This window comes from Lactuca sativa, chromosome 8 (genome assembly GCF_002870075.4).
Source record: "Lactuca sativa cultivar Salinas chromosome 8, Lsat_Salinas_v11, whole genome shotgun sequence".
NCBI classification, from domain to species: Eukaryota; Viridiplantae; Streptophyta; class Magnoliopsida; order Asterales; family Asteraceae; genus Lactuca; species Lactuca sativa.
In genome coordinates, this window is record NC_056630.2 from 109,292,813 (window position 1) to 109,364,901 (window position 72,089).

General features: G+C 36.6%; 2 protein-coding genes and 1 long non-coding RNA gene across 3 annotated transcripts; 2 read left to right on the forward strand and 1 right to left on the reverse strand.

Annotated features, from left to right (window-relative positions):
* Positions 1-25,138: 25,138 nt before the first annotated feature.
* Positions 25,139-26,926, forward strand: LOC122195677 (uncharacterized). Its single transcript, XR_006186199.2, has 2 exons — positions 25,139-25,337; positions 25,651-26,926. It is a non-coding gene; the product is annotated as an uncharacterized LOC122195677 (long non-coding RNA).
* A 1,170-nt stretch (positions 26,927-28,096) lies between these two features.
* Positions 28,097-30,171, forward strand: LOC111893197 (uncharacterized). Its single transcript, XM_023889265.3, has 2 exons — positions 28,097-29,077; positions 29,807-30,171. Exons 1-2 carry the CDS (start codon positions 28,401-28,403, stop codon positions 29,853-29,855), a joined length of 726 nt encoding a protein of 241 aa, XP_023745033.1. The 5' UTR covers positions 28,097-28,400; the 3' UTR covers positions 29,856-30,171.
* Positions 30,172-30,959: 788 nt separating this feature from the next.
* LOC111893180 (3-ketoacyl-CoA synthase 10) lies at positions 30,960-35,236 on the reverse strand. The gene is made up of 5 exons (XM_023889249.2): positions 34,928-35,236; positions 34,195-34,557; positions 34,007-34,111; positions 32,543-33,055; positions 30,960-32,439 (listed from the first exon to the last, which is right to left on the reverse strand). The coding sequence occupies exons 1-5, from the start codon at positions 35,234-35,236 to the stop codon at positions 31,153-31,155; spliced, it is 2,577 nt and encodes an 858-aa protein (XP_023745017.1). The 3' UTR covers positions 30,960-31,152.
* Positions 35,237-72,089: the final 36,853 nt, after the last annotated feature.

The following is a 72,089-nucleotide window of genomic DNA, read 5'->3' on the forward strand; positions in this document are numbered from 1 at the left end:
CAGGGAGCATCCACATCTTCGACACCACCTCCTGATGCAGCTCATCGCGGTTAGGGATAGACTTATCATAGTAGGTTATTAGGAACTATGTTATGTACTCCGGCTCTATGTTTAAGTGACTACACTACTCATGGAGCCGTTATGCTGTCGGATTAGTGTTACTTATGTATGCTCCTACGAGCAAATTTTCTTGTATTAAATGCGGATAATATTAATGAACTTTTGCGTGTTTATCAGTTGTTATGTGTTGAGACGTTATGATTGTATGCTCGATGGTAGTAATGTTTAGGTTCGTATTATACACCTAGTTAGTAGGGTCGCAACCTCACAAAAACCACGTACACTCAACATCTTTCCGTTTCATGACAGAAAGATGCCTCGCCCAGCTACTCGCGGAAATCCCGAACCAACCCCGTCCGAAGTTGACTCCACTGCTTTCCAGGCAGCCGTGTCTGCTGCGGTCACAGCAGCTATGGCACAACTTCACCGAGGGAACAACGGAGGAGGTAACGGGCAAGGATCCGGAAGTTCGAACAACGGGACGAACCAAGGACTCACTAAAACGTGCACCTACAAGGATTTTGCGAACGCTAAACCCCGAACTTTCAACGGCACTAGAGGAGTGATCGCTCTAAAGCGATGGATCGAGAAGGTAGAGTCGGTATTCGAGATATGCGAGTGCCCCGAGCAGATGAAGGTGAAGTTCGCGGCCTGCACTTTCGTGGACCAAGCACTCACCTGGTGGAATGGGCACGTAGAAGCTATGACACTCCCTGTCGCCAACTCTATTCCATGGACAGAAATGAAAGAGATGTTAAAGGCTGAGTACTGCCCCCGAGGCGAAATACAGAAGATGGAACAGGAACTATGGAATCTCACGGTGCAGAATGGGAACATCGATGCTTACATATCGAGATTCAGCGAACTATCTCTGTTGTGCCCAGGAATGATCACATCAGAGGGAAAGAAGATCGAACGATTCATCTGGGGACTGACATCCCCCATTCAAGGGAATGTGATAGCTGCGAACCCTGAAGCTTTTGACAGTGCAAAGAGATTGGCAAAGAGGCTATATGATCATAACCACAAAAAGGGCGAGAAGCCAGTGGAGACTGAGAAGAAAAAGGAGGGTGATGGTAAGAAAGGATGGAACAACAAGAGAAAGGGGCGTCAGGGCCCCGAGGCCTCTAAAAAGCAGCAAACCGTGGCAGTTAACGCTGTCACCGCACCGGTTCCAGCCACACCACATGCTCCAGCCTCAGCTGCTTCAAATGCTTCAAGATCCTATTCCGGTAATCTTCCCAAATGCAACAAGTGCGGTTTCCATCACCAAGGAGAATGTAAGGAGTTCCATTGCACCAGTTGCAACCGAAGGGGACACACTGCAAGGTTCTGCAGGACTTATCCTTCTCAGAACCAGAGTCAGGGAAACAATCAGAACAACAACAACAACAACCACCGCAATAACAACAACACCAATGCCGGTAGCAACAATACAGGGCTTAGCCACACCTGTTTCGGGTGCGGAAGGACGGGACACTTCCGTCGGGATTGCCCTAACAACAACAACTCAGGAAATAGAGGAGCAGGAAGAATGCTGACTATGGGTCAAAGTGATGCAGTTCAGGACCCCGCAGTTGTGACCGGTACGTTTCTCCTAAACCATACTTATGCATGCATCTTATTTGATACCAGAGCGGAGCGAAGTTTCGTAAGTGAGAAGTTTAAACATTTATTAAAACAACAACCCCAGAAGCTAAATGAAACCTATACGGTGGAAATGGCCAATGGGAAAACCGAATCCACTAGGGAAATCTACATCGGATGTACCCTAACCTTCAACCAACACGCCTTACGAATAGATCTGATGCCAGTATCAATTAGGAGTTTCGATGTGATTATCGGCATGGATTGGTTAAGCCCCCACCATGATGAGATTATGTGCCATGAGAAGGCCATTCGCCTTCGTCTCCCAAATCACGAAACCCTAGTAATTTACGGAGATAAACCCAGTACGAATCTTCGTCTCATTTCGTGCATCAAAGCACAAAAACACTTGCGAAAGAACAATTTGGCGTTCTTGGCTCACATAGTGGACAAGACCAAAGAAGAAACTAACATCCAAGACATTCCAGTAGCGTGTGAATTTCCGGACGTGTTTCCCGAAGATCTTCCAGGAGTACCCCCAGAGAGACAGGTTGAGTTTCGAATCGACCTCGTTCCAGGAGCAACTCCTCTCGCTAAATCACCATACCGGTTGGCTCCTGCTGAAATGCAGGAATTGTCCAGCCAACTCAATGAGCTTCTGGACAAGGGATTTATCCGACCTAGCTACTCGCCATGGGGAGCTCCGGTGCTCTTTGTCAAAAAGAAGGACGGATCTTTCAGAATGTGTATCGATTACAGAGAGTTAAATAAACTCACTGTCAAAAACCGCTACCCACTCCCACGAATCGATGATCTATTCGACCAGCTCCAAGGAGCTAGTTATTTTTCTAAAATAGATCTACGGTCCGGATACCACCAACTCAAAGTCCGAGAAGAAGATATTCCTAAAACCGCTTTCCGAACCCGCTACGGACATTATGAATTCGTCGTAATGCCCTTCGGTCTAACAAATGCACCCGCCGCATTTATGGACCTAATGAATCGAATCTGTCGACCGTTCCTGGACAACTTCGTCATTGTGTTTATCGATGACATCCTTGTCTATTCTCGAAGCAAAGAGGAGCATGGCCAACATCTCCGACAAGTCCTAGAGACGCTGCGATCGGAAAAGCTTTACGCCAAACTCTCTAAGTGTGAGTTTTGGCTACGGAGCGTGAATTTTCTAGGTCACGTAGTAAGCCAAGATGGAATTCACGTGGATCCTTCTAAGGTCAAAGCTGTGGAAGGATGGACAACTCCGACTACGCCCACCGAAATTCGTCAGTTCTTAGGCCTAGCAGGTTACTATAGGAGATTCATCCAAAACTTCTCTAAAATCGCCAAGCCACTTACCTTGCTTACGCAAAAGAGCGTGCCATTCAAGTGGACAGACCGACAAGAGACTGCATTCCGAACCTTGAAGCAAGCTCTCTGTAGCGCACCTGTGCTATCTCTACCCGAAGGAACGGAAGATTTTGTAGTCTACTGTGACGCGTCAAATCAGGGCTTAGGTTGCGTTCTCATGCAACGTGGAAGAGTGATAGCATATGCGTCCCGCCAACTAAAGACGCACGAAGTAAATTACACGACCCATGACCTAGAACTGGGAGCCGTGGTCTTCGCCCTAAAAATTTGGAGGCACTACCTGTACGGTACAAAGTGCACCATCTTCACGGACCACAAGAGCCTCCAGCACATCTTGAATCAGAAGGAGCTGAACATGAGACAACGAAGATGGGTGGAATTGCTGAACGACTACGAATACGAGATCAAGTACCATCCAGGCAAGGCCAACGTAGTAGCCGATGCCTTAAGTCGGAAGGAGTACTCTAATCGCCGTACGAAAACGCACTCGATAACCATTCAGTCTCATCTGGCCACTCAAATTGCATCAGTTCAGGCAGAGGCTATGAAAGCGGAAAATAGAACTAGCGAGGCATTACGCGGAATGGAGAAGAACCTAGAAGTCAAGGAGAATGGGGTATACTACTTCATGAACCGTATTTGGGTCCCAAAAATCGGAGGATTTAGGGAGACCGTTATGAAGGAAGCCCACAAGACACGATACTCCATTCATCCCGGTTCGGACAAGATGTATTTGGACATCAAGCAACACTATTGGTGGCCTAACATGAAGGCGGAAATCGCGACTTATGTTGGTAAGTGCCTTACGTGCGCCAAAGTAAAAGTGGAGTACCAGAAACCTTTCGGATTGTTACAGCAACCGGCAATCCCTGAGTGGAAATGGGAGGGGATTTCTATGGACTTTGTGACCAAGCTGCCCAAGACGTCGGACGGACTGGACACCATATGGGTAATAATCGACCGACTGACGAAATCTGCCCATTTCCTACCAATCAAAGAGTCCTACAAGATGGAGAGACTGACGCGGTTGTACCTACGAGAGATCGTAAGACTCCATGGAGTGCCAAAATCTATCATCTCGGATAGGGACAGTAGGTTCACGTCGCGGTTTTGGCAATCACTCCACAAGGCAATGGGAACTCATCTCGATATGAGCACCGCGTATCACCCACAAACGGACGGTCAAAGCGAACGAACCATTCAGACGCTTGAAGACATGCTTCGTGCATGTGTAATAGACTTCGGAAAGTCTTGGGATACCCACCTACCGTTGATCGAATTCTCATATAACAATAGTTATCACTCGAGCATCAAGGTGGCCCCTTTCGAAGCATTGTACGGGCGTAAATGTAGATCACCGTTATGTTGGGCTGAAGTAGGTGACACCCAGCTAACAAGAACGCATACGTCGGACAGGGCACTAACAGGACCGGAGATTATTCGCGAAACCACAGAAAAGATCGTTCAGATCAGAGCTCGATTGCAAGCGTCGCGTGACAGACAAAAGAGCTACGCCGATAAACGGCGAAAACCCTTAGAATTCCAGGTCGGTGATCGAGTATTGTTGAAAGTCTCACCCTGGAAAGGGGTTATACGTTTCGGAAAACGGGGAAAGCTGAACCCGCGATACATTGGACCTTTCGAAATCGTCGCCCGAATAGGTCTGGTAGCCTACAGACTACAACTACCCGCGGAGCTAAACGGTGTACACCCCGTGTTTCATGTCTCTAATCTGAAAAAGTGCCTATCAGATGAAACCCTGGTCATTCCTCTTGACGAGATCGAAATCAATGAGAATCTCCTGTTCGTCGAAGAACCAGTCGAAATCATGGACAAGGAGGTGAAGCGTACTAAACAGAGCCGCATCCCGATCGTGAAGGTACGGTGGAACGCGAAGCGTGGGCCAGAATTCACGTGGGAACGTGAAGATCAAATGAAGCAGAAGTACCCTCACCTATTCTAGCATTCTCAAATCTAGCTTTCAAACAGAATTTCAGGACGAAATTCCCTCTAACGGGGGGATGATGTCACAACTGGAAATTGTGTGTCATGTAATCTATACATTCAAGCTAATGTGAATCAAAAACTTCAATCAAATACATTATACAAGTTCTACAAGTAGTCATCAAACAATTGGAAAACCCTAGAAGTTCTTGTTAAGTCTATTTTGGACTAGAACTTCCTTATTGGATCCAAATGGACCAATAAGCTTCCAATTGGACTATCATGGGCTTAGAACCCTAATTGGGCTCTAATTGGACCCACATCTATTTATTTCAATATTGTGAGCCATGTTGGACCTAGAATGAAATAAATTAATGACTATGAACCATAATTAACCTAATTTGACCCTAACAAGTCATAAAAAAATCACATTTAAATTTAGTTGGACCAAAAATCACTCAACTTAACCATGAAAATTGGGCTTAAGTATTTAAGGCCCAAACACCCTCATTTCCTCCATTATTCTCGGCCCAAAAGCTCAAGCCCAAGAAGAGGGTTGACCTTAGTGTGCCACCTCCTTATTGTCTTGTGGATCTCCATGCAAATCCATTCCATGTATCCATGCACATCACTTCATGTCTATATCTCCCTCTCTCTTCTTGAACTCGGCCGAGAGCAACACCACACACACACAAAACACTCACAAACTCTCTCTAAAATTCACTCAAGACTTCTTCCTCTTCTCCATCCAAAATCTTGAAAATTAGGAAGCATTCAAGGAAGTTCTTCCACAAAATCATCATCTAAGGTAAGGTTTTGCTTGGATCTATGACTTGTATTCCTTATTTATCAAAAATCTCTTCCTAATCCATGCAAAAATCATGATCTTGCACTCTAGAAACCCCATAAACTCGAAAATTTCATCAAGGAGTGCAAAGGCCAAAAATCACTTCATTTCTTCCAATCTTTCTTCAAAAACCGAATCAACACCCAAGGTTAGCTTCATACCCCCTATTTTCTGTTTTTATGAGTTTTGTGGGGGGGGGGGGAATACAAGTGAAAGTGTAGATCTATATGTGTTTGTATGCCTTGTATGATTTCCATGCTTATATGTATGCATTTGTGTGTTATAATGTTGGATCTAGCCATAAAACCCCTCAAAACCGAGATATATCTTGTGTTAAATGATTTTAGCTTCAAATATATTTCTAAATACAAAGTGTTTCAAGAAAAATGACTAAGTGGTTTAGTAACAATTTTCTTTGGGTTAAAAACACAAATTTTGGGCCTAAAATGTGAAAAATACAAAATTAAGGGTCCAAATGGGCATATAACGAATTCTGATGGATGAAGTGTGCCAAAACAGTTTCCATAAAACAATTTCTGGAAATATACTCATTTAGGGGATTAAAAACATAAATTTCAAGCTTAATGGGCTAAAAATGACATTTTCGGCCCAATGAGGCCCATTATGCGAATTTTTCTGTTTTGGAGGGCCAAAACTGTGATTTTCTGTAAAACAGTGGACCATAAGTGATCCAAGTCCTTTTCAAAGGTTTAAAATGCTTTCTAAATTTAAAAAGGACCAAAGTTGCAAAAATTTTCCAATTTGGGCCAAAATTGTCAAAGTTGCGAAAAGAAGGGATTAAAACCGAGAAAACTGCATTTTCAGGGACTTAAACTGTTTTCTATGAAAAATATGCTGAAAAATATTAATTTCAATAATTTTTGGTGTTAAAATGTCAAGAGAATTAATTTAAGGACCAAACCGGGAAATATTCAATAAAAGGGTTGAAAATGTAAATTTTGCAAATAATGAGGGGCTGAAACAGAAATATTTCAAGGCTAATTCAATATACACAATTTGATCAAATAATGGCACCGCGACTATCGACGAAATACAATACATTACAATACCAAAAGTCGTTGTTAAACGAATAGGCTCGGTCTCGAGCCAATAGAAATCTACAACTACTAACACTACGACACTACGATTCATACAAGTAACGTTTGGTAATACATATACATGCGAGTGTGCACAGACGTCTACGCACCATCTTTGGGCCCCACAAGTGTAAAATCTTGTTCGTTGAGCCTAGCTAGCCCAATGACCTGATCTTAAGGCCCGAAGACATTTTTTTTACGGAGTGTTGGGTTTTACCGATCCGACACAACGTAAATGGACTTTCAATGGCTTGTATACTACTGGTCCCCAAGGGTCCTTTGGTATTGCTAGTAAAGTCTACATTTCATGCGAGGCGGGTCGGGGACCCCTCGTACATTTTTATCCCCAACCGGTTAATGGAGTCACCGGGGTCTTCGTGACCTCTTTCTCTTCGGATGTGGGACTACACCTAGTCAGGGCGATTGGATAACGTGATTAGTACGGACGACGCCTTCGGGATCGTTAGTATAACTATAAACTGGGCATTTGTGTAATGCGGGTTTGTAGTAAATAATCATGCTCGAGAACCTTCCAACGTCGCCTGGGACTGACACTATACGCTATGCAATGGTTTCAATGTAACTTCATGTAATTCAAGGAACTAGGAGAACATCGGGTTTTCCTAGGGTTTTCAATACATACAGATTTGAGATGCATACGACTTCAATGAACATTTTTTTTACAAGTATAGAAACAAACAAGCATACCTATGGATCTTCACAAACGTTTTCAAAAGCTTTTCTTTTCAGAAAATACCGGATTTTCTGGTGGTTTTTCAAACAATACAAACATTGGATTTCAAACACTACTTATGAACTCACCGTTGACGTTTTTCAAAATACTTGTATTCTCAGGGAACCAGTGAACCAAAGGAAATCATATTCAGTGACGGCTTGCAGTTTATTTTCGAACCGAACAATTTAATTTTTTGTTGGAATGTAATGTTTAACAATGTATGACATGTAAACGCTACTGGTTGTACTATATTAATGAATGGTGACGAATGTTGTTATGTTTCATATATCTTCAATGTTATGGTATTCAATTGAGTCACGACAGCCCCCGGACGTTTCCGCCGTCTGGTTCGGGGGTGTGACATTATCTCCTCGGGAAGTGTTTACAGCTGAAAACTATTGTGTATATATATATATATATGAGTTCAACTGAAATCATTCATCACTTATTCATTTCCAACCGAAAACACACCTTTCACTCTCAAGAACTCCAACCGTGAACACCTTTTCTCTCTCAACTATCATCCTTCATCCTTTGAATCTTCTTAGGATCTTGCTTGGATCTTCAAGTGTTCTTCATTTCATCAAGATCATTAGGCCAAAAACCCTTGAATCTCCTTTATTTTATCAAGAACACTCAACCATAAACCCAAGAACACCAAGATCTTCTTGGTCCGTGAACTCTTGGGGCTAGCCATAAACTCATAGCAACCTTCCATTTTGCTTCTAACATTCTTATTTGTAAGTTAAACTTGATGGGTTTTGGTCCTAAGAACATCCTATGTGCTCATACAAACCCTAATGCTTGGATCTAGGTTTCTCTATCGTACATGTAAATTATCCAAGACTATAAACCCTAATTCTAACATTCAAGTAATCATATTAACATGAGAATAGGTTTATAATATTACCTTGATTGTTATGCAGCAATAAAAATCCCAAATCTCCTTGTATTGACTTTAGAAAGCTTAGAGTCACAAATGTCACTCCTCTAATGGTTCACAAACACCATAAGCAAGAGGATGAAGAGGAGAGAGGATGGAGGCTGCCCAAAAATGTCTACAAACCCTAGAGGAGTCTTAGCCACATTTTTGGTCCTTAAGGGATCTATATATAGTGAGGCAATTAGGGTTATCTAACATGGAAACCCTAATTTGGATGCTTAAGCCCTAAGCAACCCATGGAGCCCTTTCCATAAGGCCTTGGACGATTTCATATGGGCTTCCCCCATAGAATTCGTCCACCTTATAATAAAAGGCAATCCATGGCCCAAATTGCAATTATCTTATAATTACAATTCCAGTCCCTTAAGTTTAATTAATCTCTTTTAGTCACAAAACTAATTACCAATTAATTATTGACTATTATTAATTAAACAATATGATTTCTCCTTTAATATATTATTCCGATAATATATTAATAAATCATATTTAATCCTTTCTCTCCATAATTCATCCTATCAAGTTGCTTTGGTGAAGGCAACCCAAAAGGACCATGTGCCATCGGGTCAAGTACATACCAAAATAGTTATGGACTTAGACACTAATCCAATAGTCTCCCACTTGGATAAGTCTAATAACTATTCTGCGTATGACTTCAGATCCTGATCTGCAATCGTAGCTTTCCAAAGCCGTTGTCAACTCTGATCCTATCAGATACGCGTGTCCTTAGATAAGGGATCATATATTCCTCCATTCTAGATATCATATGAGATATGATTTCAAATCATTCTCTTTGTACTATATCTCGATTCCCGATTTATGACGACTGACTAATTGAACAAATCAAATTAGCCCTAGCCCGACCGAGCATTTACGTTTGTCATCACTAAATCATCGAGGGGCCCAAAGATATCGCTTTCATCCTACTTTGGATAAAAGGAACGGATAATATTTGATACAATGCTTGCTTGCACTCACTCACCGAATTACACACAATAATATGTTTTATAACACCAAGTTACTAGTGTGTTTACATATTATCAATGTGCAACCGATTTGCAAGATACAACTCACACATCTCGGTTTCAAGAATATAAGATGTTATCGTCTCACCAATCACTCGTGATACAATTCATGGAGTGATCCAAGTGAGCGTGGGTTTAATCCAATGCTCAAATTCATATTCATAAGCACTCCTGAACGTTGCAGCAAACATTTGCTTATGTCTAATACTCTTTTAGACAATCCACACACCAATTCACGACAGTCTTTATTCATATCTACTTCCAACATATGAACGACTGTGGCCCGTTCGAACAATTCGATTATTCTTAATAAATTCAATTATTCTGGAAGTCAAAACATGCAAATGTGAAACACAAGAATAATACTAATCCCATATGGCCTCAAACCTTTGAGTATAAATGAAACTCCTTTTATTTATCACCATATTGATTACTCATTATTTGTCGTTTCGGGTAATCAACTTCTTACTTGAATTATTACACTTGTCCCATGCTCTTAGCATGCACACAATGTTTACCTATGATTCTTACTTTTGTGAAATAGATCAAATTGAACACATTTCCAATCATTCTCATTTCACAACTCCAAATCCTTTTTCATAAGTGTGAGAATATCAAATTCTTGTTACTTATAAAATATGCTAGATTCTAACATTCTATGCAATGATCATTTCGTAATGTCACTGCACCAAAGTCACAAAGACTATTGCCAATGATATTACAAAGTCCTCTATCGGACATTGTTACAAGACAATTCCTTAGATATGATGTCTCTCACTCAAAGTACATTCCTTTGAACATCCTTTTGCATAAAAGTTTCTAATCTAGACATAGATTTTCAATATTCAATTCCCAATATGGACACGCTTCCATATTTTCCATATGACAACTCATTCTTAATAGAATCTTATCTATTCGTATTGATGTCGATATGGTCCATCCAATATGGAAACATTTCCATAATTTCCATATGACAACTCATTCTTAATAGAATCTTTTCTATAATAATGTCGATATGGTCCATTCAATACCATGCTTCCAACTACTCACAAGCAACCAATCCTCGTCGAACTTTGGATTGTCCTTTGATAGTTGTTTAATTATTTTAGTCAAAACCAATTCTAGTCCCTTTTCCCTCTAAATGCGCTCGACATTTGGAAAATTTTAGAATGGTCAAACATTAAAGCATTTGCAATCGATCCTATACCCGAAGCGTATGGGACACGACGCATAATGTTTTATTTGCTATGTTCTCAAAATTCGAATTGTGAAGAGGAATGCCATAATCATAATCAAAATTTTAAGAACACACTATGTACCTTTGACTAAATTTTATTAACATTTCTCAACCTAATCCTTTAGATTTGAAATGAAGCATAATATTCTCTCCCTTAATTATAGCAAAACAACTTTACAACCCTTACGACTTTGCAAGGTATAACTCTTGTTTTCTATAATTAATATTGCCAACTTGCAATACTTTCCATAATAATCATACAATCATAACTTTTATGCTCCCACTATCATGATGATTACTATAAAACATAACACTTATGCTCCAACTAGCTTCGACATGTATTCATAAACATCTTAACTTTCAGAAAAACAATACCTATTGAATTTCTTAAGTCCATGTTTCTAATACTTAATGCTTTGATAATCTTTTATCAAGGCTTCTTGAACTTATACACCTTTGCCTTAGATAGTTCATATGTGTGTCTAAACAATTAAGACTAATTGTCAAACATCACAATTCAAATTATGGAAAGGGATACCGTAACCATAATCGAATTCGAGAATGCAATTTTACAATCACTATCTTCTTAAGATCTTTCTTAGTGAAAGCATTTCCTCACAATCATTTTCATGAAGGAGGAAATCTTATGACACTTAGATTTAAATGGTGTATTTTTTCCTATCCATGTGAATTTGTCAAAACCAAAGTTTACAAAAAATTCAAACTCATATGGATCGAACTTTCTTAATCTTGATTTTTTGCCTTATGGTAGCACAGCTGTCCACCATGTCTTCCAAGTAGTTAAGCAGCTCACCCTTTCCTATCAATGTACCTTTCATTGATTAAGGTGCCTTGCCTTTTATGCGTTCAAAATGAGAACTCATAGAACTCACATGTATAATTAACTCAATTGGAATAGCACAGAAACAAAATAATGTCAACACGATAGGTTGAAAACCTCAACTCGTGTGCTAGTGATGATCGATAAGGTTTATTTGATGATCGATAAGGTTTATTTGATTTGTTCTTGAAACTTTCAAGACCATTAAGACTCCCACTGACTCCTTGACATATAGGATTCTCTTGTCAATGAACATTTCTTGACAAACAAATATTCAAGAGTTAGTGTAGTTTTTATCAAAACACTTCATAAATTGGTCCTAGTTGGTCTTTGTCTTATTCAAGACATCACAACTTTCCACATTTGATGAATGTTATAAACCTGTAATACTTTTCACTCGTTGTCACAATCTTAACTTTAAGACTTGTTATTGGAACAAAGTATGATAGACTTCTTGATTTAACCATTTCTTCAATCCTTGATTCCTCTTCTTAAACATACAATTGTACTAAGACTCACTTAGAGGATCAATTGAGATATGGTTATTAATCATTAAGACCTATCATAAAGCATAAAAGGTACTCTCCCATCTTCTTAGAATGGAGAAACTTTTATCTTTCTGCCTACTTGATTCTTCTTATTCGTTTTGCTATTGATTTAAACTTTTTCAATCAATTCATAATTACACTTAATCTTGTAAGTATAATCATATTTACTAAACCTTTAGTGAATCATGACAAATATCATTGTTACTCTTATGGTGGACTTGATCAACACGCAACTTTGTGTACTCGATCTCCTAGTCCTTCACTTGACACTTTGTCAATGAATTTGTCTAATTTCCAAATATGAAATTTCTCATTCATCGTGCAACCAAGTTGCATGATTCGAAATTTCTGTCCAATTGAAACTTGGGCGATGAGAAACTCTCCCTATTTGGTAAATTCTCGACTTTTCATAAATAACATAAATAAGAACCAAATCCATTATTGCTAATAATAGAAACATTCAAACACCAAATTTTCATATACGCCATTGCAAGGATAAATAAATAATATAAAATCAAAATTTATTTTATTGCAGAAAATTTTTTGTCCTTACAATGCAATTAATTGAAAAACTATGCTAATACATATTTCTTAGCAATCTAATTCTAACTCTAAGTAGTAGCTCAAGAATCTAATCTTCGAGAAATGTGATCAAAATCCATTCCTTCACGGTTAGATTCTGCTCACTTCTTCCCTTAAGCTTTCTTTCTTTTCTTCGATCCTACAAAACATCAATTGTAATCTTATCACATTATGTATTAAGAATCTAGAATAGAAGCTTAAAAGAGTTAGTTAATGGATTTTACCTATATTAGAGCCATACGTTTCGACTCTCCCATCTCTTAGATCTCTTAGGTAAATAGGGCAGCTTCGTCTCCAATGCCCTTTCTCTTGGCAATAAAAGCAAATTGACTCTTTTGGAACAGGACATGGAACTACTTCAGATATTGCCTTTCTCTTATGATCAGACTTTTCGATCACAACATGTCTTTCTTTGCCATTGTCTATATCCATAGAGGTCTTGAAGGCAGATTCACCAATCAACTTTGCTTTTCTATTGCGCCAAACCATTGCTGATTCAGCAGCAATAAGCATATAGGTGAGATCTATAAGGGTCACGTCGCGGTTCATCATATAGTACTCTCTTACGAACTCACTATATGAGTTAGGAAGTGACTGAAGAACCCAATCAACAGCCATTTCCTCATAGATAACGGATCCCAACATTCTTAACCTATCAATGTGTGACTTCATCCCTAGGACGTGTGCACACACCGACTTTTCTTCTTTATGTTTACTTGCCAAAAGGGCTTGAGTGATCTTGAACTTTTCAAGCCTTTGAACTTGTGGGTTAGGGAGAATAATTTGAGGAGGAGGAGGAAGTGAAGTATGATCTCTTGTTCCTCGATCGAATCGTGGAATATCATCTTCATGTGGAATGCTTGTTCTACGGGATTTGGGAAAACCATAGTTGTCAAACTTTGACATCTACAATACGAGAGAAAACGAATTCAAGTTAGTTGATTGAATGAGTCCTTAGCAAATCACCCAAATGAGATACTAAGGCTAGGACCCAACACAATATTCTACAACTCGGGAGAGGGATGCCGTAACCCTAATTACAGAATATTTAAAGGTAACTGAATGACGATTCACTAATTTCCACCACGAAAAACGAAAAAGAATTTAAGTTTTAAATCTATGAAAACTCCTAGATCCTTTGAGATTCATTGAACTTTCAATGGCATGTTTAAATCTCGATATGCCCCTCTTGTTTGTGACTGGGATGCCGAGGATCACAAAGCGGGTGTGAATAACCATGCAAACTTACATGGTGCCCTCACATGTTACAGTCACCTATTCGATGTGCCGGTAAACCACACACGCTCCACCGAACTATGACAAACATTGAGTCACCCGTTGCTACCTTTGCTTAGAACCATTTAGTGTGCCGGTAAACCACACACGCTCCACTAACGTCTTTGCAAGGGCACAAAGTGTAATTTCATGGAATTGCATCAATTCACTTTTGCCTAAGTAACTAAGATTAGGAATTTTATGAAAACATTTAGTTACTTTAATAATTCATTATACTTATAATGGAAGGTTTCGTCCTATCCTACCCGTTCGGCTAACGACCCTCCACTAGTCAAGAGTGCGGTGGGTAAGAGTGGATACCCATTCAATTGCCATTTTATAGGCAATTTCCTTAAACACCCCTTATAGACTAGCTTCGTGAATGAGGCCTACTAACGGTAAGACTGACTTTACTCATACGTATATATAATGTTAGCCTTTTAATGTTATATATATAGTATAGGGTGTATTTTATACTTTTAAAATACTAGGTGGTCTAATTTAATAATTATACTTTTAATTGAATTAAATTGTATACCAAGACTTTATGGATTTACTAAATCTCTTTTAATTATACACCTTAATTAATTAATAAAACCATAAGGGTGTAATTTGAACTTTTTAAACAATACTAGGGTTTTTAGAATTTAACATTCCTAATTAAACTTTTAATCAACTTTTAAATTCCAAAACTTGAGGGCAAGTTTTGAAACATTTCAAAACATTAGGGTTTAGAATTTAAATATACATCAAAATTAAACTATTAATCAAAATTTAAATTCCAAAACTTGAGGGCAAGTTTTGAAACCTTTTTCAAAACATTAGGGTTTTAACTATTTAAATTCAAAACAACAAAACTTTTGGGTTCAAATTTAAACTATAAAACCTAAAGGGGAAAATATGAAACTTTTCAAAGCACAAGGATCAAATAACAAATAATCTTAATTAACAATTAATCACATAATTATCCATATTTGATTTATTTAATGATTTCTTGCAAAACACTTTACCAATTTAATCAAAATAATTAATCAATTATCACATAAGGAAACAAATATTTTATTAATTGATAAATATCTTCAATTAGATCAAGAATATAGTTAAATATATCATAAAATCGGATTTATATTGATCTAATATGATAAGGCAACTATCCTTAAGCAAAAACAGCAAGAAATCCCGAAGATAGCCCCATCTGACGAGTTGACTCGTCGAGTCAAGCATGGACTCGTCGAGTCTGCATGGAATCGGCGAGTTCAGCTATGGACTCGGCGAGTCCAGCCTCCAGAAACCCAAAAATCGAATTTTTCAAACATATCAAGCATCAATACAATAGAAACCAGTCTAGGCTCTGATACCACTGACGGGTTTTGGTCCTAAGAACATCCTATGTGCTCATACAAACCCTAATGCTTGGATCTAGGTTTCTCTATTGTACATGCAAGTTATCCAAGACTATAAACCCTAATTCTAACATTAAAGTAATCATATTAACATGAGAATAGGTTTATAATATTACCTTGATTGTTATGCAGCAATAAAAATCCCAAATCTCCTTGTATTGACTTTAGAAAGCTTAGAGTCACAAATGTCACTCCTCTAATGGTTCACAAACACCATAAGCAAGAGGATGAAGAGGAGAGAGGATGGAGGCTGCCCAAAAATGTCTACAAACCCTAGAGGAGTCTTAGCCACGTTTTTGGTCCTTAAGGGATCTATATATAGTGAGGCAATTAGGGTTATCTAACATGGAAACCCTAATTTGGATGCTTAAGCCCTAAGCAACCCATGGAGCCCTTTCCATAAGGCCTTGGACGATTTCATATGGGCTTCCCCCATAGAATTCGTCCACCTGATAATAAAAGGCAATCCATGGCCCAAATTGCAATTATCTTATAATTATAATTCCAGTCCCTTAAGTTTAATTAATCTTTTTTAGTCACAAAACTAATTACCAATTAATTATTGACTAATATTAATTAAACAATATGATTTCTCCTTTAATATATTATTCCCATAATATATTAATAAATCATATTTAATCGTTTCTCTCCATAATTCATCCTATCAAGTTGCTTTGGTGAAGGCAACCCAAAAGGACCATGCACCATCGGGTCAAGTACATACCAAAATAGTTATGGACTTAGACACTAATCCAACAAAACTTACAAATTAGTCCAATTCCTTATCATTATTATGTTTATATACACTAATTGTATACATGTTTATGACATAAAATGCTAATTAGGATTCGGTTTTGGTACGAGACTTCACTCGTGGAAATAACATCATATATCGAACTTTCAAGCGAATCACTCACATAAGGTGAGTTCATACCCCTACAATTTACCTTTTTTAATGCTTTTAAGGGGGAATACAAGTAGAACACAATTTAATTGTGTTAAACATTTACATGTGGAAACAATAAAAAAAAGGATTTCTTATGCTTAAATACTGTCAAAATCATTTTAAAACGGAAAAACATCATAAATGGTCCCTATGGTTTCCCAAAATCTGAAGTTTAGTTCCCGTGGTTTAAAAACCTCATAGATGGTCCCTGTGTTTTCAAAACTTTTGATGTTTGGTCCTTTTTGCTAATTGCGTTAAGTTTTATCCGTTAATCGAAGGGCATTTTCGTCATTTCACTACCACAGGGACTATTTATGATTTTTTTCTTTTATTTTATATAAAAAAATAATATGCAAAGGGGTTATACCCCCCCTCTCTATCTCTCTCTCTTCCTTTCGTTCTTATATCACCAGCCACCACCACCATCGTGTTTCTCACTCTTTGCTGCTGATCGGAGCTAGCCAAACATCCTCACATGTGCTGTTGTTACTGCTTGCATCGCTCCATCGGACCAGCTCCCATCACGACCCATATTTTCTTCTCTATTCTTGTACCTAGTTGTTGTTCGGTTTTATGGAGGGTTTCCCTCCAAATCTTGATCCCGATGTTTCTACGTCATTAGAAGGACAATTGGATAAAGCAAAATTAGGCTCAAAATCGGTTATTGTTTTCACCTCGAATCTTCCTTCTGGTTCTTATCAAGCTAATAATTGTCTATATGTGTTAAGAAAATCAATCCATATGAAAAATTGGCTAAACCTAGGGTTACCAGTTTGGAAAATAGCGATCTTCTGAAGAAATTGAGCTCCAATCCTCCGATTTAGTTACATTACAGGTTGCCCTCCCTCCCTCTTCACTATTTTTGATTCGATCAAAGCCACTCCTCCTCTTTTCCTTTTCGTGTTTTCTGCAAATTTAATGGGTATGCCCTCCTCCCTTATCTACAACCAGGCTCCTTACCCCCTCTGATCATCTCGATGGTTGTCTGATCATCTAAGGAATAATTTAAAAACCCACACGCACACACAAATCGGTACCTGATGTTCTTGGTTAATTTTTTGATTCCTCTTCCATACAAAATGAAGTTTTGTCTTAAAGTTTTGGTTTTGTTTGACTGTGTTTGATTCTTGGTTTGTCTGTTTACAAGCATTAAAATCGATAGCTCCTCCTATAAATTTGATTCTAGTCTTTGTTTAACTGTTTTTCATTATCAGCTTGCTTCTTCAATTCTCGGCTCGGTTGGATTCTTGGGTTGTTTGACTATTGGCTTTGTGTTGACTACGATTGAAATCAATTGATTCTTAGTTTGTTTGATTAATCATGCATATGGTTAAGGATTGTAAAGAACTCTTATCTCCTCTTATCTTGTCTTAAACAGCCGAAACTTTGTCAAATCAAACAGTTGGAGACGAATTGGGTTCAAGATCGTCGGTGCTAAAAGGTTGCTTTGGTTGGAGATGATAGGAGGGAAAAGGGGGGGTCGTGTGTGATGTTTCTGGAATAGAGGGAGGAGACATGTGTGGTGTTTTTGAGATGGAGAAATCAATGGTTAGTAATGGAATGGTACTCACCGGAAGTACCTATGTCACTTTTCTGGAATAGGGCACCTGAGAGAGAGAGAGAGAGAGATAGAGAGAGGGGGGGAGAGTTTATATATTAAATACTTATATTTAGTTTTTTCTTTTAAAAAAATAACTGAAAATATCATAAATGGTCCCTGTGGTGGTGAAATGACGAAAATACCCTTCAGTTAATGGACAAATTTAACAGAGTTAGCAAAAAGGACCAAACATCAAAATTTTTGAAAACACAGGGACCATCTATGAGGTTTTTAAACCACGGGGACTAAACTTCAGATTTTGGAAAACCACAGGGACAATTTATGATGTTTTTTCTTTTAAAACTCTTTTAAACTATTTTTAGATTTCTGTTTATATCAAAATCATATTCATTTACATATTTATGTATAAGTAGGCTTTAACGGACTTAAGACTATTGCTAAATACCGTAACTCATGTTCCTTATTTGGTTGTGGGCTTAGGGTAGGATCACTAGTCCGACTGTTGGCTAAATCATAGTTATACTTGCTAAATATATACATGAATATTAAACCCCATTCTCAAAGAACATACTTAACTCAGTCGCATATGTAGGGCAATTGAGTCTTTTCTCCAAATCATTTACGGTTCAAACAAACATACTAGTAAACTATAATAGACATAGTTTAGAGGATCAATACATACTATTTTCCAGATCAAAGAAACGTTACATAAATTGATAGTTTGTTTTGTTTACTTTTTTTTATAGTTTATTTTAGCATATTTCATTCATAATTTAGATAATTTTCATGCATATTTTCCTTTTTGTTATTTTATGACTATTTCGGGTACTTTTGAATCTTGTGAGCATAATTGCAGGTTTTCGGGTCTAGTGGAGCGGGAGTGTTCGGGACGTATGGGAAACGATGGGATTTGGTAGACAAAAAGGATGTTAGGCTTGGTGATAGTGGAGATGATGCATGCAGTGATCTTGATGATTATTTGAAGGCTTGGAGAGAAATAAACTTTAAATTTGCAAGATGCAGGGGAATATTCAAGCGTGCGTAGATTATTGATCAGGCGAGTTCACGAGCTTTGGAGGATTTGGAGAAGTCAAATTGGGCTTAAAATGAAGAAAACTTGAAGAAAAATGAGCTAGGAGCTGATTGGACTCGAACTAGGCCAAGTGGGCTAAGCTATGGAGGCCCAAACCTCAAAGATGCTACATCCAGGGACCACCCGCGCAACCCACCCGCGCAACAGCACGCGGGTCGCGCAACCCCCTGCAGGGGCATTTCCGGGAATTCATGTTTTAAGCTATATGGGGAAGGTTGGTGCCTATCTTTTGCAAACTCTTGGACATCCGATTTTTGAAGATTCTCTCTGGAGTTTTGAAGACTTTTGAAGTCCAAGAACACTTGAAGAACATCATCTTTTTACCTCTTGATTCTTGTTTAATGTTTTGTACAATCTCCTCTAACTTTGTTTCTTTGAGTTTAGTCATGCTTGGCTAAACTAATCTTGGTTGACTTTTTGTTGAATCCTTTGAACTTTTGTTGGATGTTGAAGAATCCATGAACTTGTTCTTAAATCTTTATGGAATGTTTTGTGTTTTATCATATTATCACTACTAGTATGTTTTTATTCATGAGTTTAAATGTGTTTGTGGTGATTAGTTGGTTAATTTCTTGATTAAGTAAAGGATCCTCAAATTAGCAAGCAACAAATGATTTTTGTGTTGTTTTTGCTTCACACAATCATAAAAACATTTTCTCCAACATGGTAGTGAAAGCAATTGACTCCTCTTGGATTTGGTGACTTTTTGGTTCTTAATGCTAGTTGACTTTCACTAATTACATGCTATTTGGAATTAGTGACTTTGACTAAGGAAATTGTTATGAGCTTCTCTAGCAATTTCAACAATTAAGAAAAGTCTAGATAATCTCAAGCTCCTTGGATTGCTATAGCCAAATTAAGGATTTAAATCAAAGCATTGCACCATTGGATTCTAATGATATGTTCATCAAAAGTCAGAGTGAGGAAACTTTAAGTCAACCATATCTCCCTTATTGATTTTACATAAAACCCTTATTTTTGTTGAAATTGTCTATTTAAATCATAGTTAATTCTAGTTTGTTTCAAGTATTTCAAAACACCAAAACCCTCCATTTATTTTTATTGTTATTTTACAAGTATTTTTACAAAGAGATTTTTCATAGAGTTATAAATTGAACCAATCTCCGTGGATTCGATCCCTTTACCACTATACACTATTTTAGTGTGTATATTTAGGGTTATTATTTTTGTTGGCCTCAACAACCACCATAAATCAATACATACATACTACTACTTTTCATTACAAAGTATACTATTCATTACAAGAACAAAAAGGAACTTACATACTATAACAAGAACAAGATAACTAGAATGTGAAATACTATTTCATGGCATAACAATATTCTTGCTAGGTCACGTTTTGTAACCAGAGTCTCCTGGAGGGAGAGCGCGAGTTTGTGTATAGATCTATACAGGACTGACCATCCCACACCTTGCTGCTAGCTACAATGTGACCTGCAGGTCTATGGGTGACAAATGTCATATCATTTTTGACGCCTAAAGAACGTCGTGTTTTATACTAGTCAATCAAGCATGGTTATAACCTTAATCACATTTAAACCTTAATTAACCAGTTTGGTTACAACTTACAAGGCACTTAATGCACCAGTAGTGTATTTTATACAATACTACTGTAAACCTTCATTTTCCATTACATTCATATAGTGATATTCTCACATGAGAAATAAATACTATTTTTCTAGTAAAGATGGTTTACAAATATGGAAAACATATATTTTATACTATTTCAAGTACAAACATACATTTTGCACTATTTTCAAGAGAACAAAACATGCAAACAGTTGGTCTTGGGTAGAAGACTACTTTTCATTTAAGCAGAAAATATAGGATTTTCTGGGAAATATACAAACATTTTCACTAGACAAATACAAACATTTTCATGAAACAAATGCAAACACTTGACACTAAAATACTTATGAACTCACCAACTTAAATGTTGATAGTCTCTTTCAAAATAACTTGTATTCTCAGGGAACTAGTAGACAGGTACACTGGATCTGGTTTTGAGAAGACGGAGCATGTTCGAGACTCATCTTTTATTTTTGTTATACATTTTTGGTGTCATACAACTATACAAACAACACACATGTATTAACTATATTATTAATGTAATGGATGTTATTGCTTGTTTTACTATTGTGCATTGTTATGATTAGGGGTGAGCAAAAACCGTACCGCAACTAAAATTAACCGCAAAAACCGCAACCGCAATAAAAACCGATAGTAAGGTTTTTTGTTTTTCAAAAACCGCAAATTTATGGTGCGGTGCGGTTATTAGTTTTCAAAAACCGTAAAAGAAAACTGCAAAAAAAAAAAAAAAAAAACGCACCGCGCCGCATATATTATATACAATTTTTTAAAGTAATTATTAATATATTAAATATTAAAAATAAGACAAGTTTCATGGATGAAAGATGAATAAAATACTAGAAGACAAAAGTGTTGGTTTTTTTCTTATGTTTAACTTTGAAAAATGATGAAATTAAACAATTTTAAGATATTTATTGTTAATTACTATTGATTTGACGTTTTTAATATATTAGTTGTTTTTGATTTAAGTTAATTGTCTTATACCTTATAATTTTTTTTATTATTACAAGTAATATGTTTGAACTCTTAAAACCGTTTGAGCTTTAAACTATGGTTAAAAACCATACAAAATAATTGCACAAAAACCATGCGGTTAATAACCGCAACACAAAAAAAAAAAACAAAACCGCACCGCAAAAATAACCGCACCAAGCGGTTTTGAAAATGGATTAACCGTATTTGCGGTTAGTGGTGAGGTTTTGACTAATAACCGCACCGAACCGCACCGCACCACACTCACCTTAGTTATGATATTGTACATGACGTCATCTGCCTCTGAACGTTTCCGCCGTTCTGGTTTGAGGTGTGACACCATGTATATTCAAATTATGTATATCAAATTCTTTATTTATATTCAACTTGTGTATCAAATTATCCTTGTGTATTCGACTTGTGTATCAAGATCTCAATGTATAATCAACATGTGTATTCTTCACATATATTTAACTCTTGAATGAATATTGAATGGTGTTTAAAAAGTAATCAAATCCGAATAATTAAAACATTTCCATACTTATATGGTTACTAAAGATGGCATATTCCATAAATCGTGATTAACACTATGAGTAATATACTCTTCCGATTTATTTATAGAAGGAGACTTAATTATTTTAATTATTTAAATCTAAAAATACAAACGATCGGCTATAATCCATTTCATTTTTCTTACAATAAAACTACTTTTTATTTGAATATATATAATCATATTTTAGAGTGTGATATATAAAACTACTTTTTATTTGAACATATATACTTTTTTATTTGAGGATTCTAATTAGGGTTGGAATTGGTACGGTACTAATTCGTTTTTCCTTAAAGCGTGTACCGTACTAACTATATTTGGTATAAAAAAATTGCTATCAGTACCGTACCAAATGTATTTGGCTACCAACAAGTTTGGTTGGTACAAATTGGTAATGGTATATACCGACTTATTTTATTTTTCTATTGTAAGATTTTAAAATAAGCAAATACTTCGGGTAATTTTGATATTTAGTAAAGAAATTGGTTATGTAGTTCTTTTAATTTATAAAATAATTCTATTGAAGTAACGTTAGTAACATTTTAGTTTTGTGTTTTAACGTGTTAATAACTATCGACTAATGCAACGAATAACTTATATAACGTTCTTAAAACTCTAAACACTAAACACAACTAACAATTGAAAATTTGAAATATAAGATTTTGTTTATATATATATATATATATATATATATATATATATATATATATATATATATATATATGTTGGTACCGTATTACGATGATATTCAAAATTTTATACCATTACCGTACCAAGATTGTTCAATTGGTACGGTACTACCAACCAAACATGTTGGCTACCAAATATGTTGGCTACCAACTTTCTTGGTTCGGTTGGTAGCATGTTGGTTGGTTTTCCATGATACAATTTTGACGGCCCTAATTCTAATGACTAACTAAAAGGAAATTATGTAATCTAATCATATTTTAGAGTGATATATATATATATATATATATATATATATATATATATATATATATAGAGAGAGAGAGAGAGAGAGAGAGAGAGAGAGAGGAGGGTTCAATTGAGAAAAAAAAAGATTGAGAATGGGGGAATCATTCTAAGCCAATTATTTATTTTTTCTGCAAAAACCTCCAACGTACCGGCGGAAATGGAAAATGAATGCACATGTGTTTTCCAACAAAACATGTTTCCTTAAACTATGCTAAACATTACCTTAATATATACAAAAACATAGTTTTTTTGTTTTTTTTTTTTAATTTTTAAGAAGCTATTTTTATCAAAAAATAATTTTAAATATACCAAAATTCATGATTTTTTATTCTCTACAAATAGACATCCATATTGATATAGTTTTAAGATAAAATAATTTTTTTTAATATATTTTCAGCTATCGTTATTCATAAGTGAATAAAAATGAATCAGATTTTTACTATAGTACATTCGTTATTTACTTATGAATAAAAACTATGATTAATTTTTTTACAATTTAAGTATCATTCACATATGAATATAACATATACTAAACATAGTATATTCATATTTAAATATTAGACGATGCATTCACTTGTGACTATTATATAGTATATTCACTTGTGAATGTTAGATGATATATTCACTTATGAATATTAGATGATATTTTCATATGTGAATATTATATAGTATTACATGATATATCACATGAGAATAATACATACTATATTCACTTGTGAATATTAGATCGTATATTCACTTATGAATAATAGTTGATATATTAATATATGAATATTGCATAATATATTCATATGTGAATATTAGAAGGTGTTTTCAGAAATATATATAATTTTTATATGTTATTCACATATGAATAACATACAGACTTGCATATTTGTTTTATGTTTTAATAATCACATATTGATTCAGGTGAGAAAACATATTCATATATGAATATAATGTGGTAATTTAGTTTATGCATTTCATCAAACAGTTGGAGTGCATACAAGTTAACTTTTTTAAAAATGTGATAAATATGATACTTTGACTATTTAAATCTTACAAAATAGTAGATTGGTAGAGAAATATATGAAAATTTTCAAACAAAAAATGATTTGATTTTTTTCTAACCTTAATTTCGATGTTTTATTTGATGATCGATGTTGAATGAATGATACGAATTGAATTTTTTGTTGATTATCGATGATGTTGATCTAATGATGCTGGAAGTATAATTAATCATAGATGTTGAAGATATGCTCGTATTCAAGCAGAATTGAAGGTTGGATTGAAAGAGCAAAAAACGAATTTTTGTTGTCAACTGTTGAATGCTGTTGATAAACGTGTTATTGACGAAGATCGATGATTGATTAACACATGATGACGTTGATCGATGATTTAATTGAAGAAATCTGGATGATTGTTGAAGGTTGGAGGAGAAATTTGGATGATAATGATCGATTAGAATGAATTTCAACTATTATCTAATTCTCACTTATGTATTTGTGATTGAAGGCTATTATATCATATTTACAAGTTTGCCACTATGTCTTTTTATGCTTAGATTAAATTAGTGGCTGAGAATGATTCCCCCATTCTCAATCTTTTTTATTTTTTCAATTGAACCCACTTTTTTATATATATATATATATATATATATATATATATATATATATATATATATATATATATATATATATATATATATATGGTGTTAGAGACATCAAAATTGAATCTGGACATTGTGATATTCCGAACTTGCTGCTACCAAAATTTCAAAGATTTTTAAGTCTTTAATGTCATGGATTCAACAAACTAAGTTCTAATGTTTAATTTACTTGCATTTTAATTTACAAACAATTTTTTTGTATTCCGGTATGCTTATAATGGTTCCAGAAACAGCGATGGAATGTGATAATTTTTGTAGTTATTTTACTTTTAGCCATTATGACTATAGAAGTACCTTAAAATCTGATAATATCACAACTTAGAGAGTAATAAGTCTACATTACCTATTAAAAGTGATTCCGAAAAGTACTGGAACGTAATCTGGAATGTTCGAAATACGAAGATTGTATCCAGAATGTCCGAAATACGAAGATCGTATCCAGAATGTCAGTTCTATATATACGGTTTTGACTACCGTACTCCTAAATTGAATATGTAAGTCCAGAATATATGATGTTAGATTCTGGATTTTAACTATACCTACCATTCGGGTGCTCCATAATGAATATTGTTTCTTGAGAATGTTCTATTCCGATTATTTTTTTACAATTTTATAAAAGTTAATTATTATTAATAAATTAGATTAGTTTACTTAGTTTTCAAATTTAAAGTTAAATCGCTTCATAAATGTTGTTTCAATTCTAGTTCTTTCATAAAGTTAAATTGCTTTAATTTGATTACAGTGTTTATATATATTTTGTTATTATTTTAAGTTTGAGATATGAACCCATTTAATCCTGCAAAGCAGAAAACCTGAGGCAGAGGGGAAATAAAAGTTAGAGAGAGAAAGGAAGGAAGGGCAGCTGTTCTGATCAGAAGAGCAATCCAAATCCAATGGGCGAATCGACGACACTCCTTCACTTCCCCACTGTTTTTTTTTGCAACTTGAGTTGGTGTGACTCATAAATTTCAACTTTGGATCTTCAGTTTTTTTTTTACTCTGTGTGAATGGAATCTAAAAGATGAGAGAGAGAGAGAGAGAGAGAAATTTTGGAAGCCACCCTTTCTTCTTTAAGAGAAACATCATGGCGATTTCTGATTGGTGGAATTGGGTTTTCTCTATCAGAAAGTAGCCAATGCCTTGTCCAATTTGATGCTTATCTAAACAATCAGTGGACTCCTTAGCATTTAGCAGGCCTCTCTCTCTCTCTCTCTCTCTCTCTCTCTCTCTCTCTCTCTCTCTCTCTCTCAGAATCTGTTTTATTATTGATTATGATATGATGAGTTATATGTTGTATTGTTTGAATCATTTTAGATTCTGGTTATATGGGTTTCGTATCTCGATTTCTGTCCAGTTTATCATGCTCACATGTGTATATGATCTTATAACATTAAGTTGTTTTTCTTTTACTCTCTATGCATTATTCAGCTGCCATTCTAGAAAATAATTCATTCTAGTACAAAAAAATATGTGTTTCATTTGGAATATAGTCCCATACCTCTTAGATTCCTCAATTTTTTAAAATAAATTTTAAATATGTGTATGTATCATATGATTGCAGCCTCCATTTCAGTGCACACCAACTGTTTATGTTTATGATTTTAAATTTCACTGGATCTAATACGTTAATTCTACTACAAGTAAAGCACATCAAGAAAATCATTTTTGTTGATCTTCAAAATATAAACCAAAATTATATCGTGTATGTTAGTCTCAACTCGTAAACCTTAATCAACAATCTATGCTACAGTTTAATTATATGGTTCATCATAACTTTTGATGTGAAAACTCAGTAGAATATGATGGCTGTTTTTACCATTGTTAACAGACAGAAGACTGCTAAAGTTGTAGGAAGCCATGCATCTTCCATACTCGGATTTAACAGTTTTTGAATAATTATTGTGAGAAATAACATCAATGAATAGTAAACCTGAAGGAAATGAGTAAAATAGTATGGTGAAATTCTGATTCTATCAGGCTAGTGGTGTTATCTTTCCTCAGAAAAAGGTCCAGGTGCTCTGTTTTTGCACTACACATTAATGTTATTGGTCAATTTTCAATAATTGATTTTATCCATTTCCTATTTTTATGCATATACATCTACATCTACATATATATATAATCACATATGTAAATATATAAATATACTATGCATGCACATGCACATGCACATGCATACAATACATACACATACAGAAAGAAGCTTACCTTACAACAAGAAACGAAATTCTCCCATCAATTCCCATTGCCTACTTCTGAATGTTTTTGAGGTTGGTCCCATTACACAAGCTTGCAGACAAAGAAATATTATTATTATTATTACCCTTTTAAACAACTTAATGACCAAAATGCCCTGTCACCCAAAGTAGTATTATTTGGCCTAGATTCACTTAAACGAATGCATATCATATTATCACATCTTCTAATACCATGAAAGATATGAATGTGAACAATTCTTCTTTAAATTTATACTAGATTTTTTTTTGTTATTATGCCTATTATTGATAGTACATGTATAACTAAAATATGCTTTTATTTTGCTTATATAAGCTGCATCTTTTAGTTTATTTGCTAGAATTCCTTTCGAATGTACAATTAAATAATCATTTTTTGCTGATGCCCTTTATTTTTGGTATTGTTTTCTGGCATGAGTATCCTAAGGGATAGGATTTTAAAAAGTTGATGAATGATGAGGGGTATATATATATATATATATATATATATATATATATATATATATATATATATATATATATATATATATATATATATATATATATATATATATATATATATATATATGGAAAAGTTCAATAGAGAACCATAATTATTGGTTCTTCAAAAAACCAAATCTTTTTTTCAATTTCTAGAGCTTATTCTTTATCAAAAAAACATCTAAAAATATCTAAATTCATATATTAACATTGTGAATGTGAAAAATATTTTTCGGATTCACGTTGTGAATTTTCAAAGATTCACATTGTGAATTTGAGGTAAGAAAAAAAAATCGAATTTTATATCATTGGAAAAAGGATAAAAAGTTATGAATTTATGTATTTTTAGTTTTTTTTTTGATAAAAAATAAGTTCTAAAAGTTGAAAAAAAGATTGGTTCCTTGGTTAATTATGGTTCTCTATTGAACCTCACCCTATATATATATATATATATATATATATATATATATATATATATATATATATATATATATATATATATATATATATATATATATATATATATATATATATATATATATATATCAAGTGGAATAGGATAAATATAGTGGTTATATGACATACCATTTTTGGATCATGATTCCAATAATGGTGGCACAAGAAAAAGATTGTGTCAGTAGTTGTAAATACAATTGGAAAGGAAACAACCTAGAAGGGGCAACAAAAATCCATAAATATTTAAAAAAAAATAATATAGAGAGATATAATAAAAAACTAGACTGAAGGCCAGGTATTTATATCCAAGAAAACCTGTGTTTTGCTATCAGAAAAGAAAACCATAACATTTGAAGAAAAGAGTGTTTGAAGAATTGAGGGGTATCAATGGAAATAGAAAAAGTTGATAATAATACTCAACAATCCAAGAAACAAGTTAGGAGGAGGCTTCAAACCAACAAACCCTATAAAGATAGGCTTTTGAATATGGCTGAAGCTAGAAGAGAGATTGCTACTGCTCTTAAGTTCCATAGAGCTTCTATGAAGCAACAAGAGGGTAATTATGTCCTTCAACAACACCCACCACCCGAATCAAATTCTAGGCTGTTTCCGGCCACCACCACCACCACTACCGCCAACAGTTATTTATGGTCTTATTCAGGCTTACCTTTTCCTCCACCAATTCCTCCACCACTGCATCAAGAAAACCTCAATTTTGTACTCCCTACACAAACCTTGGGATTGAATCTCAATTTTCAAGATTTTAGTAACTTGAAGACACCAATGGCGGTTTACTCTTCATCATCTGCTTCCTCCTCCCCGTTGACCTCCTCAACTGCCGCCAAGGAAGTGGCGGCGATTAGCTCTTGTGGTGGAGTCTCGGTGAACATGAGCCCAGCTTATGATGATGATGGTGATGATGATAATGATGATGAGTATCATCCTTTTGACCAAGTCATGGAATTCCCACCATGGTTGATTAATGCAAATGAGAGCTCCTGTTTACAACAATTTTATGATCACCAATTTTCTGATCAATACTCTCCAGATCCCACTTTGCCTTGGTGAGATTCTCATTCTTGATTTTATATCCATTAATCGACTTTTTTTTTTCTTATAAGAACATTATACTTTATAAAAACTACCCAAGTATAAGATGACATTGGTAGGTTTTTCAAACTACAATGTTGTAATAAGGAGAAATGAAAGAAAGATGCTATAATAAGGCATTATACTTCAATATTTTTTTTATAACTTTAAAAAAACTACGCATTGATAGCAGTGAAACTGTGAAAAAATTTTATGTACTTTCTGATGACATTGGTATAACTGGGTAGATTTTTCAAAGTACAATGCGCTAATAAGGAAAAATGAAAATGGATGGTAATAAACAAATCAATGGAAGTTTGTTGTTATTTCTTTCATTTTACCCTTTACTTACCAATAAAGATGTTTTTTTTTACTGTTTTGACAAAAAGAGTAGCCATAATTGCATATGAGACCAAACAGGTCCCCACTCACCACAATGTTTTTTTAATTGTGTTTGTCTCATTTTCAGATTCTGTGACAGGTCCTACACTTTGGCCTGTAAATTGTTGGTTAAAAGAGTGTGTGTGTATATATATATATATATATATATATATATATATATATATATATATATATATATATATATATATATATAAGCATACAATTAAAATAAGTTAAAAAGAATGGATTTACATAATCTTGTTTATGGATTGTTAAGTTATTTTTGATTAGCTAATATGTGAGTGACATTTATCAAAATGCAGCATGGACATAGGTGAAATTGAAGGGATGGATGGGGAGTGGCTAGCCTGAAAAGAGATTTGATTGTTTTTTTGGTTAATCAATCTAAATATCATATGGCTATTTTGTATTGGATGTTTCTGATTTTATTTTTTGTGTGTATGTCTGTGGTTTGAACATTTTTGGTCTTTCTAGATTCGAATCGTCGTGTCTTTGAACACAAGTGTGTTAGACTTCAGATAAGATGTAATTCTTTTTTTCTATGTACTAAAGTTGCTATTGAACATAGATGTATTATGTATAATATATATGTGAGAAATCTTCATCAAAGTCCCTAAATAATTCTGGGCTTATTAATAATAAAGTCATGGTTTTATTATTATTATTATTATTATTATTTTTAAACTAGAAAAAGACAAAAAAAAAAAAACAGGTAATTGTTTATAGAAAATTTTAAGAAATTGGCAACATATTAGGCTTATTAACGATAATGTGAGGCATTTTTTTTGAACAAAAAAAGATGATACATTTTAGGTTCTTTAACGATAATGCCAGAGATATATTTTTTTGAACAAAAAAGACATAATTTTATTGTATTAAAATCTTAGTTATTCTTTTTGTGTGATAAATGATGTTATCTTATTATTATATTTTTCCTGTCAAATGACCAAAAAAAAAAAATTATATCTAAGCATATGATATTCTTAGTCTGACATATAAGATTGCGGTAAGATAACATCTTCTATCAAATAGAAAGAATACAATAACATAATATCATGTCACCAAATGCCCTTTGGCCTAAATTCTAGAGGTAAAGATCAACTCTTTCAATTGAGAGGTCATGAGTTCAAGTCTTGTTGGAGATAATTTAAGAGTAGATTAATTTGTTGTTAAAAAAGGCATAATATCATGTCTTAAAAAAGAGAATGATTATATTAAAATAATATCATCTGTTAGTAAATACAATAAGATTACAGTAAGATAATACTATAATAAGATTACATTAAGATAATACTATATAGAGAATCGTAAGTTTATGTGATACAACTAACATTATATTGTCATGTGTTGTATGAAATAGATGATCTCAAAGATTTTTTTTTATGATGGTCTCAATTATTCTATTTTTCTCGATACCTTTTTGTAACTACAACATACATATTTCCTGTCTTCAAATACACATAATACTTTCTTTGTGATATGATATAACGGAAGGCTATGATAAGTGATCAACAATCAAATGAAACAAAACACAACAATACTATGACCAACCTAACAGATTGTTCACTACAGACTCTTATTATTTTCCTTTTTCTTTTGCAAATTCAGAGCTTAAACCACTTACATTTATAAGGTACACAAGTGTAATTCAACTAAAATTGAGGGGGTGAACTTGGTTAGACTGAGAAAGAACCTCCCCAGGATACCTGTCAATGCAATCAAGCCAAGGGTTGTTGGCAGACGGCTTTTTCATGTCACGAACCGATTTCCAAACAGCACTGTTGCATTTGAAACCCGACCCGAATGCCAGTTGCCAGACCCGGTCGCCCCGTTTCACTCTTCCCTTCGCCTCCAGATAAGCCAACTCATACCAGATGCTACTGGAGGAGGTGTTCCCGAACCGGTGGAGGGTGGCTCGAGATGGCTCCATGTTGTTGTCGCTCAGCCCCAGGTTGCGTTGCAGCTCATTCAACACCGTCTTGCTGGTGACGTGGATGCAGAAGTGTTCGAATGCTAGCTTGTAGTCGGGAATGTATGGCTTGGTGGTGGTGGCGGAGGAGGAGGAGGAAGGCGGTGGAAATAGCTGAGAAGAGTTACTCGCGGTGGTGACGCCTTCTTTGTCTTTGGTGGTGCCGGAAAGGTACCTCTTGATGAGTGTGGAAAAGAAGAGGAGTTGCTCGGAGACTGGGAGGACTAATGGACCTAAGGTGGTGATGTTGGTTTTAATGGCGTCGCCGCCTATCTCGACGATATCTTTGCTGATTTTCAACCCTTTGAATCGTTGTTCGTCTTCTTCTTGATATACGCTCCGGAAGCTTGAATCATTACCACCTTTGTGCGTTCGAACGATGTGTTCAAGCCTGTACTTGGCTCGGCGGTAGTCACCGCGGCGATTGGAGAGCATCAGGGCGGAGCAACCCATTCTGAAGAAGCAGTTAGGGATGAGCATAGACCGATCACGACCTGGGTACCAGTTATACGATACTATCTCCGTGCTCACCACCACCGCAACGTTATTCGTGTTCGCCTGAAGCATGTCAGTTGCCAAATCCACCGCAATAATCCCGGCGCTGCAACCCATGCCACCCAAGTTGAAACTCAAAGTGTTTCCCCTCATCTTGTAATGATTGATAATCATCGCCGACAGAGACGGCGTTGGGTTGAAAATGCTGCAGTTTACAACAAGTACTCCGACGTCCTTTGGTTGGATCCCGGTTTTCTCAAAAAGTTCGTCTAGAGCTCCAAATATCACCAGGGACGCCTCTGCTCTTCCATCTTTCATGGTGGAGATCTTTTCCGGCGAGCATATTGCCTTTGGGACGTACGTTTCGTCTCCGATCCCCGAAGATTCAAGTATCTTCTTTTGAAATTCGAGGCTCTCTTCATCAAATTTTCCCGACTTTCTTGCTAATTCAATAAATTCGTCCTTCGTCACCTGAAGTTCAAGAGAATCGATATATCACAATTGTCAGTTGATCTATTTTGTTCCGATCATTACAAGAAAACAAGATTAATATAAATTAAACCGGTTTTCCAACCTTGAGATCATCATCGGGTTTAAAGCATGCAAAATCTACTAGATAGATGGATCGAGGGCTGAACAAGAAATAGTAACTTAGGGTGAAGGTAAAGACAGCAACAAAAAGAAGTAGAGAAACAAGATCGTAGCCGGCGGTGGTGTCCCATAGCTTCCGCCACATCTCTTCCCTGATGAAGCGACCGACCTCCGCACCAAACACCAGGGCCAGCACCGGCACAGTAGCCAAGTAAATCCCGTGGTTGATTAGGTAATGGTAGCCAAGCTTCACGTACTTGAGCTTCACAGAGTGGAGAAAGTCCGGTAGCCGACGGCGAACCCTGACAGAGAAAGACATGGAACCAGCATCGGGGCCGGACGATTCAATTCCCCGGTTGACGATTTCTGTGGACAGAAGGTGTTGTTCTCCGGTGGGTGCCATGATCTGCAAATGGACTACGTAAGACGTTCGAGTATGGAGAGAATTAACGGATGGGTGTGTGTATTTAATGGCCGAATTGAAGTTGGGAGGGAATTAACTCTCAACGGCTACGAATTAACCAGAGGGAATGTAGTTGGAAGATTCGAAAGTGCATTAAATTAAATCGGTGTTCGTGTTGTTTCCCTATATAGCTATTGAAACCGGTAGTTGTTGTTACAGACCAACATGCATTTGCTATCTTAGGTTTGAGTTGTGTGATTTGATGTATGGCTCTGAAGTTGCCACTTCATGAGAAACAAACAAAATATAAAAGCCTTTTATATATATAATGGATAGTTTTAACGAAAGAACTAAATATAAAGTGAAAAATTAACGAAAGAGTTATATATCTTGTTGTTATTCAAAAAATTGAACATAGTTATAATGGAATGTGGTGTTGGTGTTATCGGTGTTCAATATATAAAAAAAATCAATAGTCATTGAATTTTTTAATAAGAAAAATTAAATCTTTTTTAAAAATAAATGTTTTATTAAACCTTGGTATATTTAAGTATATTGTAGAACAAAAATGATAGTCCTAGAGTTGTATTTAACAATAAGTGTTTTATTAAACCTTTGTATAATTAAGTATATTGTAGAATAAAAATGATAGTCGTAGAGTTATGTTTTTTTTTTTGAACAGCGGAATCACATTAAAACGAAACTAACGAGACGCTAGACAAGTTACAACATACAAACAAGAGAAACATGAGAATTATATCCCTCAAACCAATTTAAAAAACTAAACATCCCTCTATATTTCAACCAATTGAAAGAGATTAATTGGATATCATCGGTTGTCTTCATTGGGTTGCTCCTGAAACTTTTGAAAATTAAAGCGTTTCTAGTCTTCCATATGCTCCATAAAACCGAATATATGAGGGCCCATAGCAATCTCTTCCTTTTCTTATTCAACACTAATGTCTTTACCACCCACAACATGTCAGAAACATTCATAGGAGCAGATTTCAATAACATCGACCAGTTACAGAACCAGATCCAAACCTTTTTTGCAAAACTACACTTAAAAAACAAATGTTCGACATCTTCCTGTTCAATACCACAGAGCGGGCAAAGACACGATGGCAAAGTCACACCTCTAATAGGATCCTATTTAAACATAAACACCAAACAAAACAATTCACTTTTAGAGGAGCCCAACCCTCCCAATGAAAAGGAAACGTGTTTGAGACCTCTTCCGCAGTAGCCATCAAGTTCCGCAAATTTTGAACTGTAAAACCACCGGTCTCGTTACCTTTCCAAACCCACGAATCATCTATGCATGTCAACACCATACCAACAACTTTTTTGTTTAAATATGATAAACGTGTTGCCTCCCTTCCTCTCCTTAGATTTCCTGACCACTGCCCATGAATTCCATCTAGACCTTTGTTTTGAATTCTATTATTGACCATGCAATTTTTCTGCACTTCAATGCGATAAAGTTCTGGAAAAACATCTTTCAACACTACACCGTCACACCATTTGTCCTTCCAAAAGTAGGTTCTATTTCCCGCTCTAAGACGCCTTACAAACAAGTCTTCCAAGTTAATTCCCTAATGTTTCATATCTTCATTTAGCTTGGAAATAACAAGCCACACTCCCGGGAGACTAGCTTTGGCTAATGGCTTGCCATCAATACAAGAGACATTATGCCAAGCTTTAATACAATTCGTCCAAAGACTATTCACTTCATATTTAAATTGCCACCACCACTTGATTAAAAGATTCAAATTCAATGAACGGAGACTTCCAATACCAAGACCTCCTTTTCTTTTCGGTTTAGTCAAAGTGTTCCATGCTACCCAATTTATCTTCCTTTTATTTTCTTTTCCCCCCATAAAACTTTCTTCTAATACTTTCCAAATTGTCAATTATTTTTTTCGGCACCTTGAAAAGAGAGAAATAAAATAACGGAAGACTAACCAAAACAGATTTAACAAGGGTAAGCCTTCCCCCAAACGAGAGATTATTCGCCTTCCAATTCGATAATTTATTTTTAAATTTATCCACAACTGGTCTCCAGTGTTTGGCAAGTTTCATATTGGCTCCTATCGGGAGCCCAAGATAAGTAAAAGGGAATTTACCGGGCTCACAACAAAGAATGTTAGCCAATCTACTAACCTCAATCTCCTGTACACCGATCCCAAACACTTTGCTTTTGTTGAGATTCACCTTCAACCCTGAAGCAGTATAAAAACATCTCAAAAGACGATTGGGATTAACAAATTTCATCTCCAACCAATCACCGACAAAAGTGACATCATCCTCATAAACTAAGTGAGATAAAATGGGCCCTCTATTTGGGAGAGAAACACCTTCATAAATCTATTTCTCACAAGCCTCTTTTATCATATTAAGAAGATCACGACAATAACTTCAAAATGATAGTAACATTGACAATTATTGATATGTAATCTCTTTTACTACATACAAAAAATAATACATAGGTAAAATCTCACAGGGAATTCAATAGCTATTCACAAACTAATATTCCATAACGCTCCTCTTTGAATGACGATTATATCATGTCTCGTTAAAACCTTAATAGGTAAAACCTCACGGGAAAAATCATTTATTAAGGAAAAAGAGCACATAATTAATAATAGATCTTGGAGACATATTGTACTCTTTTTCTAAGTTATGTTTTTCCCACTGGGTTTTCTTATCAATGTTATTAATGAGGCAATTGTGTGATGGTGGAATATGAGGAACCCAATAGTTATTCACTAAATAATAATTCATAACACTCCCCTTTGAATGACGATTGTATGATACCTCGTTAAAACCTTAATTAGTAAAATCTCATGGGAAAAAACCTTTTACTAAGGAAAAAAGAGTACATAATTAATAATAGATATTAGGAAGAATTGCTTTGTTAAAAACCTTGCTAAGAAACCCAATGGGAAAAACATTACTAAGGAAAAGACTACAATATGTTTACAACTCTCCCTGATCATCACATCACTTGATTTCCTTAAAGTGCCACATGTCAATGTTTCATACCATCTTTTCAAATTTGGATGTAGGAAGCACTTTAGTGAACAAATCGGCCAAGTTGTTACTTGATTGAATTTTCTGGATGTTGATGCCATGCTCTTTTTGAAGATCATGAGTGAAAAAAGAACTTTGGTGATATATGCTTGGTTTTATCTCCTTTGATAAATCTTTCCTTAAATTGGGCTATACAAGCTACATTATCTTCATATAGTATGGTTGAAACGTCACTGTTAGAAGTTAGACCACAATTCTCACGAATGTGATGTGTTAAATTTCTTAACCAAATACATTTATGACTTGCCTCATAAATTGCTATAATCTCTACATGTTTAGAAGAAGCAACAACTAAAGTTTGTTTAATAGAACATCAAGAAATTGGCGTACCTCCATAAGTGAATAAATAATTTGTTTAGGATCGAGCTTTGTATGAATAAGATAAATATCCAGTATCTGTATAATAAATTAACTCCGCATTTGATGTTTGAATAGTATAAGCTCATATCGATTGTTCCTAGAAGATATCGAAGAATTTGTTTGACTCCATTCCAGTGTCTTCTTTTTGGGTAAGAACTATATCTTGCTAATAAGTATACAGAAAAAGATATATCAGGTCTTGTATTATTAGCAAGATAAATTATTGCACCAGTAGCACTAAGATATGGTACTTCGGGACAAAGAAGTTTTTCATGTTTTTCACAAGGACGAAATTGGTCCTTTTGTGGCATCTAAGTGCCTTACCACCATTGGGTCACTCAATGGATGTGAGTTATCTATATAAAACCTATTAAGAACATTTTCTAGATAACTGGATTGATGTACATAAACTCCATTTTTGGTGTGCTCAATTTGAATACCCAAACAAAATTTCGTTTTACCAAGATCTTTCATTTCAAAATTTTCTTTCAAACAAGAAGTGACATTTTACAATTCTCCAGGAGTTCTAATTATATTAAAATCATCTACGTAAACAACAATTATCACAAATTCTAATACAAATTATTTTATGAATACACATGGGCTTAATGGAGCATTTTTATAGCCCTCTTTCAACAAAAAACGTATTTAAACAATTGAACCACATACGACCAGATTGTTTAAATCCATACAAAATATTTATTTAGTTTTATTGAATATACTTCTTGAGAATTAGAAGTTTGTGCTTCTGGCAACTTAAACCCTTTTAGATTTTCATATAAATATCATTCTCAAGTTAACCACATAAATAAGCGGTAACTACATCCATTAGACGTATCTCTAGTTTTGAATGTGTTACCAGACTTATTAGATAACAAAATGTAATTGCATCAACCACATGAGAGTACGTTTCTTCATAATAATTTTGGGCCTTTGGGTAAAATCTTGTACAATGAGTCTTGCTTTATACCTCACAACTTCATTTTTCTCGTTTCTTTTACGAATAAATACCTATTGGTGTCCCAGTGGTCTTACCCCGTTTGTTGTATGGACTACAGGTCTAAAAACTTTTCAATGAGTAAGAGAATTAAGATTTTTGTTGATTGCATCTTTCATTTTGGTCAATCTTTTCTATTTCTACATTCCTCTATAGATTCAGGTTCTTTGCTTTGAAATATTAGTTTGTGAATGACCATTGGATACCCCATTTCTCCCATAACTTCCCATCATTATCTAGCATTAGTAACAAACATTTCAATGTGTTTTATGAATGTAATAATGCACCATCATAACGTGCATTCATATTATAACTCATCTTTCATCTTATCTTTTTTTCCGGTATGCTGCTCCGCGAGCAAGGAGCGATAGAAGCTAGTATTCTGTAATGAATAACAAGAGTCTGGCACTATACGTAGTATAAATATTGATCCATATGCATTAGAAAGTTGATGATTTCATCACAAGTATTGGAATAAAAGTTTGCTTCACTCTCATATCTTTCTTTACTCTATAATTTATCTTATTATTTGATCATATTTTATAACATGTTATCAGCACGACTCTACCATAGAGCTCCAACTCCTTATTACTCTTGTCATTTTCAGGTATACATTTTTTATAAGTTCTCTAGTACAATGCTTACAAATTATTTTAGGGAATTTATGAACTAACAATTCTTTAACATACAAGTCTTTATTTGATTGGTATTTTCACTATGGAAAACCATGACAGAGAAAACTTTCTCTATTTTTCATGCCACTAACATTTTTCTTGCAACATCAATATCGTGAGAAAGGTTTTTAAAAAAAAATATAAATTAATCTCATCTCTTCTTGTGGCTAAACAAAACAACGAACTATTGATGAAAAAAATCACCAATCATGTCCGACCGATTCTAGTCTATTCCATGAAGTGAATGCAACATCATATAATCATAATAACCACGGGTCTAACCGAGGTCGTGGAGGTCGTCATAATTATCGTAACAATAACAAGATTGCAAGTAATCACCAGAAGTTGGAAAAGAACAAAAAGCCACATCCTAATGATAAAATTGGTCAAGGCAAAGAAAAAAGTTGAAAATATTTGTCACCGATGTGGAATGACCGGTCATTGGTCTTGTACATGCCGCTCCACAAAGCATTTTGTAGATCTTTATCAAGCTTCTCTAAAATATATAGAAAAATAAAATATTGAAACAAATTTTATTAAAAATGATTTTCACGAAGATCAACCATAAATGACATATTTTGATGTTGCCGATTTTCTTGTCTATCCAAAAGGGACAAGTGGTGTTATGTATGATGATGGTCGAATAATATGTAGTTTTATTTCATGAGAAATGATGTTGTCACAATCTTATCAAAGTAACAAAATATGGCTTTATTTCTATTTATTTATTGAAGAGACATATGGATATTATCAAAAGAAATGAGGAAGATATATTATTTGCAAATAGTGCAACAACACATAGCATTTTCAATAATGAAAAATATTTTGCTTATTTATCAACCAGAGAAGCAAATGTTAATATAATAACGGGTAATGCAAAAATGATTGAAGGCTCTAGAAGAGTGAATATAGTATTACCACGATAGTGCAACAACACATAGGATTTTTAATAATGAAAAGTATTTTGCTTACTTATCAATCAAAGAAGCAAATGTTAATAGAATAACGGGTAATGCAAAAATGATTGAAGGCTCGGGAAGAGTGAATATAGTATTAGCACAAGGGACAATAATTAAAATTTGTGATGCATTATTTTCATCTAAATCACCAAGAAATGTATTAAGTTTTCAGGATATTCGATCTAATGGATACCATGTTGAAACAACTAATGATGGTAATAAAGAGTATCTCAATATTACAAAAATGATATCGGGTAAGAAAAGTCTTTTGGAAAAATTATCTATATTGTCCTTCGGATTGCATTATACAAATATTAGAATGATTGAATCTCATGTTACTGAAAATAAAAGGTATGATAACACCTTCAAAGTTTGGCGTGATTGGTTGGGCCATCACGGATCAAGTATGATGCGCATAATAATTGAAACTTCAAGTGGTTAGAAGATTTTTCAAGCTAATTAATTGTCTTGTACTACATGCTTTCAAGGAAAATTAATTTCTCATCCATCAATGAACAAAGTTGGGTATAAAAGTCCTAGTTTTGTAAAAAGAATTCAAGGGGATATATGTGGACCAATTCATCCACCATGTGGACCATTTAGATAGTTTATGGTTTTAATTGACTCGTCAACTAGATGGTCACGTGTGTGCTTGCTATCTAGTCGTAATCACGCTTTTGCAACATTATTTACACAAATAATCCGCCTAAGGGCACATCATGTTGCATATGTTCATACACAAAATGGTTTAGCTGAATCGTTAATCAAAAGCCTTCAATTAATTGCAAGACCATTACTAATGAATTCTATACTTCCTATATCGACATGGGGACATGCAGTTTTACATGCAACATCACTTATACACATCAAGCCAACTAGTTATTATAAGTTCTCCCATATTCAACTGCTTTGCGGTCAGGAACCAAATATTTCCCATCTAAGGACGTTTGGATGTGCAATTTATGTACCCATTTCTCCACCTCAACACACAAAAACGGGTCCTCAAAGAATAATGGAAATTTATGTTGGATATGAATCTCCATCTAGTAAATTATTTAGAACCATCAACTGGAGATTTAGTAACATCCCAAAAATTACGAGGTAAAAATTTCATTTTTAAATCGATCAAAACACTAATTATCTCTTACCCAAACATTCATTATCCTTTTTTAATTATTCAAAAGTATTTCATGAGAAAACAGTTATCAGAGTACAATCCCAAAATCATCATAATGCGGAAACATGGGTGGATGCGCTGCGATCAAACCGACCCTTTCCCTTTCGAACAAGAAGTACCTGAAACCATAACCATAAAAACCATAAGCATAAAGCTTATTGAGTTCCCCAAAATACCACATATCATACTAACATACAACCAAACATATTTGGGTACTTGCAATCCCCTTCGGTCTATTACAACCGGATACCGGGTCTATTTCACCCCTACCACTACCATACATATCAAACATATAGTGGGCCCTTTCATCATCGGGCCCTGGCCGACATTGATCCCCGCTTGGTATACAGATCTGTTAGTCATCAGGCCCCGTTTGGCATCAGGCCCCTCCTGGTATACATGTAAACATATAAACATATAATCATAAAAACACATGCGACAATCACAAAGATAATAACGTACAATACAGTCATCGGGCCCCGCCCGACATCGGGCCTTGCCTGGTAAGCATACAAGCATATAACACATGCAAGAATCACACAAACATCTAGCCTCCTAACATAATAAACCAGGGGCCTACATTAGTGCCTTCAATCCATTAAACACAATGAGGAAACTCACCTCATGCTGCTGAATATCACCAATAACAGCTCAGACCGCCGATCCAAAAATCCATGTGCTAACATCATCAAAATAATGCCCAATAAATAATTGGCTCTCAACCCATAACCGGAAACCTAGTCTAATTGCCCAATACCCAGGAAAAAGTTCACTTTACCCTTTCCTCACTTGCCCTAAAAAATTCGAAGTCCAAACCATTAACAACAAAAGCCCAATATGGTCCAATCTTCCAAATTGGGCCCCAAACCCATCATGGGCCTAAGACCAAAGGATCCTAATATACTATAAAAAGCCCAAAATCAGAAGTCTAAGGGCCCAACAAGGGCCAATCTTCAAAAGTCCAAGCATGGCCCAATATCGAGAATTGCCAAGCCCAAAAGCCCATCTGCTGAGTACGCGGGGTGTACTTAGCTCGTACGTTTAGTGTACTCCCTCTGGGGCTAGTATACGTAATGTACCAGCTAGGTACACCCAACTTACTCCGCAAATAACCAAACCACTTCATTAAGCACTTATCCTGTTAAGACCTTAAACCAAACTCTCCAGTCTTATTCTAAATGATAACTTATCCCGTAAAGTTGGAAACTTTACACTCATGCATGGCTTAAAAAGACTCAAAAGTTCAAAAAGAGCTTAATAAAGGTCTTAATTCTTTCTTGGACCAATATCTTTCATAAAGTTGACATTTTTATGAACATAGGGACCAAATGGAGCCAAAATCTAGCATCCATAGCTTCTGGAGTAGATTAAAAGCTGAACTGTAACTCAAAAGTCTCCAAAAGTGCATAAAACACACCATAAACTAGATCTAACAGCAAAGACCATCATGGTGAGAATTTTTTACCTCAAAATGACTGCAAATGAGAAGAAGATCATGGATCTACAAGCTTAAGTTATCCCCTCAAGTGCTCTTCTTCTTCTTCTTCTTCATAATCTACCAATAAACACTCTTTCAAGCTTAAAACTCACCAAATCACTCTAGGGTTTCGATTTCAGGATAATGGGAGATGGAGGCTGGTCTAAAATGTCCAAAAGATGATATAATGATGCTTAAATAGGGTACAAACCCTAAAAATTAGGGTTTTCATCTGGCTCGAGTACGCCTCGCGTACTCCCAGTATGCCCAACGTACTCAATGAAGTGTTGTGATCCCTTTTGCCTAGTACTCCCAACGTACTCCTTACATACAAGGATTAGCCTTTTGAACCACCAAATTCCAGAGGCCATAACTTCTTCATTCTAAGTTCGATTTCGGCGATCCTTATATCCATGGAAAGGTAACAAGAAGCTATACACTTCTATTAACTCATCCTCGCCTTAAAACTTCCCGAACTAAAATCCAAAATTCATAAAAAGCCCAAACTGACACTTTACTGATATACCCCTTGGCTCCAAAACACAAACCGAACCCCCGGATCATCTAGATTACATTACCCACACCCAAATTGTAACAACCCGTTATTTCCGGGCATTATAAATCGAGTCTTGTAACCTCTTTGGAATGTAATAGGAATATCATCGATAAATGAATTATTCAAAAGCTCTGATTGGAGTACACTATGTAGTAGATATCGTCTTAAGGTTTCCAAATATATAAAGAACACTAAAATCCGAGTTATGACGAAGAAGTTATGACCATTCTAAGATTTCCGACAAAACCGACAACACCGATTAAACGGAAAACGCAAAGTTTCAATATGATAGCATTTAGCCTTAGGTATCTAAATGAAAGTTATAGATAACATTAAACCGTGAGCGTACACAAAAAGAACGTCCAAATCTGACTTCGTATGAGGAAGTTATGATTTTTCCAAGATCCGAATATAGCAGTAGACAGCTAAAAACTCGAATCGGAGATCGAGCGACTCTTGGCCGGAATGACCTAAACGAGAATCGAAGGTCTCGACAATGGTATTTCAGCGGTAAAAAGTCTGGCAAAAACCGACATCAGATAAAGAAGTTATGAATTTTCAAAGAAATTCCTTAAACACGATGAGTTTAATATAAATAATAAATAAATAATTTCGGAATCTGCTGACGGAGTCTAAACGAAAGTTGTAGAGCGTAGTCTCACCTACGCGTGGATATAAAGACCATCGAAAACGGAGTTCGTATGAAGAAGATATGAATTTTTGAAGTTTATTAAATAAATTATATATTTATTTTAATCAAAATTTCGGACCTTATCCGAAGAGGAGTCAGCGTCCTCATCCGGGTACGCGCTGCGTACCCCTGTACGCCCTGCGTACCCGAGAGACTTGGCCTCTGATCGTCCACGTCACCCTATCCGAGCCATCCGACCCGTCCGACCCGTCTGAAGTACCCGACCCGTCCGACCCGCTGTCCCGTCCGACCCGCCGTCCCATCCGACCCGTCTCCCCAGCAACCCGTCCCATCCGACCCGCGTACCCAGAAACCCGTCCCATCCGAAGCCGAGGCAGTCGAGGCTTCGGTCATGCATGACGTACGCGTACGCGCTGCGTACGGGCGTACGCCCCGCGTACCGAGGCGGTTCAGCCTTCCTATAAATAGGATGCGAGGGCTTCCGAGAAAAATGCTCATTTCTCTCCTCTCTCTCACAATCTTGCCTCGTTTTCCGTGCCCGTTCAAACCCGAAGCTCTGGTCTTTTTGCTCATGTCCCGAGGGTCGATTTTACTCCCGAGATTCCCGAGAGTCCTGAGGAAAATCCGTTTCCCGAGACGAAACTCTGTCCGGTTTTCCATCTCGCTATCTTCAAGCTATCAGGTGAGTTCATACCCCTGCAAGCACACTTTAAATGCGTTTTTAAATGTTTTTTATACTCTTTTAGGGGGGGGGGGGGGGGATACAAGTAAACACACGACTAAAATCGTGTGAAACATCGATCTTTTTATATACTTTTCATACTGTTGCTTTAACTGTCTTATGAAGTCATTATCATGCAAAACGCCTCACAACACAACTTTACCCTCTTGGGATACAATATGTTTATAAATAGAAATATGTTTTATTTATACGTTTGCATACAAATACATCATATCAAGGGTAACATTCTTTACTAAATCATTTTATGCATTCAAAGAACTTATGATTTATGCTTTGTCAAACATTGTGAAAAAGGATAAACTTTGCATACAAACTACTACTTTAATACAGACTTAGTTGAGAATCCATGAGACGTGTACATCTTCAAACACTGCCTTTTTGATAAAAGGTATCGCTACAAGTCCTGTCTATAACCAGAGTCTCCCATTCGGAGAACGTGTCAAATGTGTATAGATCTATACGGGAAGTCATGATCCCGCGCCCTGACTGTTAGCTACAGTCCGTCTTTTGGGGTGACAGTTGTCATAACGCTACGACGCCTGAAGAACGTCGCTACAGGCATATTATGTTTAGTATGGTTATAAAACTCATCGGATATACAATTATTATGGTATTATGCTTTTATGAACGAGTAGCTATTAAAACTATTCTTCATCTAACAAGTGCGATCTTCGTATAGCTTTACTATGTAAAACTATGACACAACTTACAAGCACGTCGTTTGCTTGCGATTTTCGGTCTTAGAGACTGCCACTTATGTCAGGAAAATAAGGGTTTTTCCTGTATACAAACCAAACAACTAATAGGAAAATAAGGGATTTTCTCGGTACAATTAGTTGCAACTTATATCACGAACATTCATATGCATTTCATACTTTTATAAGAAAATAAGGGTTTTTCTTGGAAAACACAACAAATCATATCTCAACTATTAGGGAAAATATGGGATTTTCTGGATCTAATACATTCATTTTCAACACACGAATCATAACTCGTTACAATGGAAATACTACATTTTCTGGAAAACATACAAACACTTTCGAATGGCATACATCTTCTCAAAACACCACTTATGAACTCACCAACTTAAATGTTGACACTTTTTCTTTGAAATAACTTGTATTCTCAGGAAACCGCTAGACCAGGTAGCAACTACTTCTGAAGACTAACGCGCTGGCGTTAGTAACATATTTTGGATCACCATTTTGTATTTGATTTCTTTTGCAAACATGTAACATCTACAATCATGTAAACTTTTCAAATATATTTATATTATGGTGGTGTGTACTTTCCTTTCTATGAACTGTTATGATACTGAATATGACGTCCTCCGCCACCGAACGTTTCCGCCGTTCTGGTTTGGGGGTGTGACAGATTGGTATTAGAGCATCGTTTATAGTGAATTAAGTATATCAAAACCATTTTTGGTATACAACTATAAACTCAACTGGACAAAAACACTTTGAGAAGAGTCATACTTTTGAAATTAAATTTATTTAGTTTTTGTAAAGTAAGCATGCATTCGTTTCGTACTAATAACAGTTTCACATCGGACCATTTTAGAAGTATTATAAATAAGTTGTGCAGTGCAGGTACGCATTGGGACATGTAATCGGAACTGGGAAGGATATAGCCTGATCAACTATATTTGTCCGAGAGCCGACTAACGTGTGCCGAGGGGTGTCTGCAGTGGACAACAAATTTTAAAACTTACCAAACCGTTACTAGAATCAAACACAAGAATTTAAATACTATAGGAGTATTTAATATCTAAACTAATTTAACTTACATGTTTTGCATGTTTCAACTTTATTCAATTCTTATGACCCTATTTCTCGTACAGTCAAATGGCTGGATTTCACCACCCCAATGACCCCTACTTTCCCAACCAAGGCAACGGAGGATGGATCGAAGATGATCCCGAAGAGGATGAGGAACCCATAGAAGTGGGTGATGACTCCGGTACTGACTCAGAGTCGGAAGTGATCGATCCACCACCCATTCAACCTCCTGTCCATGTGAGGAACTTCCAAGGACCCACTCCCGTCTGGGGGAGTCACCTCCATCATTGGAGCCAACAACAAGGCATACGCCCTCCCTACGGCATGTGTCGGGATTTCTATGATGTCCGCGGTGGAAGCTCGGCTGATCGAGCACTCCCAGTAATGGTGGGTAAGTTAGCCAATCAGTCCTATCAATCCGGAGTTCAAGCAAGCCGACTCCGGGATGTCAACGTGGAAGTGCAGGTTCACACTTCTGACATCCGTAGGCTGGACAAGATACAAGATAATGCTCAACTCCAGTCTGAGGCATTTCAGGCACAGATGATTGCAGCCCTAGCCGAATTAAGGGAGCAACAAGCCGCTTTTGATCGGCGCCTAATGGAATCGAAGCAATCAGATGCGGAGTCAAGCTCCAAGTGCAACCTACGTCGTAAATAGTGCCTGCCAGGATTTCAAATTTTGTTATAAATTAGGACTTTGGATAAGAATATTCTTTTCTTTAAAACTTTCTGTAATCGGAGACCTTTTGAAAGGTCAAAAAGTTTTGTCTAAACTCGGATGTAACACAACTATATGTTTAATATATATAGGGCATATCTCTTTCTTGTATTAATCATGTGTAGTCCGTTCAATTCATAAGTGCATCCATTCAAACGTTATTAATGAATCAAGCTCAAAACCTAGTGTTGGTCAAACCAAATTCTTAATCTATTTAAGGTAGTTAACTCAATAACATTCAACTCGCAACCACCGAAACTTATAATATCTCATTTTTTTTCTTTTGGCAGCGCAATGCCTCCTCGTAGATCAGCACGTACCAACGCAACCCCACCACCACCTCCACCACTAACTTATGATCCGGCAATGGTCCAGGCCGCTATCACAACAGCAGTAGCAGCAGCTCTCTCTCAAATAAACTCCAATGCAAATGGAGGTACAGGAAGCAGCACGAATCATCCCAATCGTGGCCCCGGCCAGGGTCATGTAAGGGAGTGTACTTACAAGGAGTTCTCCAACTCGAAGCCAAAGACTTTTAATGGCAGTGGCGGAGTCATTGCACTAATGCAATGGTTCGAAAAGACCGAAACGGTCTTCGAGATCTGCTCGTGCCAAAAAACAAGCAAGGTTAAGTTCGCTGCTTGCACCTTCATAGATCGAGCCCTCACTTGGTGGAAAAGCCATGTGAACTCAGTGACGCTCACTGTCGCTAACGCCATGAGTTGGGAAGAACTGAAGGTACTACTACTGGAAGAATACTGCCCGAGGGGTGAAGTGCAAAAGCTTGAGCAGGAGCTCTGTAATTTGAAAATGAGTGGGTCTGACCTAGTCGCCTACACAGCTAGGTTCAACGATCTCGCCGCTTTGTTCCCTACCATGGTCAACCCAGAATCAAAGAAGGTCGAAAGGTACATTTGGGGGTTGTCACCCCAGATTCAAGGGCATGTCCTAGCTTCCAACCCTATCACCTACAACAACGCTAAACGCCTGGCACAACGACTCATCGACCACGGAGCGAAACAGAGTACCATCACAGCAGCCGCAATTCCACCTAGGGAGGCTCAGGGCCAGAGTAAGCCTTGGAACAAGAGGAGGGGACAAACCCTCCAGGAGAACCCCAAGAAACAACAAGTGATAGCGACCCACGCTATTACTGTACCTACCAATTCTGCCCCCACAAGCTCATACAATGGAAAGCTACCAAAATGTAACCAGTGCAACTTCCACCACCACGGTCTCTGTCGTGACCTTCAATGCACCAGGTGCAATAAGAAGGGTCATACAGCCCGCTATTGCAAGGAGCAAACCCAACAATTTGCCCCCACTGCTAATACCAGAGTAAGCCGCGGTTGCTTTGAGTGCGGGGGCACAGGGCACTACCGCAAGGACTGCCCGAAGACAAACAACAGGAATACCGGCGGAAGAGGCCGAGTTTTCGCAATGGGGCAAGATGAAGCCATTGCGGACCCTACTGTTGTTACGGGTACGTTTCTTCTCGATAACTCGTATGCATGCATTTTGTTTGATAGTGGAGCGGAAAGGAGTTTTGTGAGTCACGACTTTAAAAGCATGCTAAAACCAATACCACAATCATTAAGTGAACCGTTCATAGTAGAAATGGCCAACGGGAAAACCGAAGGCACTAAGGAGATATATTTAAACTGCACCCTAACTCTAAACGATAATCTCTTTCAAATCAACCTCATGCCAGTCTCGATTAGGAGTTTCAATGTCATCATTGGCATGGATTGGCTGAGTTCACATCGTGCGGACATCCTATGTTACGATAAGGCCGTTCGCCTTAATCTGCCAACCGGCGAAACCTTCCTTGTCTTGGGCGACAAACCTAGTACCACTCTTAGTATCATCTCAAGTATCCAAGCTCAGAAGTGCCTACGCAAGGAGTGTCACACATTTTTAGCGCATGTTGTAGACGTGAAACGCGAAGTCCGGGACATCAAGGATGTGCCCGACGTATGCGATTTTCCTGACGTGTTTCCCGAGGACCTTCTAGGGATACCACCCATAAGACAAGTCGAATTCAGAATCGATCTGATTCCCGGAGCTACCCCAGTAGCCAAAGCGCCCTATCGATTAGCCCCGGCAGAGATGCAGGAGCTGTCCAGCCAACTGAATGAACTACTTGGAAAAGGATTCATCAGGCCGAGCTTCTCACCTTGGGGAGCACCCGTGTTGTTTGTGAAAAAGAAAGATGGATCGTTCAGGATGTGCATCGACTACCGAGAACTCAACAAACTTACCATCAAGAACCGATACCCCCTACCCCGAATCGACGACTTATTCGATCAACTCCAAGGAGCCAACTACTTTTCCAAGATCGATCTAAGGTCTGGATATCACCAACTGCGAGTCCTAGAGAGTGATGTTCCCAAGACGGCCTTTCGGACGAGGTACGGAGATTACGAGTTCGTAGTGATGCCGTTCGGACTAACCAATGCCCCGGCCGTATTCATGGATCTAATGAATCGGGTATGTCGTCCATTCTTGGATAAATTTGTGATAGTATTCATAGACGACATACTCATTTATTCAAGGAATAAAGAAGAACATAGTCAACACCTGAGACAAGTCTTAAAGACGTTACGGACTAAGAGACTTTATGCAAAATTCTCAAAATGTGAGTTTTGGATTAGAAAGGTGGACTTCCTCGGTCACGTGGTCAGCAAGGAAGGAATCCACGTGGACCCCTCGAAAATCAAGGCTATCGAAAACTGGTCTGCACCAACTACACCAACAGAAATTCGCCAATTTCTAGGTCTTGCTGGTTATTACCGAAGGTTCATCCAAAATTTCTCCAGCATCGCAAAGCCTCTTACCGCTTTAACCCAGAAAGGTGTGACCTACAACTGGGGAGAAAAGCAAGATGTTGCATTTCAAACCTTGAAACAAGCCCTTTGCAGTGCACCTATCCTTTCTCTTCCGGAAGGGACCGAAGATTTTGTGGTGTATTGCGACGCTTCAAAGCAAGGGCTGGGTTGTGTACTAATGCAGAAGGGAAAGGTGATTGCATATGCCTCACGACAACTGAAAACGCATGAGGTCAATTACACCACTCATGACTTAGAACTTGGAGCAGTGGTCTTCGCTCTTAAAATCTGGAGGCACTACCTTTACGGTACCAAGTGCACAGTCTTTACGGACCACAAGAGCCTCCAACACATCTTCGACCAGAAGGAATTAAACATGAGACAACAACGTTGGGTCGAATTGCTCAACGACTACGAATGTGAGATTCGCTATCATCCGGGAAAGGCAAACGTCGTAGCCGATGCCCTTAGTCGAAAGGAGTACTCAGGCCGGAGAGTGAAGTCATTAGCTATGTCGATCCATTCGCACCTGTCAACGCAAGTCAAGGAAGCTCAAATAGAGGCCTTGAAACCCGAAAACGTGGCAGGTGAGGCCCTTAGGGGAATGGACAAGAACTTAGAAATCAAGAGTGATGGAGCACGCTACCTCATGAACCGGATCTGGACACCCAAGTTTGGTGGATTGAGAGAGGTAGTTATGAGCGAGGCACACAGGACCCCATACTCCGTACACCCAGGGTCAGACAAGATGTATCTAGATCTCAAGCAACTCTACTGGTGGCCAAACATGAAAGCGGAGATCGATACGTATGTGAGCAAGTGTTTAACTTGCGCCAAAATAAAAATAGAACACCAAAAACCCTCAGGTCTACTCCAACAACCTGAAATACCTGAGTGGAAATGGGAGCAGATTTCCATGGACTTCATAACCAAACTGCCCAAAACTCAGAGTGGCCAAGATACTATTTGGGTAATCGTCAACAGATTAACCAAGTCAGCCCATTTCTTACCGATCAAGGAAACAGATAGGATGGAAAAACTATGAAGAACCTACATCCGGGAGATTGTACGACTTCATGGAGTACCGATGTCCATCATCTCAGATAGAGACAGCAGGTTCACTTCCAGATTTTGGCAATCATTGCAAAAATCCATGGGAACAAGGTTGGACATGAGTACAACATACCACCCTCAAACTGACGGACAGAGTGAGAGGACGATCCAAACCTTGGAAGACATGTTGCGAGCATGTGTAATAGACTTTGGCAAGGCATGGGATATTCACTTGCCTTTGGTCGAGTTCTCTTATAACAATAGTTACCATACTAGTATCAAGACCGCTCCATTCGAAGCCCTTTACGGCCGTAAGTGCAGATCACCCTTGTGCTGGACGGAAGTGGGCGACACACAATTGGCAAAAGGTCTAGTCCCTAATAGCACCCTCACTGGTCCGGAGATCATCAGAGAAACTATCGAAAAGATCGTGCAAATACGAGAACGACTGAAGTTCTCAAGGGATAGGCAAAAGAGCTATGCCGACAGGAGACGTAAACCCTTGGAATTCCAGATTGGCGACCGTGTACTACTGAAGGTCTCACCCTGGAAGGGCGTGATACGCTTTGGGAAGCGTGGAAAGCTAAATCCCAGGTACATTGGACCCTTCGAAATCATTTCGAGAGTTGGTCCAATGGCTTACAAACTCCAACTTCCAATCGAGCTTAACAAAGTGCATCCAGTATTCCACGTATCGAACCTGAAAAAGTGTTTGTCCGACGAAACACTTGTAATTCCACTCGATGAAATCGAGTTAAACGAAAATCTTAACTTTGTGGAAGAACCCGTCGAGATCATGGATAGGGAAGTTAAACGGACTAAGCAGAGTCGCATTCCAATAGTAAAAGTTCGATGGAATGCTAAGAGAGGACCCGAATTCACATGGGAACGGGAAGACCAAATGCTACAGAAGTATCCGCATCTCTTCCTCAGCCCCTAAAGCTTTTATCTTGTATTTAATTTCGGGACGAAATTCCCTCTACCGGGGGGATGATGTAACAACCCGTTATTTCCGGGCATTATAAATCGAGTCTTGTAACCTCTTTGGAATGTAATAGGAATATCATCGATAAATGAATTATTCAAAAGCTCTGATTGGAGTACACTATGTAGTAGATATCGTCTTAAGGTTTCCAAATATATAAAGAACACTAAAATCCGAGTTATGACGAAGAAGTTATGACCATTCTAAGATTTCCGACAAAACCGACAACACCGATTAAACGGAAAACGCAAAGTTTCAATATGATAGCATTTAGCCTTAGGTATCTAAATGAAAGTTATAGATAACATTAAACCGTGAGCGTACACAAAAAGAACGTCCAAATCTGACTTCGTATGAGGAAGTTATGATTTTTCCAAGATCCGAATATAGCAGTAGACAGCTAAAAACTCGAATTGGAGATCGAGCGACTCTTGGCCGGAATGACCTAAATGAGAATCGAAGGTCTCGACAATGGTATTTCAGCGGTAAAAAGTCTGGCAAAAACCGACATCAGATAAAGAAGTTATGAATTTTCAAAGAAATTCCTTAAACACGATGAGTTTAATATAAATAATAAATAAATAATTTCGGAATCTGCTGACGGAGTCTAAACGAAAGTTGTAGAGCGTAGTCTCACCTACGCGTGGATATAAAGACCATCGAAAACGGAGTTCGTATGAAGAAGATATGAATTTTTGAAGTTTATTAAATAAATTATATATTTATTTTAATCAAAATTTCGGACCTTATCCGAAGAGGAGTCAGCGTCCTCATCCGGGTACGCGCTGCGTACCCCTGTACGCCCTGCGTACCCGAGAGACTTGGCCTCTGATCGTCCACGTCGCCCTATCCAAGCCATCCGACCCGTCCGACCCGTCTGAAGTACCCGACCCGTCCGACCCGCTGTCCCGTCCGACCCGCCGTCCCATCCGACCCGTCTCCCCAGCAACCCATCCCATCCGACCCGCGTACCCAGCAACCCGTCCCATCTGAAGCCGAGGCAGTCGAGGCTTCGGTCATGCATGACGTACGCGTACGCGCTGCGTACGGGCGTACACCCCGCGTACCGAGGCGGTTCAGCCTTCCTATAAATAGGATGCGAGGGCTTCCGAGAAAAATGCTCATTTCTTTCCTCTCTCTCACAATCTTGCCTCGTTTTCCGTGCCCGTTCAAACCCGAAGCTCTAGTCTTTTTGCTCATGTCCCGAGGGTCGATTTTACTCCCGAGATTCCCGAGAGTCCCGAGGAAAATCCGTTTCCCGAGACGAAACTCTGTCCGGTTTTCCATCTCGCTATCTTCAAGCTATCAGGTGAGTTCATACCCCTGCAAGCACACTTTAAATGCGTTTTTAAATGCTTTTTATACTCTTTTAGGGGGGGGGGGGATACAAGTAAACACACGACTAAAATCGTGTGAAACATCGATCTTTTTATATACTTTTCATACTGTTGCTTTAACTGTCTTATGAAGTCATTATCATGCAAAACGCCTCACAACACAACTTTACCCTCTTGGGATACAATATGTTTATAAATAGAAATATGTTTTATTTATACGTTTGCATACAAATACATCATATCAAGGGTAACATTCTTTACTAAATCATTTTATGCATTCAAAGAACTTATGATTTATGCTTTGTCAAACATTGTGAAAAAGGATAAACTTTGCATACAAACTACTACTTTAATACAGACTTAGTTGAGAATCCATGAGACGTGTACATCTTCAAACACTGCCTTTTTGATAAAAGGTATCGCTACAAGTCCTGTCTATAACCAGAGTCTCCCATTCGGAGAACGTGTCAAATGTGTATAGATCTATACGGGAAGTCATGATCCCGCGCCCTGACTGTTAGCTACAGTCCGTCTTTTGGGGTGACAGTTGTCATAACGCTACGACGCCTGAAGAACGTCGCTACAGGCATATTATGTTTAGTATGGTTATAAAACTCATCGGATATACAATTATTATGGTATTATGCTTTTATGAACGAGTAGCTATTAAAACTATTCTTCATCTAACAAGTGCGATCTTCGTATAGCTTTACTATGTAAAACTATGACACAACTTACAAGCACGTCGTTTGCTTGCGATTTTCGGTCTTAGAGACTGCCACTTATGTCAGGAAAATAAGGGTTTTTCCTGTATACAAACCAAACAACTAATAGGAAAATAAGGGATTTTCTCGGTACAATTAGTTGCAACTTATATCACGAACATTCATATGCATTTCATACTTTTATAAGAAAATAAGGGTTTTTCTTGGAAAACACAACAAATGATATCTCAACTATTAGGGAAAATATGGGATTTTCTGGATCTAATACATTAATTTTCAACACACGAATCATAACTCGTTACAATGGAAATACTACATTTTCTGGAAAACATACAAACACTTTCGAATGGCATACATCTTCTCAAAACACCACTTATGAACTCACCAACTTAAATGTTGACACTTTTTCTTTGAAATAACTTGTATTCTCAGGAAACCGCTAGACCAGGTAGCAACTACTTCTGAAGACTAACGCGCTGGCGTTAGTAACATATTTTGGATCACCATTTTGTATTTGATTTCTTTTGCAAACATGTAACATCTACAATCATGTAAACTTTTCAAATATATTTATATTATGGTGGTGTGTACTTTCCTTTCTATGAACTGTTATGATATTGAATATGACGTCCTCCGCCCCCGAACGTTTCCGCCGTTCTGGTTTGGGGGTGTGACACAAATGGGTCTAAATATCTCTTCCCTAAAGGCCCTAATCCTTGTGATAACCGATCTTTGGGCCACATCCCCGAATTAGGAAATGATTTGGAACAGGTTGGTACAACTCTCCCCTACTTAAATTAGATTTCATTGTCAAAATCACTCCTTACCAACCTCATTGTAACCAACGTTCTGAACAGAACCTTCTAGTGCTAAACCAATTGTTAGTTTTAAACAAATAGAAAAGAAGACAATCGGTTGTAAACTGGAGAAAAGTGAACATGGGATATATGCTATGAAATGATTGGAATTGGAAAAATCAAAATCATTGTGCTACATCAGCTTATATAGTTGTTATTCATAACTGGAAATTAACTAGAGAATAACTATCCGCTAACTCCTAATTAAACTTATTCAATTCAAAAACAAAATTGACAGAACCATAACTACTTTTATTGCTCATTAGTGGATTCCTTAAAGCATATTTTCAACACTCCTCCTTTCTTTAAGGACTCCACACTCCAATCCTTTTCCTTAAAACTTCAAACTTGTTGAGCGAAAATCGTTTGGTGAAGATGTATGCTAGCTGGTCTTCAGAATTACAGTAGACTAGAGAGACTTCACCCTTTTGTTGCACTTCTCTAAAAAATAGAGCTTAATGTTGAAATGCTTTGTCTTCCCATGAAATATCAGATTATTGGAGATTGCAATAGCTACTTGATTGTCAACAAAACTTCAATGCTAAATTTTGGCTATTCTTGCAAATCACACATAATCTTTTTCAACCATAGAACTTGATTTGTGGCTGCTGTAGTTGCTATGAATTCTGCTTCTGCAGTAGATTGTGCTACAATCTGATGCTTCTTTGAACACCATGAGAAAATACTTAAGCCTAAACTAAAATAGTAGCCTAATGTTCTTTTCATACCATTAATTGATCTTCCCCAATCACTCTCTGAGAAACCATGCAACTTGAATATTTGATTTTTCTCAAAATTGACTCCAAAAGTGATGGCATCCTTTGTTGGATTAAGTGTCTAAGCCCAAAACTATTATTGGTATATACTTGACCCGAGAGTAGCATGGTCCATTTGGGTTGCATGGCACCAGAACAATTTGTAAGGATGGACTTTTGAGAATAGGATATTCATGATTTATTAATATTTTATAAGTTCTAATATATTAATATGAAATCATATTATTTCATTAGTATTGATCAAGAATTAATTTGGAATTAATTTTGTGATCAAAAGAGCCTAATTAGATATATGGGGTTGATTTGGTAAATCATTCATTCTTATGGTGTGGGCCAATGATCCATGATTCCTTAGGTTGGGCTAAATGCATGTGACAACCCATGGATGATCCATGGTGGTTTAAACCCCTGGAGCCTAAGGAATATGGAAGGTCATGCACATTAGGGTTTACATGGTGGAACCCTAGTTTTTCCACACTATATAAGAAACCCATTAGCTCCTAAAATTGGCACCCTAGTGTTCTTGGAAGAGCTATAGCCGACTTGTGAGTGCAAGTATTCTCTCTCAAGTCCTCCATTGTTGGTGGTGTTGTGTGATTCCATTTGAGGTGCAACACTTGGGGCACTAAGTTCTTAAAGGCCAAACTCAAGAAGTTCTACAAGCTACAACAAAGAGGTAATTCTATAACTCTCTTTTATGTTGATTATGTCATTTGCATGCTAGTTGTAGGCTTAATGCTTTGGAAACAATATTGCATGTATAATTAGAGAAAAGATAGATCCAAAGCATTTAGGGTTGTATGTGCACCATATGATGTTGTAGTATAACAAAACCCATCAGTGGTATCGGAGCCATGGGTGGTTTTCTATTATATTTGATGCCAAATGTGTTATTTTTCAAAGATGAAATGTTGTTTTGATTGCCCTACTCGACGAGTAGGATGAGTTTTGCCTTGGACTCGTCGAGTCCAGTATGGGGTCGACGAGTTACCTGTCCAGACAACAGTTTTTTGAGTTTTTTGGCCTATTTTTTGTTAGGATCATTACCACAAAATGTTTTAGTTCGTAAAATTTGATTTTGTTGTTATGGTAATGATCATGCTCATCCAATTAATAGATAATTGTCAAAGTTTCAATATTTGTATTAGTTTATATGATTAGGCTAATTTCTTGAAATTTGTTTGATATGAATTATCTTAACTTATGAGTTTAATTAGATCATTGACAAATTTTTTGATTTTGTTAATTACAATTTTTGATCTAAATGTTTTTGATGAAATCCATAACTTGTCCTCAAATTATGGAATTCAAGATTCTTTTTCATAAAACCTTTATTAAACTCATAAGTTATGAAAATCCAAGAGTTTTGAAAAGTTTCAAAAACTTGCCCTCAAATTTTGGAATTTGTAAATGTAAAGTCTAACTTTTGAAACATTTAATTCCAAACCCTAGAATTTTAAAAGTTTAAAATTCAACCCTTATACTATTATAATATTATAGGTTTAATATATATATATATATATATATATATATATATATATATATATATATAAGAACCAAGTCAGTCTTACCGTTAGTAGGCCTCATTTACGAAGCCAGTATATAAGGGGGGTATAAGGTTACTACCTATAAAATGGTAGTTTAGTGGGTGTCCACTCTCACCCGCCGCTTCCTTGACTGGTGGAGGGTCGTTAGCCGAACGGATTGGATATGACATTAATTCTCATTAAAAGTATAATGAAAATACCAAGTAACTAAACATTTATAAATTCTCTTAGTTACTTAGAAAGAATGTGAAGATGGTGCTAACACATGAAATTGCACTTTTCACCATGTTAAATCGTTAGTGGAGCGTGTGTGGTTAACTGACACACTAATCTGGGATTGACACTGCGTGGCAAAGGGTAGCTTGATGTTAATCATAGATTAATGGAGCACATGTGGTAAACCGGCACATTGATTAGGTGGTTGTAACATTAAGTGTACCAAGCTAATTTGCGTGGTTATTCACACCTTGTTTGTGATCCTCGACATCCCAATCACAAACTTGAAGGGAACAATCGAGATTTAAACATGTCATCGAAAAAATTCAATGAATCTCAAAGGATCTAGGAATTTCAATCCATTTAAAACTTAATAATCAATTTTGTTTTTCATGGTGGAAATTGGTAAATCGTTATTTACCTACCTTCAAATATTTAGCAATTGGATTATGGCATCCCTATTTCGAATTGTAAGATATTGTGTTGGGTCCTAGCCTTAATATTTCATTTGGGTATTATATTAAGGACTTAAATCAACTAAATTGAATTTCTCCCATTATAGATGTCTAGTTCTGGAAACTATGGTCTTCCTCATCCTTTTGGAAAAAGATTTTGTCATAAAGATGATATTCCACAAGACTATCAAGGTGAAAGATTAATCCCTTCTTCGTGTTGTAGTGGAACTTCACTTCCTCCACCTCCTCAGATAATTCTCCCTAAACCACAAGTTCAAGGTCACTCAAAGCCCTATTGGTAGGAAGGAAAGTTTGTATGTGCTCACGTCTTGTAGATGAAGTTACATATTTGACAGGCTGGGAGAGTTGGGTGTTGAAGTCTCGAGGAAGTTGGCTACTGATTTGGTTCTTCAGTCACTCCATGAGTCGTATAGTGAGTTCTTTAAGGACTACTATATGAGAGACCACGACATGACCCTTATTGATCTTATCTATTATCTTGATGCTGCTAAATCAGCAATGATTTGGCGCACTGGTAAAGCAAAGTTGATTGGAAGATCTACTTCCCAAACTTCCATGGACATTGATAATGGTAACATCAGAAGTCTAGAAAATCTTTCTCTTCCAAATGGAAATTGATTAGCCATGGTCAAGTCATTTGACCTAATGGTAAAGAGAAATGTTAAGACTGAGATAGTCCCGTGTACCATTCCCAAAGATTCCATATGTTTCTACTGCCATTTGAAGGGACATTGGTGGCGAAGCTACCATATTTACCTGAAAGATTGCAAGGATGGTAAAGTCAAAAAGTTTGACTCTACTTCAGATATGTCCATTATCTAACTCTATTAAGTTCCTATTTGGAGATTCTTAATACATGATGTAATGTAATTACATTTTGATGTTTTGTAGAATCAAAGGAAGCTTAAAATAAGAGTTGCATGAGTCTGATCGCGAAGAAATGGATTTCGATCGCATGGTTCGATGATCAGATTCTTGAGCTGTTGCTTAAGAGTTATGATAGATTGGTTAGAAATATTTAGAAACATAGTTTTCATTTGTAATTGCATTATAAGGAAAAGTTTTACGCGTTTTTTAAATAAATAAAATTTTGATCTCCTTACAATGTCATTTGTGAAAATTGATGTTTATGCATATTCTAGCAATGTTCAATATGGATTTGATTCTTTCGTTTGTGGTAATGTCAAAATTTACCAAATAAGGAAAGATTCTCATCACCCATGTTCTAGTTGGATAGAAACTTGGAATCATGCAACTGGTATTGTATGATGAATGTGAACTTTCGTCTTTGGGAAATTAAGACTAATTCCTTGTTCACATGAATATGTGAGTCAAGTGAAGGACTAGCGGATCGGATACACTGGGTGTGTGTTGGTCAGGTCCACCACAAAGAACGATAAGAATATTCATCATGATTTACTAAAGTTTAGTAAATATGGTTATGTTTACAAGTTTAAATATAATTCTGAACATTGGAAAAGTTCAATGTATGGCAGAACGAATGAGAAGAATCAAATTAGGCAGAAAGATAGAAGTATCGTGTTTTATGATTTTCTTAGTGATTATGAAACCATATCACAATTGATTCTCTAAGGATATCTTAGTGCATTTATATGGCTAAGAAGAGAAATTGTGAATTATTGAAATGGTTAAACCTAGAAGATGAGTCATACTTCGTTCCAAAAACAAGTCTTAGAGTCATACTCCAAGATTGAACCTTGAATGAAATAATCTTAAGAAAGGTTTATAACACTTATAAAATGTAGAGTAAAATGTTTTCTACTCTTGTACATTTGAAATTGGTAAGTTGTGATGTCTTAGTAAGGACAAAGACCAACTAAGACCAATTTTGTGAAGTGTCTTTCTTGATAAGAAACCCAACTAACTCTTGAATATTTGTTTGTCAAGTAATGCTCATTGACAAAGTGAATTTTATATGTCAATAGGTAATTGGGAGTCTTAAAGATCTTGAAAGTTTCAAGAACTAATCAAGAGTAAACATATTGTTAAACACTAGCATATGACTTGAGGTTTGCAACCTATCGTGTTGACATATTCTTGTTTCGGTGCCCATTCCAGTTAAAGTTGACTACGCATGTGAGTTCTATGAGCTCACAATTGTTTGCATAAAAACTTGGAGGTAATGGTAGGCCCTTGTGCTGCCAAGTGGCAAGAAATTAAGATTGAACAAGTTCAGTCCATATTGGTTTAGATTTGTCACTAACCATGTCTTGTGATTATGGTTATGACAAATTCACATGGATAGTAACACATATACCATAAAATCTAAGTGTCATAAGGTTTCTCTCCAATTCATGAAAATGATTGTGAGGAAACACTTTCACTAAGTAGATTTTAATAGTTAGAAAGTGTGATATTTGTATTCTCAAATTCGATTATGATTACGACATCCCTCTTCATAGTTCGAAATGTGAGAAATGGCAAAGGTCTAAATATTTGAGACTTATTGCTATAAGTTCTAAAATTGTTTAGACACACATGTGAGCTATCCAAGGAGAGGTGTATGAGTTTGAGAAACTTAGATAAAGTCTTATCGAAACATCTCTTATCAGAAATCTGAACTTTGGAAAGGAATTCAATAAGTATAGATTTCTAGAAGTCCATCTGATTTCTGAATACATGTCAAAGCTAGTGGGAGAATAAGTGTTATGCTAGTAAGATAATAACTATTATGCTAGTGGGAGCATAATTATTATAAGTGTTGCGAGTTAGCAATGTTAATTATAGAAAACAAAAGTTTCAATTCGCAAAGTTGTGGATTTGAAAAGTTGTTTTAATATAGTTAAGGGAGAGGAATTTATACTTTATTTCAAATCTAAAAGCTTAGATTGAGTTTTTAATCAAATTTAGTCAAATATATATGAATGTTATGCTGAAATGGTTCAACATAAGGAAATTATATATATGGAAATGTTAATTGTGTTCTCAAAATTTGATTATGATTACGACATCTCTCTTCATAATTGAATTGTGAGAACATGACAAATAGAAATATTATAGCAAAAGACTGATCAAGTATCATGTCTTTATGTAAGACATTATGAATCGTGTCCCATATGCTTCGGGTATAGGATCGATTGCATATGCTATAATATTCTCGTGTTCTAATTTTTCCAAATGACTAGGGCATTAAGAGGGAAAAAGGACTAGAACCGGATATGAATAAAGTGGTTAACAACTTTTAAGGACAATCTAAGGTTCGCCAGGATTGGTCGCTTGTAGTTGGAAGTATAAAAAGGGATGGACCATATTGACACACTCTGGGAAGTGGTAACTCTTGTTCAGAAGTGATAGTCAAAATAGGAACATGGAAATGTTTCCATAAGAGGAAGTTATTCTTTAAATATGTGTAAGATTAGGAAACTTAATGTAAGAAGGATGTTCAAAGGAATGTACTTTGAATTTGAGACTTCGTTTCCATGGAATTTCTTTCCATTGGAATACTTTGTAATGTCTGTTACCAAGTCTTTGTGACTTTTGTTCATAGTCATTACAAGAGGATCATTGCATATAAGTTTAGAATCTAATAGATTACAGTAAATGGCATGAATTTGATATTCTTACATTTACAGTAAGGATTTGGAATTATGAAAGGAGCATCATTGAAATGTTGTCAATTGATCTATTTCATAAAGTAAGGATCATAGATAGACATAGTGTGCATGCTTGGAGCATGGGACAACTATTGTTTCAATTCAAGTACTAAGTTGATTATACGAAACATTATACAATGAATAATGAGTAATCAATTCAAGTACTAAGTTGATTATACGAAACATTAGTATTATTCTTGTGTTTCACTTTGCATGTTTTGACTTACCGAATACCTAGGTTATTAAAACCATCCAAATTCGATCATACTTTGGAAGTAGGTATTGAGGCAAGACTGTCATTAATAGGTGTGTAGTTTGTCTAGGTGTTTTAGACATGGTTGCAGTGTTCATGAGTACTCTTGGAATAAGATTTGAGTATTGATTCAACCCACGCTCATCTGAATCACTTCATGGATTTTATCACGAGTGATTATGAGACGATAATATCTTATATTCTTGGAACGGAGACATGTGAGTTGTAGTTGGGAGTCGGTTGCACATTGACATATATAAACACCAGTAACTTGGTGTTATAAAACATATTGTTGTGTGTAATTTGATGAGTAACTACACGCAAGCATTTGAGTCAAAGTTTATCCGTTCCTTTTACCCCATGTGGATAAAAGCAATATATGTGGGCCCCTTAATGATTTAGTGATGACACCCCTAAGTGCTTGGCCAAGCCTGGACTGATTTGATTTGTTCAATTAGTCGGTCGTCATAAATCGGAAATCGGGAATCAACAGATGGACATAGAGAATGATTATAATCCATGTCTCAATCCATATGATATCTAGAATGGAGAAATATATGATCCCTTATCTAATGGACGTGTCATTGAATAGGTCCGGGTTTGACAGCGACTTTTAAAAGCGACGATTGCTATTCGGGATTTTGGAGTCATACTTGCAATAATAGTTATTAGACTTATCCAAGTGGGAGACTGTTGGATTAAGTGTCTAAGCCCATAACTATTATTGGTATGTACTTGACCCGAGAGTAGCCTGGTCCATTTGGGTTGCATGGCACTGGAACAATTTGTAAGGATGGACTTTTGAGAAGAGGATATTCATGATTTATTAATATATTATAAGTTCTAATATATTAATATGAAATCATATTATTTAATTAGTATTGATCAAGAATTAATTTGGACTTAATTTTGTGATCAAAAGAGCCTAATTAGATATATGGGGTTGATTTGGTAAATCATTCATTCTTATGGTGTGGGCCAATGATCCATGATTCCTTAGGTTGGGCTAAATGCATGTGACAACCCATGGATGATCCATGGTGGTTTAAACCCCTGGAGCCTAAGGAATATGGAAGGTCATGCACATTAGGGTTTACATGGTGGAACCCTAGTTTTTCCACACTATATAAGAAACCCATTAGCTCCTAAAATTGGCACCCTAGTGTTCTTGGAAGAGCTATAGCCGACTTGTGAGTGCAAGTATTCTCTCTCAAGTCCTCCATTGTTGGCGGTGTTGTGTGATTCCATTTGAGGTGCAACACTTGGGGCACTAAGTTCTTAAAGGCCAAACTCAAGAAGTTCTACAAGCTACAACAAAGAGGTAATTCTATAACTCTCTTTTATGTTGATTATGTCATTTGCATGCTAGTTGTAGGCCTAATGCTTTGGAAACCGCATTGCATGTATAATTAGAGAAAACATAGATCCAAAGCATTTAGGGTTGTATGTGCACCATAGGATGTTGTAGTATACCAAAACCCTTCACCTTTGATGTAACTTAATATTCGTTTTGCTGCCCTAAAGTGTATCACACTTGCACAATGCATAAATCGCGATAAAAGGCTAGCAACAAAGAGAATGACAGGCCTTGTCGTTGTGAGATACATCAAACAACCGATTAGGATCCTAAAATAAATTTCATCAGCTTTATCTACACCATCTTCTTTGCTAAACTTTTCTTTCTCACTCATTGGGGTGCTCACTACTTTTCATTCTTCCATTTGAAATTTTTTCAAAATTTCATTTGCGTATTTCTTTTGACAGATGAAGACTATACGTTTGTCTTGTTTGATCTCCATGCCAAGAACATATGACATGCGACCCAAATCAATCATTTTAAAAACCTGCATCATCTTTTTTTTAAACTCATCTACGAGCCTGTTGTTATTTCATGTCACGTGCAAATCATCAACATAAAGAGAGTCAGTAAGAATATTATTCTCTTTATGTTTCACATAAAGAGTTGCTTCAGATAAGCTTTTAACAAAACCGAGATCCAACAACTAAGTATCTATCCGGCTATACCAAGCTCTCGGAGCTTGTTTCAAACCATAGAGAGCCTTTTTGACAAGATAGACTTTATCTTCTTTTCCTTTAATCTTGAAACCTTTTGGCTGCTCTACAAATATCTCCTCCTGTAGTACACCAGTTAGGTAGGTTGGCTTCACATCTAGTTGAAACACTTTCCAAGCTTTTTGTGCAGATATTGCTAGTAAAAATCTAATTGAATCTAACCTTGCAATAGGAGCAAAAGTATCAGAATAGTCAATACCATAAATTTGAGCATACCCCTTAACAACAAGTTGAGCCTTGAATTTGTTGACGGTGTTATCAACATTGAGCTTTGTTTTGAACACCCATTTAATGCCAATGGCTTTTCTTCCTTCCGGTCTCTCAACCAACTCCCACGTTTTATTCTTTTCTATCATAGACAACTCCTCCAACATTGCTTTCTTCCATTTTGGATCATTCAGTGCTTCTTTAGGATTGGATGGTTCATGTATTGCAATGTTAACCTTGCATAGACATCTATAAGTAGCCTTGTACCTCTTACGGGAGGACCATCAATTGACTCGTCTTCCAAAGCATCATCTATCGGTTCATCCTCTAATTCTTTTGTTGCATTGTCACCAAAAGAAACACCTTTTGGTTATTTTTTCTTGTTCCAGCCCCATTGCTTATCTTCATTGAAATTTACACCTCTTCTTATTGTCATCTTTTTTGTTTAAGGATGGTACACTTTGTAACCTTTAGAAACTGAACCATAACCTACAAAGATGCCCGGAATGGCATTTTTATCTAGCTTGTCACGCTTAACCTGAGGAATGTGAACAAAACATACACACCCAAATACTTTAAGAAAGCTCAGTGAAGGCTTATAACCAGACCATGCTTCGAAAGGAATTTTACTTTTCAAAGCAAGGGTTGGTAACCGGTTTTGTAGGAACACGACTGTGTTAGCAGCCTCTGCCCAAATATATTTTGGCAGCTCCTTATTGTGCAACATACTTCTGGCCATGTCTAATATGGAGCTGTTCCTCCTTTCGCCAACTCCATTTTGCTGTCGAGTCCCGGGCCTACACCGAGGTGTTGACGGTGATTTTCAAATCTCTATGGAACATTGAGCTGATGTTCAATGTCGGCTTCCTCGCAGAACATACTGAATTTTTCTGATATGTACTCCTTTCCATTATCATACCTTAACACTTCAATTTTGAAATCACTTTGGTTTTCAACCATTTTTTTGAATTTCCAGAAAATATCAGTCACTTCTGACTTGAACTTCATGAAGTAAATCCAACACATTCTTGTAAAATCATCAATGAAAATAATGTAGTAAACATTACCTTGCAATGATGGTGTTCTTTGAGGTCTTGCAACATCAGTATGTATGAGTTGAAGTTTTTGTTATGCCCGCCAAGATGATTTATGGAATGGAATCCTCCTCTGTTTTTCTTATTGACATGCTGAACAATTTGAAAGTTGATCATCTAACTTTGGAAGACCTCTCACCATTTCATCCTTTTGCATTTGTAGCATTCTTTGAAGATGACATTATCCAAGCTTCTTGTGCCATATTTTGGTGTTGCTAACTTTATTGTAAAAAGCCAGTTGCTCTTCTTCTTTTGGATCATAAGTCATGCTTCTTCCTTTCATTTTAACCTTCATCAATTCTTTTCCATTTTTGAGGCATATAATTCTTGTGAAAATGGTTGTAGAGAATGCAACAAACAGATTTGCTTTTGCCTTTGACTTCCTTGATGTCTTCTCTTTGTGAACTTTGATTTGAGCCACGGTAGGATTTATCTGGAAGTTGAGGAACAACATATTCCGCTTCTATAGCTTCCCAAAGATCCATGGCTTCAAGATAAGATGTAATTCTTGCAGCCCATAGCGGGTAATTATCACCATTGAACACAGGAATAGTGAATTGTGAAGCACTACTTTCTGCCATTTGTCCTCACAAATCCCTCAAGAAATTAGCTCTTATACCCATTTGTTACTTATAAAAGAATAGAAAAGAAGACAATAGGTTGTAAACAGGAGAAAAGTGAACATGGGAGATATGCTATGCAATGATTGGAATTGGAAATTGGAAAAATCAAAATCATTGTACTACATACTCTTATATAGTTGTTATTCATAACTGAAAATTAACTAGAGAATAGCTATTCACTAACTCCTAATTAAACTTATTCAATTAAAAAAAACTAACAAAGCCATAACTACTTTTATTGCTCATTAGTGGATTCTTTAAAGCATATTTTCAACACCAATCGCTGCTCTTTTAACTGTCGAACCAACACATTTACTGCTAAAATTCTGAAATCCCATAACTTGTCTGACCTCCACATAGGTGGAACAAATTCAAAACAAAATAACAAGAGCCTTTTTCTACCATCAAAACTGAAAACATACTTTTGACCTTGAACCCTTCAACTGGTACCCTTGGCATATAGATCCCTTAACCCATAACTTGCTAAAGTAAAGATCTTGCATATAAACACTAACGATTCCCATTGCGAATCTCGACCTAAAAGCTAACTCGGTACATAACTAATAACATGAGATCCAAGGATTTACACTTGCATGTCACCCGAAATCTTCTGATTCACGACAACCATTCACTAAACCGGGATATAAAAATTCTTAATCCGTCGTTAAGACTGCCAGTCTTATACCTGGTCCAGCCACCAGGTTCCTAAAAGCCCAACTGATAAGGCTACCTTAGCCTACGCACCACACTCGTGCCACCCACTGACCACATAGCCAACCCACTATAACCATGATCCAATACCTTGATCCAACCGGTTTTACTGGGTTTCACCCATATCGTCATAACCATACGAGCCTCACCCACGAGTCTCAACCAGTCTATACCAATGAACGGGCCACACCTACAGGTCTTACCCAATCGAGAGCTACTCAGGTCTAACCTTGCCTTAGACCCCAATGGTCCTCCACCCATAACAGGGAGATATTCACCAAAAATATTGTACACCTTGCCCAAGGTACGTGCTGATCCTCCTCCATACCGACGACCACTTTGACGACGGTCTACCTCTACCTGGCGAATACTACAATCCCACCGCAGACTTACAGCATTTCCCTTGACCTGTATCCATCCACATACCATCCAAAATCATCCTGAGTCGAACCCACATCCGACTATATCCCAATCAGGTGTTCGGGTCATGATTCGAACCCTAAAGCCTTAATAAGAAAAGAACATGCAGAGAGGCCCTAACACCACCCTCGACCTAGATCCATCCACATACCCGCCATGCGTCACCACAAATGTGCAACAGAACCCGAATATACTTTCTTGTGCAAACCCTTAGACTAACGGTTCTCCCCCACTTGGGTATGACTATGCTCTTCCAATCCTCAAGATTTGATGGATTTCCAATCCATCTTGCATCCTTATGATTGAACTGTCGACAACCTGAGTTTTCCAAAACTATCGTTCCATTACTAGCCTATCTCGATGATCATGCAAACCCCTGAAATCCAGATGAACACCACCCGGAATCTCAGCAAGTCCGATAACCCCAATCGCTCCCATGATATAACACCAAATCCTTAAGTCCTTATGTTGGAGACAAGGGTATAATCCTTGCTCTAAACTTGTGAATTTTCACTCCAACTTCCCATACTCAGAAGGATCTCTGCATTTTAACCTTCTTAAACCTTTGCGATTATGAAATTTCCCCGTGACACTTTCAGTGACCGAACAAACTCATGCGATTACTGTAACAACCCGAAATTTTGTTCCCTCGCCGTAACCGTTTCGTTAATAAAACTCGTCTTAAGCGAATTGTTCCGATTTCGTCTTTGGACTAGGTCAATTAAGTTAAAACTTTTATTTTGACCTTCTAAGTATCCAAACATGTTGGAAACATGTGAAAACGTCCTAAACTAGTAATTAGAAAAATTATAGTTTCGACCATATCGGGTAACGACAACTTAATCGGGTGCGACCCAAAGCATCGATTAACGTCGGTATCGGGTAGAATTCCACCGTGTATCAAATTCAAACCATATTTAAAGTGAATTAAGACTCATTTGGGGCCTTTTCACTCTCTCTCTAACCTCTCTCCTCAAATCCAACTTGTTGATCCAAAATCATCCATTTCAAGCTTCAAAACACCAAGGTAATCATCCTAGCTCCTAGTATAACATCCTTAGCCTTTGTTTTCATGTTCAAATCGTGGAATAGGACCATAAACATGTGTTTACGGCCCTGGAACAGCCTTAGGCCGTGAACACATGTAAATGGGATTTTTGAGCCTTAAAACCCATCCAAATCACCATAGGAGCTTAGATATGGCTTAAGGACTTATTGGATTGGACTTAGAACACCTTGAATATCATTTTTGAGGAGTAAACATGAGTTTACTGCCCAAGAACAAGCTTGGGCCGTAAACTCATATACATGGGTAGTAAACTCCTTTTTGGGTGTTAAAATGCAACTTACACACCTCATAAGCCTTGGAATAAATCCTAGAACCAACCAAAAATTATTTGGGGACCTTAAACATAACAAAAACCCTCCATTTGATAGTTTACGGCCATAGCATATGCTCCAGGGCCGTAAACTCCTAAATATGTGTCATTTGATGCCCTAAACTCACCCCAAGACTTGTAAAATTGAGTTGAATCATTTGTGATAAATCATTGACCTTCAAAACACTTAAGAATGATGTGGGTGAGAGTTTACGGCCATAAACATTTAGTTTACTGCCGTGAACTCACCAATTAGTCCATATGTTTGATTTAGCCCCTTTCAAATGTCCTAGAACCAAACCTAGCAACATCTCTCAATTGATTTAAGGCCATTTAGCTCATAAGAACACCCACCATGAGTTTACGGCCGTAAACTCATGGGGATGGGTGTATAGGGCCATGAACACTCCTTAGAGTTTACTCTTGAAGAGTAAACTCCATATCCTAGCCATTCATGTCCCGAAACGTCACCCGGGTCACTCCAAACACTCGATATGGAGTGTTTTCGCGTCTTGGAATGGTGTATCTAATTAGTGAATTTAAATCTAATTAGATATATTTGTGTATTATTTAATATTACATAGGAACCTCACTCGTATTCAATCCTCGATTCGACGTTTAGCATCCTAGTCGTCACATTCCGTGTTCGGTGAGTTCATACCCCTACCCTTTTTCAATGGTTTTTCAATGTTTTCAGGGGGGAATACAAGCAAAAGTACAAGAATATATTTTACTTAAACTCATGATTTCATTTAAATGGTTTTATAATTCATACCCTTTTTAGAATTAAAAACCTATTAATAAACTGTTTTAACTTGCAGAGTTGTTTGTTCAAACCGATTTTCAATTCTTATTATATACTGTTATGTTGTATACTTCAAAATTGATTATTCACACTTATATTGATAGAGATCATGAAACATTGTAATGTCTGTAATAAAACACCCTAGGCTCAAGTGTAAAGGATAGACACCATTAGAAAACATGAAACATTTGTAATGTCCTTAATAAAACACCTAGGCTCGAGTGTAAAGGACAGGCACCATTAGAACTTAGTTAGTCATAGATACTACTTCCCTTAGGCATGAGAAGTAATGAGTAATCTTAAGATTGGAGACACGTCCTTTGTAACACTTCCTTGGCACGAGAGAGTGGAGGACTAACCCTGTAACCAGAATCTCCAGGAGGGAGAACGTGACTTGAGTGTATAGATCTATACGGGACTGACAATCCCGCACCTGGCTGCTAGCTACAGCCAAACCGAAAGGTTCAAGGGTGACGAAAGTCATAAAAAGGATACTGGCCCTGGCCCGAGTCATATCTAGTCTGAAGTATGGTTAAGGACTCGCAATCAAGATTAGGAACACTTTGCACTTAATTATTAGTTTTATGTACATAATAAAACTAATGTACATTTAAGGATAATCAGACTTTTAGGAGACAATTCACACACACACACAATTAGGAAAATATATGATTTTCCTGGGTAACAGTAGTATGTAACCAGAAACCGGTAACAATTCAGATAGCTAAACTTTACAATTCACAAGAACAATCATGGTTTTCAATCTGTATTTTCATGTATATCAAACTATCTTGTACCTAGTTCGGGATGGTAGTCCCATGGTATTCAATCTATATTTTCATGTATATCAAACTATCTTGTATCTAGTACGGGATGTTAGTCCCATGGTTTTCAAACTACTTTCCATCTACAATTCACGTATATCAAAGTATTTTATATCTAATTCGGGATAGTAATCCCATGATTTTCAATATATAGTTTTGTGTATTAAACTATACTCTGTGATATTTTATCGGTCTTGTATTTAAGAAAATATGGGATTTTCTTGGTTAACCACTTTTTTAGGAAATTAAAGGAACTCATTCTTTTCACAAAACAAACCGCTTATGAACTCACCAGCTTTTTGCTGATTTTTAAATTGCTTGTATTCTCAGGTTCTCCTTAGACAGGTATCCCGTGTTCTTTTGTAGAAGACGGAGCATATGGAGTCACGTCTTTCTTTTGTTTAACTTATGTATCTATAAAACTTATACTACTTTACTTTTGAACAAATGTAATGAAAACTATGTAATGTAATGCTTTGTGTTTTACTTCGCTTACTATGTACATTGGTTATGATATTCCCATGAAGTCACCTCCGCCTCGAGATGTGTCCACCTTCGGTTTTGGGGTGTGACAATTACCACCATCATCTTCTTGTTACCGCTCCTTCCCTAGTAACGGTAGTGGTCGGACCCAAAGGTCCTTCCATAGACGACTGTCGTTCCTGCCTGAACAAATGTTAACATGTCTGCGTTCTGACTCTGTTGATGAACCATTCCTGCTAATTTGTATATAGATCTTCCAAGCGATACACCTAAATTGACCCCCATCAAAGAATTGGAACAACAACCGAACAAACTGAATCCCACTGTAACACCGTGTTCCGAATCGTTTCCTATGTGGGGTTGGTGACCCAAAGACTGAGTATCATCACGATTAGTGCCTTTTAGGAAAAGCGATTTAGACCCATATTGGTGTTGGTAATGTAATTTGGATGATCCAGTAGTTTGGTCTATGTTTTGGCGCCAAGGGGTATTTCTATAAAGTGTCAGTTCAGGCTTTTATGAATTTTGGATTTTTGTTTGGAGAGTTTTAAGGCAAGGATGATTTGATAGAAGCGTACATCTTCTCATTACCTTTCCTTGGATATAAAAAATGTCAAAATCGGAGTTAGAACAAAGAAGTTATGTCTGTTTGAAGTTTGGTCGGTTTTGTGTTATGCTGAGTACGTTAGGCATACTAGAAGTATGTTGGGCATACACAATTAGTTCCCAAACCCTATTTTCATGGTTTAATCCCTATTTGAGCTCCTTAACTCCCCCAAACCCTCTCCATTCTTAGCCTCCACCCCTCCAACACCCCTTCCACGAAACCCTTGTTGGATTAATGTCTAAGTCCATAACTATAATTGGTAAGACTTGACCCGACCCGGCATGGTCCATTTGGGTTGCATGGCATCATGCATTTGGATAGACTATAATGAGAGAAATAACACTTAAGGTTTTTTAATATATTATAAGTTATAATATATTAATAAGATTATTTAATTAGTATTGATCAAGAATTAATCTAGAATTAATTAAGTGATCAAAAGAAGACTAATTAAATATACGGGTTGATTGTTAAATCATCCATACTTGTATAGTGGGCTAAGACTCCATGGATTATCAAGTTGGGCTAAAACCCATAAGATGCTCCATGTTGTATTTAAACCCATGGATCCAAGGAAATGGAAAGTCATTACAATTAGGGTTTACACTAATTGTAACACTATATAAAGATCATGCTCTTGGAAAAATCGGCCACTATGTGTTGAAGAGAAGGGCTAGCCGATTTTAGAAGTTTTCAAGTTTCTCTAAAGTTATTCCAAGTGTATTTGGTGTTGTGTGAACCATTTGAGGTGTCACACTTGGGGCATTAGGCTCTCGAGCTTCATGGAGTTAAGCTACATCAACAAGGCATGTATTTCTATCTAGTTTATTATTCAAGTATCAAAAGATTGTATGCTAGTTAGGGTAATACCTTGGAATATTCATATTTGCATGTATAATTGAGCAAACATAGATCCAAGGTATTTAGGGTTGCATGTACACTTAGGAGTGTTAGAATTCTCATAACCCAACAGTGGTATCAGGGCCTTGGGTTGTTTTCTGTTATATTAATGCAAATGTTTTATTTTCAAAGTTGAAAAAAAAAGGAAAAAAAACATGACGTTTGTCAAATTTTAAGATAATTACTTGTTTTTGTGAAAAGCTAATTATTTGTAAAATTTGAATCATTTGCTATATGAATTAAATTATGTCAAATTTAGTAAAAGATAAAATTATATGATTATTTTATTAGTTTTAAAAGTTTGATCTAAAGAGTTTTTTGAAACCTCCATAAGTTATGGATATGAAAAGGTTTTAAAAAAAATTGATTCAAAGTTTTTATGGAGTTACAAAACTTGGTCTTAATGTTTTAAAGAATTCCATAACTTGTTCTTAAGTTATGGAACATCAAAAGTTTCATCATAAAAGAAACATTAAACTCCATAAGTTATGGAATCCAAAAGTTTTGTTTTGTGCTACCTTGTTTTATGAGTTATTTTTTAGATTAATGAACAATATGTGTTAGTAGTATTCAATCCAAATTAATCTAAAAGTTGTTCATAAAATGTGTTTTTGTAACTTGTCCTCAAGTTATATGAAAAGTCAAATTTATGAACCTTAAAAACTCATAAAAATGCCTTAGGTTACAAAAAAAATGAAGAGTCTTTCCTTATAAATAGTTTTTATAGCTCCATAACTTGTCCTCAAGTTATGGATGTCCAAGAGTCTCTTCATTAAAATTTTTAAAGCTTTAATTAAAACTCATAACTTATGAAAATCCAAGAGCTTTGAATAGTTTCAAAACTTGCCCTCAAGTTTTGGAATTTGAAAAGTTTTCTTTTATGAATACTTTAATTCCAAGTTAAGCCCTTATAATTTTAAAGAGTTAAAATTCAACCCTTATACTTTATAATATTATAAGTTAATAATATTTATATATGTATAAGAGCAAGTCAGTCTTACCGTTAGTAGGCCTCATTCACGAAGCCGGTCTATAAGGGGGGTATAAGGTTACTGCCTATAAAATGATAGTTTAATGGGTGTCCACCCTCACTCACCGCTTCCTTGACTGGTGGAGGGTCGTTAGCCGAACGGGTAGGACAAGGAC

What these genes read in the sequence shown, in the direction of transcription:
- LOC111893180 (XM_023889249.2), bottom strand. Translation starts at nt 35,236, where the DNA reads ATGAAATTTGTTAATCCCAATCGTCTTTTGAGATGTTTTTATACTGCT. An exon ending in CCCTTGTTAAATCTGTTTTG is followed by an intron (nt 34,558 to 34,927) that starts GTTAGTCTTCCG and finishes ATGAAACATTAG; the next exon opens with GGAATTAACTTGGAAGACTT. An exon ending in AGTGTAGTTTTGCAAAAAAG is followed by an intron (nt 33,056 to 34,006) that starts GTTTGGATCTGG and finishes GTTGAGAGTTAA; the next exon opens with TTCCCTCCCAACTTCAATTC.
- LOC111893197 (XM_023889265.3), top strand. Translation starts at nt 28,401, where the DNA reads ATGGAAATAGAAAAAGTTGATAATAATACTCAACAATCCAAGAAACAA. An exon ending in CCAGATCCCACTTTGCCTTG is followed by an intron (nt 29,078 to 29,806) that starts GTGAGATTCTCA and finishes ATCAAAATGCAG; the next exon opens with CATGGACATAGGTGAAATTG.